Source organism: Salvia miltiorrhiza, chromosome 8 (assembly GCF_028751815.1).
Source record: "Salvia miltiorrhiza cultivar Shanhuang (shh) chromosome 8, IMPLAD_Smil_shh, whole genome shotgun sequence".
Classification (NCBI taxonomy): domain Eukaryota; kingdom Viridiplantae; phylum Streptophyta; class Magnoliopsida; order Lamiales; family Lamiaceae; genus Salvia; species Salvia miltiorrhiza.
This window is the reverse complement of record NC_080394.1, coordinates 20,978,677-21,050,765: the sequence shown is the minus strand read 5'-3', so window position 1 is coordinate 21,050,765 and position 72,089 is coordinate 20,978,677. Positions and strand designations below refer to the sequence as shown.

Here is a 72,089-nt window from a genome sequence, read left to right as displayed (position 1 = left end):
AAGGTTTATGGGCAGGTTACCCCCACCCGCGGCATTTGACAAGGCTACCCTCTGTCGCCGTTCTTATTTGTCATATGCGCCCAGGGTCTTTCCTCCATTCTCAATAGCTACGAGTCCCAGAGGCTCTTTGACGGCCTTTGGTTCTCGAAATTCAGCACGGTTGTGTCGCATCTCTTCTTCGCGAATGATAGTCTCCTGTTCTTCAAGGTTAAGGCCGAGGGAGTCGCTGCTATTAAAGAGGCGCTGGAGCTTTACTCAACGGCATCCGAACAGCTGCTTAACCTCGAGAAATCGGCTAGCACCTTTAGCCCATGCACCCCTCCAGCGGCTGTGGATATGGCAATGAGTATTTTGGGCTTCCGTGAGACTCAAGGATTCGCAGTTTACTTGGGACTCCCGACCTTTGTAGTTTGACAAAAGCGGATACAATTCGATTACTTAAGGAAGCGTGCGTGCACAAAACTTAGCAAGTGGAACAACAAACAATTCTCAACCGAAGGCAAAGAGACTCACCAAATTTGTCATTCAGGCTATCCCAACTTATACCATGAGTTGCTTCAAAATCTCGGATGCAATATGCAAGGATATCGAGCTTGCTTGTGCAAACTTCTGGTGGGGAGAAACTGTGAAGAGCAAACGCATGCACTGGGCCAAGTGGGATATTCTTTGCGCTCAAAAGTCAAAAGGTGGGATGGGGTTCTGTAAGGTGGCAGCCTTCAACAAGGCGCTCCTTGCAAAATAAATATGGCGGCTTATAAAATTCCCCAACTCTTTGGTTGCTAGGGTGCTCAAGGGGCGATACTATAGAGGTTGTGATATTATGGATGCAAGGATTATGGCAAACGTCTCATACGCTTGGAGATCTATCATTTGGGGATGAGAGCTTCTACACAAAGGCTTACGGTGGAAGATAGACAACGGCAAATCGACAAGGGCATTCCTAGATCCGTGGATACCGGGAGGCGGGAGTGGCATCGCTGCCCGCATTCCACCCGGCAAAGAAAACTTGAAGGTGGCTGATCTAGTGAGCCCGTGTGGTAACTGGAATGAGGAGAAGTTGGTTGAATTCTTTCTCCCGTATGAGGCTGCAAATATTCTCACCGTTCAAATCAGTAATTTGGAAAAAGAGGATGGGCGATATTGGATCTTTGACGAGAAATGATGTTTCGGTGAAGTCGGGATACTTATGTGCAGTTGGCTTCTACTACACTCATGAGGCAACGACGTTGACTGACCGGAAAGCATGGTGGACATCAGTGTGAAGCTCTAATATACCACCAAAGGTCAGAATCTTTATTTGGAGAGCATCTCTTAATCTTTTAGCCACTGAGGATAACCTTCGCCGCGATCATATCACCACAACAAGTATCTGCCACCAGTGCCAACGGGAGTGGGGGACCACAATTCATTGTCTTTTTAAGTGTGATGTTGTTAAGCCTTTTTGGAAATTCTCGAAGTGGTGGCCTACTCCTAAACCAAAGCTCCATCTCCAAATGGAGGATTTATTGTGCTTAATCCTAAAGGAACATGGCGAGGGGGATTTTGATTTGTTTTGTATTTGCCTTTGGATGGTTTGGCGAAACCTCTGTGATCTGAAACATAATGGGATGAAATGCAGCTGGGAGGAATCCCTCAATGAGAGTGCTAACTTTTTAAAAGCTTTCCAAGAAGCCAAGGCCCAAGTGCATGTTCAAAGCTAAATTTTGCTGAGGGAAGGAGAACGTCGCTGGAAACTCCCTCCTAGAGGAATCCTACGGTTGGATGTTGACATTTTGATTCATGAAGAAGGAGCCATTGTTGGAGTGGGTTTTATTGTGTGGGAACATGCTGGAAAAGTGATTGCGGCTGTGGTGCGCCGTATTGGAAGAACGGAGACCACGCTGATAGGCAAACTTCACGCTCTCCTCCTGGGCATCGGCTATTGCATGGAGCAAAACCTCAGGCCGGTGGTAGTGTACTCGGACTCTTTGCTTGCGGTCCATGTTGTTCATGATCAGCACCACGGATCGGATTCCCTATGCGACGAGCTCTTTGATACCTTTTTGTATGCTAAGGAGTATCTAGTTTTAGACTTTTGTCATGCTCGTAGAGGGGCCAATCGGGCCGCTCATTGTTTGACAAATTTCGCCACTTGGCATTCTGATATAATGGTTTGGAGGTCGGACTTTCCGATTTGGCTCGAGGAGATTATACATCGAGATTATGAACTACCTTTTCTCCTAAATAAAAAAATAAAAAAAAAATCTTATACTCCGTAATTGACAAATTTCGAGTAAAACAAAACGCCACCAAAGGCCCATACTCAAGCCTAAAATCTAACCAAACCCCAAATCCATATATCCGAACCCACGCATCCCTATGAATAATTTCTCGAGACGCATTAAAATACAACTAATATTCATTTGTATATATACGGATCGCATCCTCAACTCTTTTCCCTCGATTACCATTTCACGTTATTCCGAGCTTTGATTGCAGTTTTTTGAGGGAAAAAAACGATCACTATGCAGCAGAGTGCGGATATTCATCGACGAATTGCCCGAATTTCCAGTCACATCAATCCCCCAGATAATCAGCTGCAGCTGGTACACATCCTGATCTTTTGATTAGTATTTTTCCTCGCGATATACTGGAAATTTGAACTATAAGTTGTTGGTTTAGGAAGTTGATCGGAATATGTTGTTTAGAAGTCAAAATTACTCATAGGTATGGCTTAAAATTACTATGTGTGTGTTTGAAGGTGGAGGAGGGGAGTTTATGGCGCGCGGATTGCCGGGCGAAAGGCGGCTCTCCGGGTTTCAAGGTGGCAATATTGGGAGCGGCTGGAGGCATAGGGCAGCCTCTGGCGATGTTGATGAAGATGAATCCTTTGGTGGCTGTGCTTCATCTTTATGATGTTGTTAACTCTCCTGGCGTTACAGCGGATATCAGCCATATGGACACCGGCGCTGTGGTAATAACATATTTCCCAATCTATAGTATATTACTTGCCTAATGCTTGTATTTGAACTATTTTTTCCTTTGAAATTCAAGTTTGCAGCTTAGTTTTATTGAATTATTCTTATTTGAGCTGAGTATTCTAGTGAAAAATAGTTTTATGCTAATTCAAGATTTGGAAGTAATAACGACAGTATATTCAAATTATTATACTTAGGGGTGTAAATTTGATGCAAATCATTATAGAGAAGAAAAGAAGACGTTTTGCAAAATTCAGAAAATTCATGTTTCTACCTTCTAAAGTACTTAGATAGTATATATAATCATTCTCAGTGATTGCAAGGAGATTGCGGAAAAATATGAAGTCAGCTATTGATATACATAAATGCATATTTAGCATATCCATCTCTAACTAGTAGGATGCAGAAGTGTTGCTTCTCTTATAGATCCAACCACAAGAATCACTCCTGCAAGATGGTGAAGACATTTAAGTTGTAATCTTTCAGGAAACAAACCTTTTATCATGAGATACATCACTAGATGCATATCTGGTTTGGATTCTGATTAAAAAGGTAGATTGCATTTCTCTGGGACTTAACTAGGAAAATTTGACTGAATCTCATGATGTTTAGGTTCGTGGTTTCCTGGGTCAAAATCAGTTGGAGGATGCACTGACTGGGATGGACCTTGTAATCATTCCTGCTGGTGTTCCCAGGAAACCTGGAATGACAAGAGATGATCTTTTCAACATTAATGCAGGAATAGTAAAGACTATCTCTGAAGGAATTGCTAAGTGCTGTCCTAAGGCCATTGTCAACTTAATCAGTAATCCTGTGAACTCTACAGTCCCAATTGCTGCAGAAGTTTTTAAGAAGGCTGGGACCTACAATCCAAGGCGACTCCTAGGAGTTACTATGCTTGATGTAGTCAGAGCTAATACCTTTGTGGTAAGATATCTTTCTCCCGGAATTTATCATCTACAAGTATTTTTTATGTTTCAAAATATATCCATGAAAACCTGTTGTGTCTACAAGTTGGTTGATCTGCGTTTAGCTTTAATGCACCGAATTGGTTCCTCTGACTTCTATTTATATTCATCATCCCCCCTCTCTTGTTGAAGAGACATAAATTTTTAAAGGTCACATCATGATAGACTTGAACCTGAGACATTTGGCTCAGGCATTAACCACTCTACCACTAGACCAACACACGCACCTCTCTCTCTCTCTCTCTCTCTCATGCCAGCATCCAGCATTCCTGGATGATTTTTATGAGATGTGACATTATGGTGGTTCGTGTTTTTTAAACAATTAGCTGTTAAATGTTACTGTTAGAAATGTAAAATCTGCTCATATTCTGGCATGTGTACCTTATTAATAGGATACTTTCACCAGAAAGTGTTCTGGTTATTTTCTTATAGACAATGGAATTCCTTTACTATGATATTCTGCATCTTTTGTTAAAGTACTTATTATGAATTGGTCAAGTCACACTTTTTAGTTTTTATACTTCACTAGGTACATCTTTGTGAAGTGATCGCCTATGGTGTCTCTCAATTGTCTTTGCTATTTTTGAAATCATTTTCATTATTTGTATTTTAAGGCTGAAGTTTTGGGGCTAGATCCACGGGATGTTAATGTTCCAGTCGTAGGAGGCCATGCTGGTGTAACAATATTGCCCCTTCTCTCACAGGTCAAGATTATAACATGATTTTGCAGTATTAATTGTAAAAATTCTGCATTGTATCATTTTGTTTTATTTCCCCCCTCATTACATAGGTAAAACCTGCATGCTCTTTCACCCAAGAAGAGACCGAGTATCTGACATCTCGGATCCAGAATGGTGGTACTGAAGTTGTTGAGGTAGGCTCAAGTATTAGTCGGAGGTCTCTGATAAATATTTCTTTTTTTAGACAAGCTGCAGATAAAAGTTTTTCTATTGGATGCCTCTGTTGCATCATTATTATTTACATGTATCAGACATATTTTTCAAGTTCTAAACAAATTGCTTGCTACCTAGTTCAGCAACAGTCGTGCACCAGATGGCAAGCCATTGTACCCAAATCCCCCAAAACTTGATTATTGGAAAAACCATACACAAATGTTGAAAGCAAACCTTAAACTTGCTGCAAAATGTTTTCCCATTCGGAATAGCATTTTTATCTTTTTCTTATTTTTTATCAATCCTGTAATATGTACGGGAAATCTTACAAGCCCATTTGAATTTGCAAAAGATGTTTAATAGAAAGTGACTGTTCAGGTTTATATTGTCAATGATTATTCTAAATATCTGAATCCAACATCTAATTTGTTTTGTTGTGATCTATAAATATATTGCCACACTTTTTCTTTTGGTGATTAGAGTTGGCCCTTGTAGAGTTTTTAGTTATGAAAGTGCTGTTAACTAAGTTACCTCTGTTATGTGCTTCCCTCCAACCATTAGATTGGGGATTCGAGTCACAACAAGGGAAAAATGCGATACTATTATTGATCCTCTGTTATGTTTCTTGTGTTATTTATTTTTGCTTTCATGTTGCTAATATTGTGAATATGTCTTGTAAGCATGAATGTGCGTTTGACCTTTATATGGTTCTTGGGCTTCCCTTCCATCTACATATCATGATGCTTTCGTCATTCATGTTCACTGGGCTAGAAATGATCCCAAATTGTATCTCTTACGTATACATAGATCACTGAGAATATCAGCATTTTCTCTATCTTCAGCAACAGTACTAATGCCGTGGTTGACTAATATTACTGGCTACCGTTGCAGGCCAAAGCTGGTGCAGGTTCTGCTACTCTTTCTATGGTATGCTGCTATCTTTCTTTCTTCTTTTATTTTTTATTTTATGTTGGCAATGCATGGAGAATATCCACCAAATTTAACTTAAGAATATGAATAAATGATGCAGGCATATGCAGCAGTCAAATTTGCTGATGCTTGCTTGAGGGGATTGAGAGGAGATGCTGGTGTTGTTGAATGCGCATTTGTGCCTTCCCAGGCACGTTTTTGTTTTTGTTTGTACGATTACTAAGTGAGATGTTCCTATAGCATCATTGGAGCCTGTTCTTTTTTTTTTGTTCCCTTAAAGTGTCAAGTTGTGGACTTTTGTCTTAGGTAACTGAGCTTCCATTCTTTGCCTCAAGAGTGCGTCTTGGACGCAACGGAGTTGAGGAAATCTACCCTCTTGGTCCACTGAATGAATTTGAAAGGTCTGTCTAGACTTTCCTAATATTCTCCTGTTATAATTCCAAGTTTCATGCCTTACTAGCTCTTATGAATATCTTACTTGTGATTAATGTTTGATGTTCATCGCTGCTCGTTTTCAGGGTCGGCCTGGAGAAGGCCAAGAAAGAGTTGGGTGGAAGCATTGATAAGGGTGTGTCCTTTGTAAAGAAATAAACAAAGGTCTGTCTTCGAATGAGCTGTATCATATGTTCATGTACTTGATGCTGCTTGAGTTGTGTTGGATTTGCGATTCTAGTTTCAGGCATGAATTTGAATGTTATCCCTTTAGACAATAATAATGATAATAATTATATGGCGAATTTTGGAAAACTAGTTTCGGGTGTGAATTCTAATGCTAATGGAAAAATGAGTATGCTCTCGTCTCTTGTGACTCTTTGTAGTTTGTCCCTTGGTTTAAAAAAGCCCGAGACTGCCCCAGAGCATAGGCGCAGGGCTTTAAGCTCAAGCACAGGCTTTTTGTAGGCGAAGCGCATTAAAGTATAAATTTTTGTGCTTTTTGTAGGCGAAGCGCATTAAAGTATAAATTTTTTTAATATATTTTACTTCAATATATTTTATACTAAAAACACAAATACTTAAAATCATAAATACTTAAACACACGAATACTTTCTCTCAAAAAAAAAAACACACACGCAAATATTTAAGTAGACTTAAGTCTTAAAGTACAATTAAATTTCAAACAACCAATCAATAGTCATCATTATCAAAGGCATCATCTCCATCTCTTTCATCATCTTTATCTTCACCAATGTCCTCTTCATTAGGACACTTCTTGACCTCGAACTCGCTCCAACAAGATCATCTTGACCTCGAACTCGCTCCAATGTAACTATAAATATTATCATTAGCTCTTGTAGCTTTACTAACGGCACTTCATGTCAAGTTATCATCCTCAAACACAAGATCGTTATCTTCATTAGAAGAGTTACCATCCATTTGTCCAACCAACCATTCATTGCTATCATCGATTTCATCTATAGAATAGGATCTATTGTGTTTTTACTAATTGAAAAAACTGAGATTAAAAAACTGAAGTAAAAAAGAAATTAAAAAATTGAAGTGAAAAATAAATAAAAAACTGAAATCAAAAAGATGCTCGGGACACTTAATTGAAGCAATAAAACTGAAGTAAAAAATAAAGATTAATTGAAGTAAAAAATGAACTTAAATAAACCAAAAAGAGAATAAAAAAAAGACTAACAATGGGAGAAGAAGTCGTCACTTATCTGACTGGAGATGACAACCGGCAGCCATGGATGGCTGGCGGCAGCTTGCAATTGTTGGCGGCACCGAGCGGTGGGCAATTGGGGCGAGCGGCGCTGGGGGAGGGGAGAATGGGGTTGTGCTGTTTTTGTTTTTTTTTTTAGGTGTAGAATGTATTTTTTAAAATTCAAATAAAGCCCTTATTTTTCAAAAAAAAAAAATCCTGACCATACAAAAGGGGCGCGCTTTGAGGCTTGTCTGCGAGGCTCGCCTCCATGCGCCTCTTGTAGGTATGCACGCTTGACTTCAAAAAAAGTCATTCTATGTCTCAACTAAGAGATTGTTTGGCTAAGCTTATTTTAAAGAGCTTAGAGCATCCGCAGCGCTGGGTACGATGGCCGGATCGAACCCGGCCTATCGCACCCAGCGCCGTTGCTGCACCCGGGAGCGAAGGGAGGGGGGCGACTGAATGCACTCGGGGCTAACCTCTCCTTATTCATTCTATAGGGCGGGGCTGCGGACCAACAATCCAGCAAAAGGGCTGAAAAGCTCCTTTATAAAACCTTCCCCTTTTCATAATAAAATAAAATAATAAGGTAAGCATCAAAGCCCAGAAAACCCAACCTATACAAAGAGCTCTTTTCAGCCCCTTATAAAGTATAAAGGTAGCTCAGTCGAATATGCATTAGAGAGCTCTTCGAGCTTCCTTGCTTGCATCCTTTTGATTGCTTAGTATCTCCTCCTTGCCGCACTCTTCTGGCACAAAAGACTAGACTGAATGAAGGATCGAGGAGCCAGGCAGAGGCTAAGAGGTGCCACTTCGTCACTTATGATCTTTCTTGTCCGAAGTTTCCCGATGGTGTTGTTCCATTGCCTCCAGCCAAATGCAAGACACGAGTAGAAGGGGCAAAAGATAGGATTTAAGCGAAGGAAATGGGTGAAAAACACGCGCCCCTTTTCAAACCATTTCTATTGCACCCACTATGGGTGCAAGCGTTGCTGGAGTGGGTGCAAGCGTTGGAGGTGCAAGCGTTGCTGGAGTGGGTGCAATACTATTGCACCCACTATGGGTGCAAGCGTTGGAGGAGCTCTTATAAGCTCTTGGAGCTTATAAGATGTTTCAAGAGCTTATGAGATGTAGTTTCTTAATAGCTTATAAGTTTTCAAAGTGTTTGGATAATTGAACTTATAAGCTAGAGAAAGAATTTCTAGCTAGAGAGATAAAATTAGGATGATATAGGATGAAAAAAAATCATATTTGAATTATTTTTGCAAAATAAGTGTTGCTTATAAGATAATAAGAAAATAAGTTTAGATGAAGTTATTTTTTGGGAGCTTATAAGCTTTTAGAGTTTATTTTTACAGCTTATAAGTTTTTGATGAACTTATTTTGCCAAACACTTTGAAGAAGTTTATATATTTTTATACAGTTTATAAATTGTTTTAAAGAGCTTATAAGCTCAGCCAAACACCCTCTAAAGCTTGCGCTTTTAAACCCAAGTTTGTTCCTTTGTTGCTCTTTCACATTGATGTGAGAAAGAGACACCAAGTCAGTTGTAATTTCAACGTCGCAATGTTTGAATTCCCTATTTCACTTTTATTTAATATGGAGATCTCTACTGCTAAGTCAAGGCATGAGTAGCGGAACATCAATTTCTACGTAATGTCCAAAATGTAGACAACAAGAGGTTATGACTTGCAGAAATTCTCATTTTGGTTTGGCAGATTAGAGGGAACTTGGGATCGTGATATGTTGTTCGATTGAATTGATAGTTAATATTAATAGTATTCAATTAATCTTTAAAAAATACGTTTTTAGTTTAAGGATAATGCCATTTATGATTATTCTCAGATCCGTGTACTTGCAATTGGTTATGGGCTTCTGCAGCAATACATGTGTATTTCTTGTTCTGTTGTGTTTGGGCCGGCCTTTCATTTCTGGCTGCTCCTCTTGTTGTCATGTTGTTTGGCCCATATGTTGTATTATACTTTTGGCAATGCTCTTCATCTTTATGCAATTCAACCTTTAAAAAAAATACTAATAAATATAAAATAAAAATCCAATCTCAGACTATTGCGTAACACACGACCTATATATATCTAGAGAGAGAGAGAGGATCAAATAACACTCTTTTATTTGGTGTTTAATTTGAACATTGATCTTTACCATCTAAAATATTGTCAAAAATTTAATCTAATGTAATATGTAAAAAATAATAATGTAGAATATTCTACCGTTTTCCTTTCCCACGTCAAAAAATAAAATCAAATACTAATGATTCTCTCAAAAGGGCAATTACAAGTTTATACAAAATTCGTAATGCAAACTGATTCAGGTAAGAGGAGGAGACTAAATAATAAGTGGCCATTTAAATGGTACGCAAATGATAGACTGTAGATATTTCAATTGAGAAAATTGGTTAATTTAATACTCCCTCCGTCCCAGCTTAAATGACTTGTTTCTTTTCGGCACGGAGATTAAGAAATGTGTATAAAGTAGATAAAGTGGATTGGTGGAAATTATTTAAATATTAAGTATAGAGAGAGAGTGTATTGCCAAAAAAGGAAACAGGACATTTCAAGTGGGACAACCCAAAAAGGAAAGCAGGACATTTCAGCTGGATAGAGGGAGTATGCGAAAAACATGTGAAATCACAAGCAGTCCAGTCCATGTATAATAATTGATGCATGCATACACAGTTATTGTTCGTAAAAAAAAAATATATTTTTTGCTTCACTTTACAGCTCCATTTGTGTCCTACTATACATCCCACTACCCTCTTTCACCTTCAATTTTCGACATCAAAAGCATTACTAGCCACTTTAACCTTTTTCAGAACATCGCCTTTCAATGCATACCCATTGTCATGTAAATAATACTATAAACAAATATATATTAATATGCACTCATAAAATATGGAGTACAATGGGAATCGACATTATCCTCTCATTGTTATGAAATTCGAGCTTCAATAAAAGTGATACTTGTAATTATAAAGATATATAGTGCATTTTATTTGGAAGTATTGATACTCTGAGTATTAAAATGATGTAGATTTGGTTGAACAGTTTTATACAAATTTTGACGAGGGGAAAACATGGGAGTCCACGACATTTTGGTCGATGAAATGATTGGTAATGAATCATAAAAGTGTACCAAGTGAAGTAGGGATTATCCAAACATATATATAGGGATGCATGTCGGTACAACAGACAAAATACGGTGGATGTAGCGATATATTCACTGCATTTTCTTTTGTTTATAATTGAAATTAGTTTTGTTTGGATCAATATCTTGTCATTTTTCTTTTTCATTTATTCATTTTACATTCCACCTTAGAAATTAACTAGAGTTATAATAAGAAAACAAATTGAAAATTTATTTATCAGACTTTTATTTTTATGTAATTTATAAATTTTATGAATGAATGTGTTGAAGTTGAACGTAGTCTGCTGTAGGTGCTAGTTGTGGCATATCTATAGACTAAGGTAATCATTATGCTTTATATGCATCATCGGTTCCATAAAAACTATAGTTGATATATGATTTATTGCGCTAATCATGCATACAAAACAAACAAAAATAGTGCTACTAACGGATAAACAAATTAAATCACATATCAAATCTATCAGTGTAAACAAAATTAGTAGTGTGATAAGTTAGTGGTAGAAATAGTTAAATGTTAGAATTATTAATGCTTGGTGGTGAAAGAGGGGTCCGACGAAAAAGACTCTTAAGATGTCTGTTGTAACATTTCATGTAATCTTTGGATATTCTCTTTCATTTTCGCACACACATTAAAAAGCGTTTGTCCTTTATGATTAATAAACAGCCTTTTAAAATTTAATTAAAATATAAGTTGATGAGTTATGATTGATTGCGATGGTTATTGCAGTCATTAAGCATATTAAACGTAAAGAGTTGGCATTCCCTTTAGAATCCTATGTTATACTCTCCTCCTTCAGAGTTTGCAGCTACAAGAAAAAGGGTCTTTACTTTGTCAAAAGGAGGGGGCATATCTTATTGCAATTTTAAAGAATTTTACATAAAAAGATTCTTATACATCAAATATATGAAACATATATGTATATACAGAGCTGGATTTGGTTGGAGGCCTTTCTTAGATAGTATATAGATCTAAATCCGAATCACACATTATATATATAGATACATAAAAATGTAACATACGTGACAAATTAAGGTCTTCCAAGACAAAAATAAAAATAAAAATTAGGAGGGGTGCATGTTATTGTCCCATAAAAGTCACATAGCCCAGCCCACATGCAAGCATCGTTGACGCGCCCGCACCGACTGGTCATGCCGAAGCAACCAACCTCTTATGCATATTTGTGTTTCAACGTGTGTATATTTGTATTTAATTATATGTATATTTATATTTAATAATATTCTTTTTTTTATTGGTGCACACGCGCCAAGTGGTAGTGTCTGAGTATGAATATCTGTATCCAATATTATGCATATGGGTGTTACTTTGTAGCACAAATTATCGTTAAATGAAAATATTGTTGGTCTAGCATTATAATTATTTAGTTTTAATTTTTACTCTCTTATTTTTTTTTTTTTTGATCAGTAAAGTAAAACTTTTATTGAAAGAAAATGTATGAAGGCATCAGGAATGCCAATCAAAACAAGAAAACAAGTTTGAAGTCTTTGGAACACCAAGAAGTAAAAGGAATTCCTAACTCCACGATTTTGTAGGCCTCGTTCCAACTCCAAAGTCTCCCCTTAATCTGTAATACAAGTCTATCAATATCCCAAGCCTTGTTCTGAAAACGACTACCATTCCTGCTTTCCCAGAGCAACCACACTGTTCCAGCCCACAAAGCTTTAAGCAATCTTCTTTCTCTCTTCTTTTTTCCAGCCGCAATGAAAGAAATGAAGTGTTGAAATATACCTCTCGGATTTGCCGTTTTGATGTCAAGCCATTGAAAGATCTGTTCCCACACCGCCGCTGCTTTCGGGCAATGTAGGAACAGGTGTTCCGTCGTTTCCTCATTAGAAACACATGAATTTTTACTCTCTTATTAATGTATGTTATATAAGAGTAGTAATTAATGAATGTTTTATGCTATATGTATTATGATTGTCCAGAATAAACTGAATATACAAGTGAAAATGTAATTGTGTAAAAAAAATTGTAGATAAACATTTTTGGTAGAGGTTACGAAGTACTTCATTAGTGTTATGGTTTGCCGATTGAACAGCGATGGACAACAACGATTCTAAGACTTGAATTAACGGCGACCACTCTCCTAGTTGGTCGACCAGCCACGTTGGAAACTGAAAAGAAAAAAGAAAAAAATAAAAAATGGGATTGTATTGGCAGATTTCGACCGACCACGGTCTCCTCCCCACCGAATTGAGACATGCGGTCTCTTTGATATTTTAGATAGGATTTTGATGATGTGTTGCAACTTTATTGGTTGGTTGATTTTAATTTAGATATTAACATAAAATTTTAATATCTATTTTATATATATATATATATATATATATATATATAGGGAGAGGATCAGGAAAGAACTATAAATAAAAAAAGAACAGAGAACTATTTTCAGCCATTCGATCATCAAGATCTACGGTGGATGCATTATCTGGTTGGATGAATGCAGATCCTGGGTTCGAATCCTGAAGGGAGCAATTTTTTTTATTTTTTTGAGTGCATTAATTTTAACAACGAATGCATTAATTTTTACAGTGAATGCATTAGATTTGATGGTTCTCACGTTCTCACAAATTGTGTAGTTCTCTCTAGAACCACACTCTAATATATATATATATATATATATATATATATATATATATATATATATAGGAGGATCCATGAAGAATTGCATATATCTTGAGAATAAAGAATTGATCCTACCCTTTAATTTGATTACATCCAACGGGTATTATGTCATCCGCCTTTTTTATGTTTATTTTTTTTAGGGCAAATAGCACCAAAATTCTTGTACTTTCGTCAAATTCGCATTTTTTCCTTGACCTTCAAATGGTAGTAATAAAATCCTTAACCGCTGCTCCGATTCTCGTTTTTCCCTTTATGACGTTTTCCGGTCATTAATTAGATGACGTGTCACCAACGTGGCAGATTAATTAGAAGCTAAACGACGTAGTTTTGCGTCTAACCTAATAGCGTCAAAATTCCTGAAGTTTGGCGCGATTCTCGTTTTTCCCTTAACCTTAAAATGACGTTTTCTCGTCGTTTTGTTGAGCTTCTTCTTGAGGGTGTCTGGTTTGGTTGAGGGAACAAGGCGGTCGGTGGTTGTGTGCCATCGTCTGACTTAGGGGCAGAGTTGAGAGAGATGAGGGAGGCTGGGGTCGACGGCGGCAGTGTCGCTGCTACCCAACCAATGGTGGATGGGAGTGGACAGAGAGGGAGATTTAGAGGGTGTTTCAGTTTGAGGGAGTATAGACGAAGGACGAGGCTGACGCTCCTCGCCGGAGTTACAGCGGTGGCGGCCTCGTACTTGTGTGTCCGTGGCGGTCGGAGAAGAAGAGATGAGAGGGGGTCTGTAAAGATAGGAGAGAGGGATTACCGGGAGAGAATCACAAATATGATGCATGTATCAGTGTATGATACATATTACTCGACCCTCATGGCTGAAGTTTCGGCGGGATGAAGACGAAGACATGGATTGGGTATTTTTTGTCTCAAGAACCCTAATTTGAGAATGAATTTAAGTTTGCCCTGATTTTTTCAATTGGATTTCATTAAACCCCCTAATTAGATATAAAACTACGTCGTTTTACGTTATCTCTTAAACTATGTCGTTTGCTTCGCCGGAAATTAAATCCTACGTGGATTTCTGACAGCCATATCATCATAATTTTAAGGACCGGTCAAATTTCAGGGAAAAATAAGAATCAGGATTAAGTTTAAAGATTTTATCACCATCTTTTGAAGGTCAAGGGAAATATGCGAATCTCGCGAAACCACAAGGATTTTGGTGCTATTTCCCCTTTTTTTTAAGTATACGGTTAATTATGTTTAAGGCTATTAATGTAAATTTATATTTATTTGTAACCGTATATTTAGTGGTCTATCTAAAACAAATCTTCTTTTTTATTCGGTAGTTATTACTGATATCTTTGAATCTTTTTTTTTTTTGTCTTCCTTTTAGGTTTAACGTGTTATAGCAGGGTGATTTAAATATTTTATCAAAAAAAGTTTTTTATATTAGCAAGAAATTTTGAATATTTTATTTAGATTTTCATAATTTTGTTGCGCTTGTTCGAAATGTTTTATGTTAAATATTTTACCTCAACAAAAATAATTTGAATATTGTATTTTGATGTTCGTATTTTTTTAAAGCTTGTTCGAAAATTTTTATATATAAAATTTTTTACAATTCTCAATCAGGTATCAATAATCAGACTTTTAACTAGAATATTCATAATTTTATGAAGATTATGCGAAAGCTTATTCGATTTTTTCTTGCTGGCATAAAATATTTAACAGAAAATATTTTGAACAAGCGTAAAAAAATTACGAACATCTAAATAAAATATTCCAATTTTTCTTGCTGACATAAAATATTTAACATAAATATTTTGAATAAGCGTAAAAAAATTGTGAACATCTAAATAAAAAATATTACTTAAGATTATGAAAAAAATTTAATGTGCAAAATATATATTTTCTGTATACAATAGACACGATTTAAAATATAAAAAAATGTAAAAATATGAATGTATAATATCTTACCAAAAAACAATATGAAAATATGAAATAAATAAAATATTAAAAAAGAAACATGAATATCTCCACAACTCAAACAAAGAAATTAAAAAGATTCGGTCAAATGTAATTAAGGAAAAAACGGTTAGATTAAAATACAAAATTACTTCACTAACCCTAACGCAAAAACCGCATGTAATAATGAGATTAAATATGAGCCGTGTGATCACTATAATCTAAGGGCTTGTATTTATTCTTTATTCTCAAAATACTTACCATTCTCGGATCTTCTCCCTATATATATATATATATATATATATATATATATATATATATATATATATATATATATATATTAAAATTTATAATTTGGCAATGCTCTAAAAAATGACTTGATCGAACATATTTGGCAAAAGTTTGGCGATGATAATTAAATGCTTAGTATGTATTATTTTTTTTCTATTTCGAGTTGGCATTGTTGTAGTTTATATTTTTAGTTTGTCGCAATTTAAATTTTTATTAGTTTGTTTTTTTCCTTTTAAACTTTTTGTAATATTTTAATTTATATTTAATATAATTAAAATTATTACGATTAAAAATAATAATAAAATAATTATATATAATGTTGTGGTTGGGTAGTTGGGGTGGTCATTGATAAATCAACAAAAATAGAGGTGATTAGGTTGGGATAAATATAGTGATGTGGAAGAGAGAGAAATTAATTAAATATTGAAGATGGTTGGATGGTTGGGTGGTTGCTATAAACATAGCCTTTATTGTTTGATAGCCCTAAATAAAGCAAAATAGATAAATAATCATGTCTTATCTAAGGGTTTGATAGCAATATTGATTAACAAGAAGGTTCGCATTAAGCGAGAAGCTCGCTCTTATATCACTGTTCCACTGGAAAATTTAATATCTCCGCCCTCTGGTATTATTTATCTAGGTTTTATTTATTTAAGTTTTATTTATCACCTTTTATCTCAATTTATATATCAAACACATCTATCTACTATAATTAAGTAAATTAAAATATAATTTTCATGAGTGAGGTTTACGAAAACTTAATGGCATATTAACTATCCAATTGAAATGCATAATTAGAAATGGTCATGAATAGTGTGACATTTGTAGAACTAATTTATCCATAAAACTTAAACAAAAAGTTCAAACATGGCATTGAATGAAGGACACGGTACTATACTACAAAAACATAACAAAACCCACCAAATATTGATAATGTATAGTTTCAAAATCATGCAATATTTGAACTCTAAAATTATTTTAATGAAGGTTCGATTCAGGAAGCCTCAGTAGACGATCCAATTTGGAGAAGGAAACCTTATTTCTTTTATATATATTCAATTGAAGAAAGAAAACTTTAATTCCATAAGGTTGTTTATAGGTATTGGATCAACCACTTAGATAATAGTAATAGACAATATGCAAAATCATCTAATATATCAAGATCTATCTAACATGTAAAATACTATATATCTGAATTTAAACTCATATTCAATCATATGCTTTTACCAGTATTTTATAATATTTGGATTCTGAAAATTTTTAACCCATCAGACCATACACAAGACTCACAAATTAAACTTATAATTGCGTAGAAAAACATTCTGATATTTGTAATACTAATATTGAGGCGCTAGAAGACAGAGAAGAGCAAGAAATAAAATTAATGTTAGATATGCTCGGTAAGTGGGGTGCCGTCTCCCAAGCTAATCGCTTTCATTCAAACTCTATTATACAAATATTGTCTTCCTTTTATTTATGTCTTGTCAAATGAGATTATAATTATTTGGTACCCTATTCTACTATTATATGAAAGTTGTTGTTACATAATAATGATGGAATCAATAAATATAAGAATATGTTTCTCCATTTGTATTTTTTCATATTTTTAGCAAATTATTTCAAGATTTTTTTAGCTTGGGCAGCATTTTTGCAAGTTTGAGGACTGCTGTTACCATAGGATCGGAGTTAGCACAACCACTTATATGTTGGCATCATCATGCTATGTATTGCTTGCTTCATTTCCAAATGTTAAACTTAAATTAAACAAATAAAAAGTTAATATATTAGGCGAATACAGCTGAATTTTTAAATTTTATACTAATAACTTTTGTATGCCTGCGATAAATTTATTTGGTTTTTTACTGATTTTGGATACTTGGATTAATTGACTATCAAGAAATTTATTGAAATCGAATGGATAACAATATTTTCTTATGTTTGATACATTTTTATTTTTATTTTGTTATTGAAGCCAATTGTAGATCTTGCATGCAGCCAGGTATTTCCCAACTATGGAATACAAAATTGAAATTGGAGAAAAAATATATTAAAAAATAAATAAAATTAATAGTGAGACACAACATAACACATAAAATATGGTACAACGAATTTCAATTTATTTCGCCACGTTCACGGCCTTCAAATTTGGTCGTCCATTGTTGTATATTGTTAACTATTTTGATCATGCATGCAACTAATTGAAGGAGTATTTTGCAATTACTAAAGCTGGAAGGACTTATATGCAAAGTTGGTAAAAAGCTGTTATTTTCTGTTACTTGCTCGGCAGTTTTTTGGAGCTCGATAGCTTAGCTTTCAAGCAAGGTTTTTAGGGAGTTTTTTTATCTATCTTTGTAGTCTGTTCTTCAGTGTATGTGTGTTTTACTTCTCTTTTAGGGTTGTTAGTTGATAAGCAAGAAGAGTGAAACTGAGGTCATTCGAGAGCTTTGAGAGAGAGTATTCTAGCTGCGATTTTAGAATTTCTTTTCATTGCTTGTTTTGAGAGATTGTAGAGTGATTGTTTCCTCGTTTGTTCATATCACACTGGAGGAAGTTCAATTGGCACTCAAAGCCAACGGACTGCAAAAATTGAACACCAATGTTCAAGATCCCAATGCCCAAAGCTTGAATGTGAAGAAATTCAAGGGAAAGAAAGGCAAGAAAACTGGTGCAGACAACAATAAGCAAAGCCAGTCAAAGCAAAAGGAAGCTGATCAGAAAGAAACAAGGACATAACGCTGGTGCAAGAAGCCTGGCCACCTCAAGAAGAACTGTTTTGCTTGGAAAAAGACTCAGGCTGAAAAGGAGAAGACAAGTTCAGCTGATGTTGCAGAAGGAATGGAGACTGCAGAAGTTCTGAATGTCATTGAAGGGCCCATTGAAGACTCATGGATCATGGATTCAGGATGCAGTTTTCATATGTGCCCCAACAAGTCATGGTTCCAGCAGCTCATTGAGGAAGATCAAGGATCAGTCCTTCTTGGAAACAATCAGGTTTGCAAGGTGAAAGGTATTGGCACTATAAAATTAAGAATGCATGATAAATCTATAAAGATATTGTCTGATGTTAGGTTTATACCTGGTCTGAGGAGAAATTTGATTTCTCTTGGCATGCTAGAATCAAAGGGTTATTCATTCCTGTCTAAAATGGTCATTTATCTGTTATTAAGGACTCTAATGTGGTTATGACACGGAAAAGGAATAATAGCCTGTACTATCTAGATGCTGAAACTATTCATGGAAATTCTCATGCTATTGAAAATGTTGATTTATGGTATAAGAGATTAGGCCATGCTAGTGAATCAGGAATGAAAGAATTGAACAAACAAGGACTTATTGATATAGATAATCATCATAAACTTGAGATATGTGAATCTTGTGCTCTTGGTAAAAGCAAGAAAGCCTCTTACCCCACTGTAAAGCATACATTCAAAGCTCCACTTGAATATGCTCATAGTGATCTGTGAAGGCCTTCACAAACTACTACTGTAGGTGGAGGTAGATATTTCTTGAGCATCATTGATGATTACTCAAGAAAACTTTGGATATATGTTTTAAAAGATAAAACAGAAGCTTTTGATAAATTTAAGGAATGGTGTAAAGAAGTGGAGGTGGATAAGGGAATTACTCTTAAGTGTTTAAGGACTGACAATGGCCTTGAGTTTCTTTCTGAGAATTTTCAGGTTTTCTGCAAACAAAAAGGGATGAAAAGACACAGGATTGTACCAGGCCATCCCCAACAAAATGGAGTGGCTGAAAGGATGAACAGGACAATCTTAGAAAGGGTAAGATGCATGTTGTTGAATTCCGGGCTGCCCAAGAAGTTTTGGGGTGAAACAGCATCTACTGCTGCTGTCTTAATCAACAAATGTCCATCATCTTCAATCAACAATGAGACACCAGATTTCAGATGGTATGGCAGTGCAGGTAACTATGCTATCCTTAAACCTTTTGGTTGTACAGCCTATGCTCATGTTAGACAGGACAAATTAGAAGCTAGAGCTCTCAAGTGTGTGATGCTTGGTTACCAAAAGGGAGTAAAGGGTTATAGATAGGGCTGTCAAAATGGGCCGAAAATGGCCCGGCAAGATGGGCCCGCCTGTAGTTTTGGCCGGACTGGGCTAGGATTTCCATGGCCTAAAAAAAATCGGGCCTCCCTGGCCCGGCCCATGCGGCCCGCCGGGTCACCCGGCCCGCGGGCCAAAAAGCCCGCCGGGCTTTCGGGCCTAAATCGGCCCATCAGTATAGAAAGTGAAAATTTCAAAAATTTATATCTCCTCCCAAATTCCAATCGGCCAATCCCAATGAACCCAATTCAATCTAAGTCAATTTCTTCAATTGACGACAATGACGAGTCGAAGTCTAACTTATGATTTAAATTAGCAATCAACAATCAATATTAAATTAAGATTTATTTATTTTTTATTATTTTTTGTGGTTGTTAGTTGATTCCAGTTGATTTAATTACTGTATTAATTAATTTGTGAATAAATCGTTTTCAGTTTTTGTTGTTTTTGCAATTAGTTTTTGTTTTTTTTACTTGTATTCATATTATTTACATTTAGTTTTAGTCATATTTGTTTACATTTAATTTTAGTCAATTACGTAATTTAGATGTAGATTGTTTAAGTCCCTTTTTGTTTCATCGAATTTGTCTTCATTTTTTTCTTTAAATTTGATTTAATTTATTAAGTTTTGGAACTAAAAAGAAAAAGAAAAAAAATACTCCCTCCGTCCGCCAAGATTATGTCACAATTACTATATCGGGCGTCCGCCAAGATTATGTCACTTTCCTTTTAAGGCAATGGTCCCACCATCCTCTTTAATATTTTATCCTTACTAACACTCTTTATTTACAAAAAAACCACTCAAGATTCAATCTCAACCACTCATCTCATAAAGTGGTGGGACCCTTCCTCCACTACATCAAAATCATCACCAATTTTATTAAATCCCGTGCCCAAGCAAATTGCCATAATCTTGGCGGACGGGGGGAGTATAATTTTTGGCCCGTTTTGGCCCGACCCGCCCGGCGGCCCGTATAGGGCCGGGCTGGGCTTCATTGTTCAAGGCCCACCGAAATTTTGGGCCGGCCCGACCCGGCCCAAAAAATTGTCTAGGCCCGCTGGGTTGGGCCGGGCCGGGCCGGCCCGCAAGGTTTGACAGCCCTAGTTATAGACTATGGTGCATAGAACCAGGAAAGCAGAAAATCATCATAAGTAGAGATGTCAAGTTCAATGAGGATGACATGCCATTCATAGATAAAGAGAAAGTCAAGCTCCTGCCAAATGATAAGAAAATTGAGGATATCATTGTGAAGGTGGAGCCAGCTGACTCTGATGAAGAAGAGCCATCTGATATAGAACAAGATAATGATTTAGGAAACAATGGTGATGATATTGATGATCTGAGGAATTATAAGTTGGCCAGAGATAGAGATAGAAGAACGATCAAACCTCCATCTAGATATGCAGAAGCAGATATGATACACTACGCTTTTAATGTTGCTGAGGAAATAGAGTATTCTGAGCCAAGCAGTTACAAAGAAGCAGTTAATTGCAAAGAGAAAGATAAATGGATAGAGGCTATGAATGAAGAGATATCTTCATTACTCAAGAATGGAACCTGGATACTTGTAAAAAAGCTAAAATCTCAAAAGGCAGTTAGTTGCAAATGGATTTTTAAGAAGAAAATTGAGACATGTAAAGTAACAAGGATAAGATATAAGGCTAGATTGGTGGCTCAAGATTTCACTCAAAATGAGGGGGTTGACTTCAATGAAGTATTTTCTCCTGTAGTCAAACATAGTTCCATTAGGATTCTTCTTGCAATGGTTGCTCAGAATGACTGGGAATTGCAACAATTAGATGTAAAAACAGCTTTCTTGCATGGAGATCTAGATGAGACAATCTATATGATACAGCCTGAAGGATTCACTATAGAGGGTGAAGAAGATAAGGTATGCTTGCTAAAGAAAAGTTTGTATGGTCTTAAGCAGAGCAGCAGACAGTGGTATAGAAGGTTTGATGACTGTATGACTAGAATTGGTTTTAGAAGGTCTGACTATGACAGTTGTGTTTACATAAAGGAAAGAAATGGTTCTGTTGTAGCCTACTTATTATTATATGTAGATGATATGCTTATTGCAGGATCTAGTAAAGATGAGATACAAAGTGTTAAGCAAGATTTGCAGAATGAGTTTGAAATGAAAGATTTAGGGAATGCAAAGAGGATTCTTGGCATGGATATACTGAGATGCAGAGAAAGGAAAGAGTTGAAGCTTGTCCAACATGATTATATTATGAAGATAGTTAAAAGGTTCAGAATGATGGAAACAAGATCAGTTTCAGTTCCTATAGCTCAACACTTCAAGCTATCTGCAGATCAGAAACCTAAAACAGAAAAGGAAAGAAAGGAGATGAGCCATATTCCTTATGCTAACATAGTGGGTAGTATTATGTACACCATGATTTGTACAAGGCCTGATTTAGCACATGCAACCAGTGTAGCTAGTAGATATATGTCAGATCATGGAAAGGGTCACTGGCAAGCATTAAAGTGGATACTTAGGTACATGAAAAGTACTGCAGGATATGGTATAATTTTCAGAAAGAATGAAGATTATAAGCAAGATGCTCTCATTGGATTCTGTGATTCAGATTATGCTACAAACATTGACACAATGAAGTCTCAGACTGGTTATGTTTTTAATCTTTATGGATCAGCCATAAGCTGGAAATCATCACTACAGTCAGTTGTTGCTCTATCAACAACAGAAGCAGAATATATTGCTCTTACAGAGGCAGTTAAGGAGAGCATATGGTTAAGAGGCATTATCAAAGATTTTGGTATTGATCAGAGATCAGTTGTGATAAATTGTGACAACCAAAGTGCCTTACATCTTGCCAAACATCAGGTATTTCATGAAAGGTCGAAGCACATTGATGTTAAGCTACATTTCATAAGGGATGAGATAGAGAAAGGTGTTGTCAAGGTAAAGAAGGTTGCTACTGAACACAACGCAGCTGATATGTTCACAAAGTCACTCCCAGCTACCAAATTTAAATATTGTTTGGAGCTGATAGGAGTTCAACTTCAATAATTTTTTGAAGGATGCTCTGTGGTGGAGCTTACTGGCAGGGAAGCTTTTGATTTCCTTTATTGATGTCTTCATGCATGCTCAAGGTGGAGATTTGTTAACTATTTTGATCATGCATGCAACTAATTGAAGGAGTATTTTGCAATTACTAAAGCTGGAAGGATATATATGCAAAGTTGGTAAAAAGTTGTTATTTTCTGTTACTTGCTCGGCAGTTTTTTGGAGCTCGATTTCAAGCAAGGTTTTTAGGGAGTTTTTTTATCTATCTTTGTAGTCTGTTCTTCAGTGTATATATAGGTGTGTTTTACTTCTCTTTTAGGGTTGTTAGTTGATAAGCAAGAAGAGTGAAACTGAGGTCATTCGAGAGCTTTGAGAGAGAGTATTCTCGCTGCGATTTTAGAATTTCTTTTCATTGCTTGTTTTGAGAGATTGTAGAGTGATTGTTTCCTCGTTTGTTCATATCAATAAAAGAGATCGAGTTGACCTGCCCGTGGACGTAGATCCGAAAGGATCGAACCACGTAAATCAAGCGTGTTCTTGTTCTCAGTCTTTACTTGAAAGTTTGCTGCATTCAATCTGTTTCGCGGAGAGTTCTTCGGCTTACATATATCATAGAAATAAAAAATTATCTCCTTGATCCATTTATTTCAATATACTCTCCCTATGTCCCACTTCAAATGTCTTGTTTTTTTTTATAGAAAAAATTATCCTCAAAAAGTAGAATTTTTGGGATCCACATCACCTTTTTAACTCTACCCCACATCATTTAATAATATAATTAATATTTTTCTAAATAATCGTGTCAAAAAGAAATAAGACATTTTATTTGAGACGAAGGGAATACTACATAAGATCTTCCTGAAATCCTGTTTTTCTTTTTTTCCCCTTTAGTGCGTATGTTTTTATCCTCAGCATGTCATCATGAGTTGCGCAGCTACTCAAAATAAAGTAACATAAAAAAATATCAGTGATAAAAAAAGAAAGAAAACTTTTGATGATCATGATCTTGATATGCATGAAATAGGTATATGATTAATTAATTAATTAATTAATTAATTGAATTATCGATGTCACTCGTCACATAACACCACATAAAGCGCTTGCCTAACTTGCAATATCATACTTCCACAAAGTCCAACATTAATAATAATAATATACTTCGAATATCTATCTATAATATATTAAAAACAACTTTTATTTGAAATCAATTTGAAATCAATTTAAAAATTAAGTGGCAATTTTATAATTATAATAAATTTGAAAATTTATTTGTAAATTATATATTTTTGTATTTAACTTCTTATTTTTTGTTTTAATTTTTTTCAAAATTGTGAAATTTGATTAATTATAAAATATTTAATATGCATATCAATTTAAATATCACGATCAGAGCTTTAATTTGATATTTTATGTAAATATTTGATTTGAAATATAAAAATTATATTTGTCTAAATATTAAAATTTTAAAAAATTATCTCTCATCTCTCATCTTTTTTGAATGAATCTATTTTTAATTTTTTTTTTACTTTTCATAATATCAAATTTTATAATTGTGAATTCTTCTTTATTTTTTTATTTTTTTCAATATTTAATTCAAATATATTTAGTTAAAAATATTTTTTTATTATATTTATAAGTATGATAATTGAATTAGTATTAATTTTATAAAATATAAAAATTTACAAATATTTTCTCGTGGATTGCACGGGATGTAAATACTAGTATTTCTTTATTTCCAACAAGATAATTCTATATATCAAGCAAAACTTCAACTAAACTAAAACGAAATTGTGTTTAGTAGCAACACAATTTAATAACATCGTTCATAAAATTTGCTATATTATTTGTATAATAAAATTTAGCTATATTTCTACATGCATCTATATATATATTATGTTGTATATAAAAATATAAGTAATTTTGTTAGTTATAAAAATTGATCACGCCCTTAAATGTTCCTCCATCCGTCCACAAAATAAATTCTCATTTGATGCTCGGCACAGAAACTAAGAAAGTTAATAAAAGTGTTGTGAGTGAAATAAAATGATTGTTGACAAAAGTGATAATGTGTTGTGGGGTGGGTCCATTAGTGATAAAGATAGGAAATATAAAATACTCCCTCCGTCCCACAAATAACTTTCTTTTTTTCCTTTTTGGGACGTCCCATAAATAACTTCATCTTTCTTTCTTTTCATTTTTGGACAACTACCCCACCACTAATAATACTTTATTTGTTTTTACTTTTCACTTTTCACCTCTTTCAATACTAATTATAACACATTTTCACAACTTCCAATAATAATTATAGCACCCCCCCATCGTTGGCGTCCCTATCGCGTACAGTACCCTATAGTCAGGGTAAGCGCTGTTTACTACTTCAACGTGGCAAAATCGAAGCAATTACTCCCCCGCCTTATAACGGCCCTAAACGCCGTTCGTTTTTAATTTTTTTAAAAAAATCTAATTACAGTGGACCCCACCCTAACCCTAACAGTTTTTAAATTAAAGGTTGGGGAGGTGAATCCCTCATTTTACAATCGACGAACCCTAATTTTTCAATTTTGATTTCTCTTCTTTTGGGAGCGAATTTGCGTAAATTAAATTAGGGTTCCAATTCTTGTTTGCAAAACATAATACCTATGAGTTCCAATTCGTTTTGTGAGTCGAGCAATTCATCTCGAAGAAGAACGACAGACGCGGACATGGAAGGTACTCCACATTTATTCTATATGTGCAAAATTGATGGCACGAGGTTGACAAACACCTTTAATGACTTCATGGACAGTTGATAATCTTGGTCGTAGGATCTATGGGTGTCGAAATTGGAAGGTAAATTTTCTTCCTTTTTGAAGATGAAATTTCTGTATAAAGCTTTAAGTTGTGTGCAATTTTTGTTGTTTCAGTTGAAGAATTGTGGGTTTTTTTGTGTGGCATGACGAGCCCATGGGTAAAAGAGTAAAATTTGTTATTAATGAATTGAAAGAATGTAGACAAATGGTGAAGAAGCTTCAAGCAATAGGTTGTGAATTTGATGTTGAAAAGGGCGAATTGAAGTATTCCATACAAAAGATGAATGATGATTGTGATGAATGGAGGAAGAAGACTTTGCTAGCTTATTCAATGTTGATACTTAGTTGGATCTCTTTTTTTGTAATGTTCTTGTAAAAACCTGTTGCTGTCAATGGTTTGGTGTTAAAAAAAAAATTGTTCTCAATGAAATACAACATACTAGTATGTTGCTTTCTGTATGCTCTTGTTACATTAAAGCTTTATTGCTTCATAAACACAACTACATGAAAGCCAATGACAATTCAAACACAATATAAACACAAAATGAAATCCCAAAGATAGTGTCTTAAAACCATAAACTGAATATATAATGATAATGTTGCAAATCCTGACAATAACTTCATCCCAAAATAATAAAGTGCTAAACCAGTTATCCACTGAATCCATAGCAGACAAGCTGTTGTATCAAAAAACTAAGTAGCAAATTTCAATTATAGTGCTAAATCAAAACCAAATTTTGATTCTAAATCCTAGACATTAGAAATGACTGAGCTTTGTGATGATTTAGCCTTTGACAGTCTTGTCCTCTTAGCAACATCTTGATCAACCAAAGCAATTGTAGTGACACTGTCCTTTCCTTTCCATTTGAGACCAGGTGGCTTAAAAGACAAATTATTTGGCTTCCTGTCCACATCTCCAGAATCTTTAAAAGTTATGTCCTTATACTTCCTCTTGCACTCTCTTTCATTTGGAATAGGAAATCTAACTTGTGGATCTGAGCTCTCTTGAGTTGAAACATCCCCATGTGAGACAACCCTCTCAGAAGGCATTCCATGCTGCAAAAATATTGGAGAATAAGTTACATATGTCCTAAACTAATACACAAAGTAATGTAGCAATATACTTACATTTATTGTTGTTTTTCCAGTTTCAAGATTGACATGCACTCCCAATCCAGCCTTTCCTTTATTTGTAGCTTTGGAAGTAGAACCTTGAGATCTTAACTCCTACACAAATGGTGATTATAGAGTTAATAGATTGAATGGAGTTTATCATGTATTTAAACACCGTCACTTACTTGAGTTGATGCATTGGGGCAACTATTTTTCTTATGCCCACTAGATTTCCATTGGCTGCAAAGTTGTAGTTGCCCAATCCTAGAAAGCTTATGAGCCTTTTTCCTTGATTCATTGGTGGCCCTCACTCTGAGTTTCTTAGGCCTACCAATCTTTTCTCAACTCTGGGAGGCTCAATAGGAGCATAGGCCTCTGTCTTGTAGAATTTGACCCCTGGAACCGGCTGGATTGTGTGTGCATAAATGTTTTCATAGGTGTCTTTGTGATACCAGTGTGCAATCCTACTCCAAGGGTCTATCTTTGAGTGGTACATAGCTGCAATAGCATGTTGGCAAGGAATGCCACATAACCCCCAAGCCCTGCATGTACACTGTCTCCTATCAAGTAGCACAGTGTGCTTATCTAACCCTTCTCCAATCTCATAGCCATTTTCACCATTCCATAACACCTAACAACTAATAGAATCTTCCCTAGCTGCCAGGAACACCTTCATGGCAACAGGGGATCACTCTCACTTTCAAGAGTTAGAACCTCTCTTTCTATCCCTAAACCTATTTATCACCAATACCTTTATATCCTCTAACATGCTTATGATTGGTTTGCTCCTAGCTTCTAACAAAATTGAATTAAAAGATTCTGAAACATTATTATCAACCATGTATGAAGAAGACCTGAAATCTTGGTATGCTCGTCACCATGTATGTGGAGGATACTTCATAAGATCCTCTGCGGCTTTCTTCTTGATCTCTCCAAGCTTTGTCAGGTTCTTCTTGAACTTCTCCTCATACAAACTCCATGCACAGATCCAAAATCTTTTTTTCAACTCCGGACCTCTCAATTTCTTCGACCAATTGGCATAGATGTGTCTAGCACACCATCTATGCTCTGCTCTTGGAAGTATGGTTTCCACGGCATTGATAAGACTCTACAAATGGCAAGTAATTAACATAACATTAGTACATATTCAAGTAAATACAACATATTGAATGAGAGTTAGAATCTTACCTTTTGCATATTAGAAATAATAGTAACACTGTCACCTTCCTTCAAATCCAATTCATTCTTCATCCATTTCATAAACTAAGTCCAATTAACTTTGTTTTCCTTGCTTACCACCGCCCAAGCTAATGGCATGATTTGGTAATTTGCATCCTTGCCAACTGCTGTAAGTAATACACCACCAGCTATGCTCTTCAAATGGCATCCATCAAGGCAAATAATTGGCCTACAACCTGCCAACCAATTCCTTCTGCATGCATCCAACATGACAAACAATCTCCTGAACACTATCATACCTTTTTTCTCATCTTCCTTTGACAACTGTAATTCACACCTTGATCCAGGATTCTTCTTTCAAAATCTCAATATAAGCACCTAATATCTTGAATTCATTGATAATGCTCCCATTAAGCTCTGTCAAAATCATCTTCCTTGATCTTTTGCACTTGAACAATGACACATGAAGCTTGAAGTTGATCTTTATATCTTCTTAAATCTGTTTAGCAGTGTACTTAGGATCCTTGTATACTCATTCCTCCATCATTCCCAATCTTTGAGCATAGAACAGAAAATGGCAGCTCTTGTCATTAATACAGACAACTCTCAGCCTTGTATTCTCATTCTTCACAAACCGCAACCTATATCCACCTTGTATTCCATAGAGATTGATTGCCTCCCTTTCTTCCTTTACAAAGTCAAAAGTCTACCCAAGATTGAAGCTTTCCTTAATCTCATCTTCAACATCCTCCATCTCATCATCTTCCTCTCCATCTGAATCTTCACTATCTGTGAAATTTGTATCAACATCTTCATCATTACTCTCACTGTTGTCTTCTCCACTACTATCCCCATTCTCCACATTATCGCACTCCATCCTGTTGATGGTATCCTCTGCTTCCCCTTCAAATGCCTCACCATCTCTTACATCTACCCTGTTTACAGTATCACCATCTCTACCCTCTCCCTGAATTTCCTCAATCTTATCATCATCTATCAGCTTACAAAGTGTATCCCCCTCTCCCTGAATTTCCTCAATCTTATCATCTTTTATCGGTTTTGAAAGTGTATCCCCCTCACCCTGAATTCCATCAAACTTATCCCTCTCTCCCTGAATTCCATTCATTTTTTCACCCTCGCCCTTTGCTTGTAATCTATCAAGCTTTTCAATTTCTTCTTCATCTAGTGTAGCACATAATCTATTAACTAATTCATTAGAAAAAGGAAGTCTCTCATGATCTATGTATAAACAGACTTCTTCCCAACAAAACGCAAAGGCTATATCTAACACTCTCCTAGTCAATTCTTCATCGTAAATAACATAAAGTCCATTTTCATAAGTTTCATTAGAGTCTTGCACATAATATCCTTTAGGATTTGAGAAGCCTAGTTCTTCATATTTCTTCACAATCTTTTCGAAAGTCATTGAATCAATAATTTCCTTCACAAAATCAGTATTTACCTCTTCATAACACCAACCCTCCTTCTTCTCCAAATACCCCCCGTAGTTGAACCAAAAGCCCTAAAAAACGTAACTGAAACGCCAAAAAAAAATAGTGCTCGAAATAACTCAAACGAAGCTAAATCGTGATTTTCTCAATCAATACACTTACCTTGAACCGCCGACGTCGTCTTCTGCCATTGCATGCAACGTTTGATTCCACAGAGGAGCAACGACAAAGAAGAAAGCTTTTTTAGTGTTGTAATTGGAATGGTGGAGGAGAAGGACCTTTGGGTGTATTAGGAGTAGCACGAAACTCCTTCGTCTCCCGCTGAAAACCGTTGGAGTGGGCCCCGGTTAAATTAAAAGAAAAAAAAAATCGGACGACGTTTAGGGCCGTTAAAAGGCGGGGGAGGGGGTGTAATTGCTTCGATTTTGCCACGTTGAGGTAGTAAACAACGCTTACTCTGACGTGATAGGGACTCCAACGATGGGTGTATTAGGGTGTTGTACGTGATAGGGACGCCAACGATGGGGGTATTTGGTACTTAACCCATAATTATAACATTTTTTTTTCACTATCAATACATTTTTAATAAAATATTATATATTAAAATACATACTTATTTTTGTGACATGCATAATAACTATCCATTATACAAATGCCACAATGTTATTAGTGATATCTTTTCGAGTAATAATTCTTAAAATATCATGTTCATGTCACTAGACTCACACTCCCTACTGCAAATATTTTGTTGTGGTGTCACGACTCACGAGAAAGTTACTATTTGACTCTTGGACTATAACTTGATTTTAAAACTTATTTATACGTAATATAATGCGGGGAATATAAAAGTTAGTTAAGAAACCCATTTACACGAAAGATAAAATAATAAGCTAGGTACACTTTTTCCCCCTTCAACTTAAAATCCCACATGTATGTGATCTGGTCAAAATTATGTAACAGGTATGCATCATGTAATTTTTGTGAAAACGGTAAAAAATTCAGCAAAAGGAGTTGTAGAACCGTAACTTTTTTCGAATTTTCATTATACAAGGGTTAAACATTTTACTTGCATTTTCGCTGATAATGATTTGCAGCAAATCAAGGCAATATTTTACTCTATATCGGAGAACTATTCATGAGGTGTTTCACATTAAAATTTAACACTTGTGTTATTCAACCAGATGTTAATATAAATATACTACCGTTTAAACGGTAGTATATTTTTTTAAAAAATTTGTTACAACCAAAGAAAGGAAAAAACTCACTCACACTCTAGCTCCTAGGGTGACTCGAACCCCTAACCTATTGGTTGGAGGGGAAGCGTCTTACCAACAGACTGCGCTTCATCGTCTTAAACGGTAGTATATTTAATATGAATATATTTGATATGAATATTAAACTAAAGATTATGGCAAGATCATCTTTAATTTGATATAAAAATGAGAAAATTTAAATTTACAATGAAGAAGTTATAATCGTTTAAAATTACAATTTTTTTCTCTCTCCATCTTTATTTTTTCCTTTCTTTCTTTCACTCCTTTCTTTTAAGGATTAATTGCATATAAGTTACTGAGCTTTCAACAAATTCCCATTTTGTGCACCAACTTTAAATTTTTTAATAAAATTACTCAATTATTAATTTTTTCTCATTTTATATACTCGTCCATTTTTCGTCCAAACTTAAGACTTGAAAAGACGTCGTTTCCATCCAACTATACAATATGACAAGGGTTCTATTTTCCTTTACGGTCATATTATGCCGCACGGACATATTTATGCCAAAATGCAAACATATCAATGCCAATCGAGTACGACGAAAAATGAAGATTATGTAAAAACGAGAAAAAATTAATAGTTGAATAATTTTAATAAATATTTTAAATATCGTACACAAAAAGTTCAGTAACTTACATGCAATTAACCTTAAAAGACTTCTTTTAATATTGAAGGTACGTTATTGTTTTTTCTTTCATTTCTTTTTCTGTATAGATTTTATTTTAATTTCTATAATTTTGTTAGATATCTTTTATTATATATCTATTATAATAGCTTTAATTCAACTAATTAATAAGAGGAAAATTATATTAGTTCATTTTAGAACTAATTAGATTTAAAAATAAATTTTAAAAGTAGAATATGTATTAATTTTAATATAAATTTATAGATAAATATTTAATTATACAAATCTTAAAAATAGAATTTCAAATATGGTTTAAATTTATTAGATTTTTAGTTATGTTTGTCTATAAACTTTTATATTTAATTATATTAATATATTTGCTACTTTATTTCTTAATTAGATTAATATTTACGTATATATTAAGCATAGAATGCTTCATCGGAGAATCATCAATTGGAGAACCATTATTGATCATCTTTAAAAAAAAAAAGTAAACTGAAGAGTTTAATTTTGTAGTAGCACGTCTATTTAAATTTACTAAAATTATCTATATTTTGTCGGTAAAACAACACAAATTAAAATTTAAATGCATATAAACATAATTGTTGTCATATTTATTCAAGTTACTTGGCACTATACACTTACAACTCACCGATAGCACCATCGTTCATATAATTTGTTTTATTAAAATCGAAAATCCAAATCAAGTAATGCAACATTATTATTGAATAGAGTTAATAGTCGAAAAATACACGAACTGTCACTGAATTTGCAAATTGCACATGACCTTAAAAAATAGCTCCATGATACATCACCTTTTGATTTAATTGCAATTTACACACGGAAAAAGTTTTGATTACAAATAATTTGACCGGCCATGACGTGGACATTATTTAACATTACACGGCATGATGTGTGGCATTTTTTGCACGCTGACATGACACGCATTCAAAACAACGTCGTTTCGACGTTTTCTTCAATTTTAATTAAACTAAGTCTAATTCCCCAATTATACACGCCCTAATTGTAATCAGGTTCTTCAAATTTACAAAGTAAGATCACCACCACCACCACCACCGTTTTCCCTCATTTCCACCACCACCACCACAAAAATCTCCACCACAACTTTTTTCCCCAAAGAAAATCAAAGACCGAAACTCCCCAATCGATGAGCAAAAATTCAGAGGGCGGCATTGGCTTTGGTGGATCCGTTGCTGGGGAAGCGACGCCTCATATGGGCGGTTCGTCGGCCCAAGGGAAAGACGGCAGCCGAAATTTGGAGAATAATGGGTGTTTTTTCTGTTTCAAGAGAGAGACATAGAAGGATCAGCTAAGGAGGCTTCATCTGATTTTCGACTGGAGCAGATCAATCGATCGACTTAAAACAAGAAGGTGGCGATCCTAGGGTTCACGTTCAAGAAGGACACGGGGGACACGAGAGACGGCGTCGATCGACGTGTGCAAGGGGCTGATAGTGGACAAGGCGCGGCTGAGCATCTACTATCCGTAGGTGAGCGAGAAGTAGATCCAGAAGGACTTGGCGATGAACAAGTTCGAGTGGGACCACCCGGCACACATAAAGCCGGTGGCGGGGGCGGGGGGCGTGAAGCAGCAGGTGACTTGGCGATCCTAGGGGTTTTTTTTTGCAGCAACGTTTTTTTTTTTTTTTTTAATTTAAAAAAGCTTGACAACGTTTTACATGACCGTCGGTGCGTCCACGTTTGCAAATTTCGGGAGACAAGTCACCTAAGATTTATGTAAAGGTCAATGTATGTGCAAATTGCAATTAAATCAAAAGGTGATGTATAATAGAGCTATTTTTTAAGGTCATGTGCAATTTGTAAATTCGGTGAAACTTCGTGTATTTTTCGGGCATTAACCATATTTAATATTATAAAATTAAACTTAATAAATTGAGAAATTTTATTTATGAAAATAAATCCTAATTTTTTTTTGTAAAATCGGATCATTGGATGTTCCATAGAACTTTATTTTTAAAATTTTCATTTAAAAAATGATCGGATAAATATGATTTCAATATGCATTCAAAAATAATTAATACTATATGAAAATAGATGATTTTTTACTTCTTAGAATATATATATATATATATATATATATATATATATATATATATATATATATTGTTGGAAATTGGTTGTGAGTAACCAATGTTTGAGAATTTTTCGAGTACCGAAAACATTTAATTTAGCATAATTAAATGGGACAGGATCGATCTACGTTCCGAGTAGATGATCGTAGTATATTTATTTACTCAAAACCGATTTCCGGTGAGTGAGAAATAATTGTTTAAAGTTGGGTACTTGAAACATTGAGCTGTGGGAAAAGATAAGCATTAAATAAGATTTAATGCTTATCCCACATCGGAATGTGGATAACATTTATTACAGTATAAAAGCTATTACATCATAGGATGTAATAAAACTGTGTGCACACGTGACGGGTTGCACAGCCCACACGCGCGCGCCGCCGCCGCCGCCGCCCGCCCGGCCCGGCCCCGGCCCCGTCGCCCGACGCCCGGCGCCCGGCCCCGGCCCCGTCGCCCGACGCCCGACGCCCGGCCCCGGCCCCGGCGCCCGGCCCCGGTTGGGCCAGCGCATGCACACGAAGCCCACTAGGGCTTGGCCCGGGAGGACCCTTGGTCTCCCAGGAAGCTTCCCACGTAACTGCTGCTGTCGGAGGAGTCATGGCAGAGCTGTTACATCTGTAACTGCTGTCGGAGGAGTCATGGCAGATTCAAACAGCAGGGCTGTTACTGCCTGTAACTCCCGACACCATTTGAATACCATCATTGGTATTAACTCCGCAGGCTCCCCCTATTGATGTGGACTGGCAGCCTCCATGCATCATCACTACCTAAAAACAAGCATTATACTCTTACTCTGCTGCACTCTGCATCGTAAAGTTCTGTTCTCGCCTCGTTCCAGTTCGCCGGAGCTCGTTGGTGTGCGGTGCTGCTACCTACGAGACGAAGCCGTTTCATCTTTGGGGACGACACGCCAAACCGAGAGCACTACCGGGGCGTATCTCGTCTTGCGGACAGAGGACTCTCCTCGACTCGGCTTTTTCACTGGTTTCAGTTTTACTGTAATTTCAATTCAGTTTTTCCTTGTAATCTAAACTCCTACATTTCTGTTTCATTGTAATACGCCCGCAAGCTTATATTCCAACAATCGCAAGACGAGATAAGCTTGCAACGTGGGAGTTTGAACTTGTAAACTGAACTTAAAACTTTCGTAACTTAAACACCTTTGCTGGAGATGTCGACCGGTCCTGCGAACTCCACCGAGGCTGCCAATGCCGTTGCCGCTGCCAATGCCGCTGCCGCTGCTTCTGCCGCCGCTGCTGCCGCCGCCTCCACCGCGGCCGCATCAACCGTGGCACCCGCCACCTCTGCCGCTGCTGCCCCCACTTTTAGTGGTGGCCCTTTTGGTGGTTCAACACCACTTCCGTTCATGTTTGGTGCTAACCAAACAACCTTTGGAGGAGATAGTTCCACGCAAGGAACGACACCACTTCCTTTCATGTTTGGTGCTAACCAAACCACACTTGGAGGAGAGAGTTCCGTGCAAGGAACGGTTGGCCAAACTCCGTTTGGGTCAACATTTGGTTCCACTTCGAGTGGTTCCATGGGGTCCATGTTTGGACAGAACGTTGGGGCCTTCGGGACCAACATGATGGGCTATGGCCATGTGGTGGGGTCGGTGCCAACCCAACCCCCAAGGGCGAACGCAACCGCCGACAAGCCACCGAAGTTCTGTGGCTCCGACTACAAGAGTTGGCGTCAAAAGATGTTCTTTTACCTCACGACGTTGGGGTATGCGGGATACTTGACGGACAACGAGCCGCCCACACCGGCGGAGAACGAGACGAGCTTCACCGTTCGTGCAGCCTATGATGCGTGGCATAATGGCGATTTTCTTTGTAAAAATTTCCTTCTAGGTGGTCTAGGGGATAGTTTGTACAAAGTATATGTTGATGTAAAGACCTCCAAAGTGTTGTGGGAGGCACTAGACAAAAAGTATAAGCTAAATGATGCTAGCACTAAGAATACATGTGTAACTAGGTACATGGAGTACAAGATGGTGGACTCGAGGCCCGTCATCGACCAAGTGCAAGAATTCCAACTTATCTTGCACGACGTACTCGCCGAGGGACATGTGGTCTCCGACTCATTCACCGTGGTGGCGGTGATTGACAAATTGCCCCCAAGTTGGAAGGACTTCAAGACCTACCTCAAACACAAACGAAAGGGGATGACGTTTGAGGACTTGATCGTGAGGCTTCGCATCGAATGCGAGCAAAGGAGGATCGATGGCAAGGGGAAGGGCCAAGTTGAGGCCAAGGCTAATTTGTTGGAGCGTGGTGGCCCATCCAACTCCAACAAACGTGGGCGTCCTAATCCCAAGGACAAAGGCAAAGGCAAAGCTAAAGCTCCTGCCCGCAAGTTCGAAGGGGATTGCTACAACTGTGGCAAACCGGGCCACTTGGCGAAAGACTGTCGCAAGCCCAAGAAGAAGAAGGCGAAGCAAGATGCCAACGTTGTCGAGAAGGACTTCGACGATTGGAACGAGGATGACTTAGCGGCGGTTATCACCGAGGAGGTCAACCTTGTTGAGAACCAAGGTGCTTGGTTCATTGACACGGGCGCAACCGTGCACGTGTGCTCCGACAAGAGGCGCTTCTCTACCTACAAAGCTGTTGAAGGGAGGAAGCTAAGCATGGGTAACCAAGCGTCGTCGGAAGTTGCCGGAATGGGTGATGTGGTGCTCAAGCTTTCATCCGGCACGGAGATAACCTTGAAGGATGTGCTGCATGTCCCGGACATCCGCAAGAATCTCATCTCGGGGTCCATACTAGTTAATAAGGGCTTTAGACTAGTTTTTGAGTCCGAGAAAGTTGTTGTAACCAAGTTTGGAAAGTACCTTGGTAGGGGTTTTCTCACCAATGGGCTTTTCAAACTTAATGTTCAGCCTGTCAAGCGTGTAATTGGCAAAACTATCAATGAAAATGCTACTACTTCCTCTTACTTGGTTGAGTGTTGTGATTTATGGCATTGTAGATTAGGACATGTTAATCTAAATGCGATAAAAAGATTAGTAAATATGGATTTACTAAAAATAAACGAGTTTAACACTCAAAACAAATGTCAAATTTGTGTTGAAGCAAAAATGACGAAGTCTCCGTTTCATTCTGTGGAAAGGAGCACTAAACCTTTAGAACTAATCCACACCGACGTGTGTGATCTAAAGTTTGTGCAAACTCGAGGTGGTAAAAAGTACTTTATCACTTTTATTGATGACTGCACAAGGTATTGCTATCTTTATCTTCTAAGAAGTAAAGATGAGGCTATTGAAGCTTTCAAGAACTTCAAAACAGAAGCCGAGAATCAACTTGGTAGTCGAATTAAGATGGTTCGAAGTGATAGAGGGGGAGAATATGTTGCTCCGTTTGAGGAATTATGCAACGCTAGTGGTATAATACATCAAACAACTGCTCCATATTCACCTCAATCTAATGGTGTTGCTGAACGCAAGAATCGAACTCTTAAGGAGATGATGAATGCCATGTTGATTAGTTCTGGGTTACCCCAGAACATGTGGGGGGAGGCTGTTCTATCAGCCAACTATATCCTCAATAAAATACCACTCAAGGGAAGAGACGTCACTCCCTATGAGTTGTGGAAAGGCAGAAAGCCCTCATACAAATACCTTAAAGTGTGGGGGTGTTTAGCCAAGGTACAAGTGCCTCCACCCAAACAAGTTACAATCGGTCCTAAAACAATTGATTGTATCTTTATTGGGTATGCACTAAATAGCAATGCACATCGCTTTTTGGTTCACAAATCAGACATTCCAACAATGACTGTAGGAATGACGATGGAATCAAATAACGCTGTTTACTTTGAGAATATCTTTCCTTGTAAAGACAAGGGAAAAGAAGAAGCTAGTACAAGCAACGATACTAGACAAGAAGCTACTAGTTCTGAACCTGTTGAGACAGTGCCCGAATCGCGAAAGCGACCAGGCTCTGACCTTGAAGTGTCAGAACCAAGACGTAGTAAACGAGGCAGGATTGCCAAGGACTTTGGTCCAGAATATATCGCCTTCATGCTAGATGAAGAACCTTCATCTATCAAAGTGGCGTTCTCTAGACCAGACGGACTACTCTGGAGGGAAGCAGTCCAGAGTGAAATTGATTCAATCATGCAAAACCACACTTGGGTGTTGGTTGATTTACCTGAAGGTTGTAAACCCTTAGGATGTAAATGGATCCTAAAAAGGAAATATAAAGCTGATGGATCAATAGACAAGTATAAAGCGCGCTTAGTCGTTAAAGGATTTAAGCAGCGTGAGGGGTACGATTTTTTCGATACCTATTCACCAGTGACGAGGATTACATCTATTCGAGTGCTTCTCGCGATTGCAGCTCTGCACAATCTTGAGATTCATCAAATGGATGTTAAAACTGCGTTCTTAAAAGGTGATCTAGAAGAAGAAGTCTATATGGAACAACCTGAAGGGTTTGTAGTACCTGGACAAGAGAAAAAGGTATGCAAACTAGTAAAGTCTCTCTATGGACTGAAACAAGCGCCTCTGCAATGGCACTTGAAATTTGACAATGTCATGTTGTCAAATGGCTTCAAAATCAACGAATGTGACAAATGTGTCTACATCAAGAGCACTAGTAATGGGTACGTTATGGTGTGTCTCTATGTAGACGACATGTTGATTATGGGAAGCAACAATCGTATCATTGTTGATACAAAGAACATGTTAAAAAGAAATTTTGACATGAAAGACATGGGGTTAGCTGACGTGATCCTTGGAATGAAAATTCTCAGGACCACCGATGGAATAACTTTGACACAATCTCATTACATTGAGAAAGTGCTCAAAAGGTTTAATGCGTTTGACAAATCGCCTGTAAAAACCCCATTAGAACTCAACGTTCACATGAAGAAGAACACGGGTGAACCTGTTGCACAGGAAGAATATGCAAGAATCATTGGGTGCCTTATGTATATTACAAATTGCACTCGACCTGATCTTGCATGCCCAGTGAACAAATTGAGTCGCTATACAAGCAATCCAAGTAAAGAACATTGGAAAGCACTTGAGAGAGTTTTGAGATACTTAAAGTATACTCTAAATTTTGGAATACACTACACGAGATACCCCCCGGTACTTGAAGGGTACTGTGATGCTAACTGGATATCCGACGCGAAAGACTCGTTATCAACGAGTGGTTACGTGTTCACTATAGGGGGAGGAGCAATCTCGTGGAGGTCTACAAAACAGACATGTATTGCTAGATCAACTATGGAATCAGAGTTCATCGCTTTAGACAAAGCAGGTGAAGAAGCCGAATGGCTACGAAACTTTTTGGAAGATATTCCATGTTGGTCAAAACCCGTGCCGCCTGTCATGATAAACTGCGACAACCAAGCAGCTATTGGGAGGGCGAAAAGTGGGTTGTACAACGGTAAGTCTCGACACATACGTCGACGACATAATACCGTAAGACATTTGATCGAAAGTGGAGTTATCTCAATTGACTATATAAAGTCAATAGATAATCTGGCCGATCCGCTCACTAAAGCTTTGAATCGAGATCAAATGTATAAATTGCTAAAGGGAATGGGTGTCAAATCCACAATATAAGGATGATTATAGTGGTAACCCAACCATGATGACTGGAGATCCCAAGAACGTGGTTCAATGGGAAAACTAAGCTATAAGACTCCAAGTAGAACACTCAAACTACTTGCATTCCCTAGAGAGCAACTGAGTGTTGAAACCTGCTTAGTGGTAAGGTTAAGTCATTGACTTTTAATGATTCCTAAACACCTCAGGGAGGTTAAGTATAGCAGGATACTCGGAAAAGAATCACCTATATAAGTGAGATGTGGGGGCCGCATCGACCTAACGCTTATGAATCCAAAGAGCTGTCCAAGGCCCGCAAAGGACAAAAACGTGAGAACGAAATGAGGTTGAGGCGTTAGTGTGTTAATACTGTTGTCTCGGTATACACGAAGGAGAAATGGTTCAAAGACATCAAGTTCTACCAATTCACCAGTATATCCGATAGTATTAACTAAGGATGGTTCAAGGCCGCAAACCACCTATTCTAATGCACTAAGGTCTCTTGAGAACAGAGCTTGTGTCTGCATTTGCATTTGGCTATTTCCACTCATGTGGGGGATTGTTGGAAATTGGTTGTGAGTAACCAATGTTTGAGAATTTTTCGAGTACCGAAAACATTTAATTTAGCATAATTAAATGGGACAGGATCGATCTACGTTCCGAGTAGATGATCGTAGTATATTTATTTACTCAAAACCGATTTCCGGTGAGTGAGAAATAATTGTTTAAAGTTGGGTACTTGAAACATTGAGCTGTGGGAAAAGATAAGCATTAAATAAGATTTAATGCTTATCCCACATCGGAATGTGGATAACATTTATTACAGTATAAAAGCTATTACATCATAGGATGTAATAAAACTGTGTGCACACGTGACGGGTTGCACAGCCCACACGCGCGCGCCGCCGCCGCCGCCGCCCGCCCGGCCCGGCCCCGGCCCCGACGCCCGGCGCCCGGCCCCGGCCCCGGCCCCGTCGCCCGACGCCCGGCGCCCGGCGCCCGGCCCCGGTCCCGGTCCCGGCCCGTCCCGTCCCCGTCACCCGACACGCGGCCGTGGACTTGGATCTTGGCAATTGGTTCGATTTTGCCACGTTGAGGTAGTAAACAACGCTTACTCTGACGTGATAGGGACTCCAACGATGGGTGTATTAGGGTGTTGTACGTGATAGGGACGCCAACGATGGGGGTATTTGGTACTTAACCCATAATTATAACATTTTTTTTTCACTATCAATACATTTTTAATAAAATATTATATATTAAAATACATACTTATTTTTGTGACATGCATAATAACTATCCATTATACAAATGCCACAATGTTATTAGTGATATCTTTTCGAGTAATAATTCTTAAAATATCATGTTCATGTCACTAGACTCACACTCCCTACTGCAAATATTTTGTTGTGGTGTCACGACTCACGAGAAAGTTACTATTTGACTCTTGGACTATAACTTGATTTTAAAACTTATTTATACGTAATATAATGCGGGGAATATAAAAGTTAGTTAAGAAACCCATTTACACGAAAGATAAAATAATAAGCTAGGTACACTTTTTCCCCCTTCAACTTAAAATCCCACATGTATGTGATCTGGTCAAAATTATGTAACAGGTATGCATCATGTAATTTTTGTGAAAACGGTAAAAAATTCAGCAAAAGGAGTTGTAGAACCGTAACTTTTTTCGAATTTTCATTATACAAGGGTTAAACATTTTACTTGCATTTTCGCTGATAATGATTTGCAGCAAATCAAGGCAATATTTTACTCTATATCGGAGAACTATTCATGAGGTGTTTCACATTAAAATTTAACACTTGTGTTATTCAACCAGATGTTAATATAAATATACTACCGTTTAAACGGTAGTATATTTTTTTAAAAAATTTGTTACAACCAAAGAAAGGAAAAAACTCACTCACACTCTAGCTCCTAGGGTGACTCGAACCCCTAACCTATTGGTTGGAGGGGAAGCGTCTTACCAACAGACTGCGCTTCATCGTCTTAAACGGTAGTATATTTAATATGAATATATTTGATATGAATATTAAACTAAAGATTATGGCAAGATCATCTTTAATTTGATATAAAAATGAGAAAATTTAAATTTACAATGAAGAAGTTATAATCGTTTAAAATTACAATTTTTTTCTCTCTCCATCTTTATTTTTTCCTTTCTTTCTTTCACTCCTTTCTTTTAAGGATTAATTGCATATAAGTTACTGAGCTTTCAACAAATTCCCATTTTGTGCACCAACTTTAAATTTTTTAATAAAATTACTCAATTATTAATTTTTTCTCATTTTATATACTCGTCCATTTTTCGTCCAAACTTAAGACTTGAAAAGACGTCGTTTCCATCCAACTATACAATATGACAAGGGTTCTATTTTCCTTTACGGTCATATTATGCCGCACGGACATATTTATGCCAAAATGCAAACATATTTATGCCAATCAAGTACGACGAAAAATGAAGATTATGTAAAAACGAGAAAAAATTAATAGTTGAATAATTTTAATAAATATTTTAAATATCGTACACAAAAAGTTCAGTAATTTACATGCAATTAACCTTAAAAGACTTCTTTTAATATTGAAGGTACGTTATTGTTTTTTCTTTCATTTCTTTTTCTGTATAGATTTTATTTTAATTTCTATAATTTTGTTAGATATCTTTTATTATATATCTATTATAATAGCTTTAATTCAACTAATTAATAAGAGGAAAATTATATTAGTTCATTTTAGAACTAATTAGATTTAAAAATAAATTTTAAAAGTAGAATATGTATTAATTTTAATATAAATTTATAGATAAATATTTAATTATACAAATCTTAAAAATAGAATTTCAAATATGGTTTAAATTTATTAGATTTTTAGTTATGTTTGTCTATAAACTTTTATATTTAATTATATTAATATATTTGCTACTTTATTTCTTAATTAGATTAATATTTACGTATATATTAAGCATAGAATGCTTCATCGGAGAATCATCAATTGGAGAACCATTATTGATCATCTTTAAAAAAAAAAAGTAAACTGAAGAGTTTAATTTTGTAGTAGCACGTCTATTTAAATTTACTAAAATTATCTATATTTTGTCGGTAAAACAACACAAATTAAAATTTAAATGCATATAAACATAATTGTTGTCATATTTATTCAAGTTACTTGGCACTATACACTTACAACTCACCGATAGCACCATCGTTCATATAATTTGTTTTATTAAAATCGAAAATCCAAATCAAGTAATGCAACATTATTATTGAATAGAGTTAATAGTCGAAAAATACACGAACTGTCACTGAATTTGCAAATTGCACATGACCTTAAAAAATAGCTCCATGATACATCACCTTTTGATTTAATTGCAATTTGCACACGGAAAAAGTTTTGATTACAAATAATTTGACCGGCCATGACGTGGACATTATTTAACATTACACGGCATGATGTGTGGCATTTTTTGCACGCTGACATGACACGCATTCAAAACAACGTCGTTTCGACGTTTTCTTCAATTTTAATTAAACTAAGTCTAATTCCCCAATTATACACGCCCTAATTGTAATCAGGTTCTTCAAATTTACAAAGTAAGATCACCACCACCACCACCACCGTTTTCCCTCATTTCCACCACCACCACCACAAAAATCTCCACCACAACTTTTTTCCCCAAAGAAAATCAAAGACCGAAACTCCCCAATCGATGAGCAAAAATTCAGAGGGCGGCATTGGCTTTGGTGGATCCGTTGCTGGGGAAGCGACGCCTCATATGGGCGGTTCGTCGGCCCAAGGGAAAGACGGCAGCCGAAATTTGGAGAATAATGGGTGTTTTTTCTGTTTCAAGAGAGAGACATAGAAGGATCAGCTAAGGAGGCTTCATCTGATTTTCGACTGGAGCAGATCAATCGATCGACTTAAAACAAGAAGGTGGCGATCCTAGGGTTCACGTTCAAGAAGGACACGGGGGACACGAGAGACGGCGTCGATCGACGTGTGCAAGGGGCTGATAGTGGACAAGGCGCGGCTGAGCATCTACTATCCGTAGGTGAGCGAGAAGTAGATCCAGAAGGACTTGGCGATGAACAAGTTCGAGTGGGACCACCCGGCACACATAAAGCCGGCGGCGGGGGCGGGGGGCGTGAAGCAGCAGGTGACTTGGCGATCCTAGGGGTTTTTTTTTGCAGCAACGTTTTTTTTTTTTTTTTTTTTAAATTTAAAAAAGCTTGACAACGTTTTACATGACCGTCGGTGCGTCCACGTTTGCAAATTTCGGGAGACAAGTCACCTAAGATTTATGTAAAGGTCAATGTATGTGCAAATTGCAATTAAATCAAAAGGTGATGTATAATAGAGCTATTTTTTAAGGTCATGTGCAATTTGTAAATTCGGTGAAACTTCGTGTATTTTTCGGACATTAACCATATTTAATATTATAAAATTAAACTTAATAAATTGAGAAATTTTATTTATGAAAATAAATCCTAATTTTTTTTTGTAAAATCGGATCATTGGATGTTCCATAGAACTTTATTTTTAAAATTTCCATTTAAAAAATGATCGGATAAATATGATTTCAATATGCATTCAAAAATAATTAATACTATATGAAAATAGATGATTTTTTACTTCTTAGAATATATATATATATATATATATATATATATATATATATATATATATATTGTTGGAAATTGGTTGTGAGTAACCAATGTTTGAGAATTTTTCGAGTACCGAAAACATTTAATTTAGCATAATTAAATGGGACAGGATCGATCTACGTTCCGAGTAGATGATCGTAGTATATTTATTTACTCAAAACCGATTTCCGGTGAGTGAGAAATAATTGTTTAAAGTTGGGTACTTGAAACATTGAGCTGTGGGAAAAGATAAGCATTAAATAAGATTTAATGCTTATCCCACATCGGAATGTGGATAACATTTATTACAGTATAAAAGCTATTACATCATAGGATGTAATAAAACTGTGTGCACACGTGACGGGTTGCACAGCCCACACGCGCGCGCCGCCGCCGCCGCCGCCCGCCCGGCCCGGCCCCGGCCCCGTCGCCCGACGCCCGGCGCCCGGCCCCGGCCCCGGCCCCGGCGCCCGACGCCCGGCGCCCGGCCCCGGCCCCGGCCCCGGCCCCGGCCCCGGCCCCGACGCCCGGCGCCCGGCCCCGGTCCGTCCCGTCCCGTCCCCGTCACCCGACACGCGACACGCGACACGCGACACGCGACACGCGGCCGTGGACTTGGATCTTGGATCTTGGTCTTTGGGTGGTCTTTGGGCTGGCCTTTGGGCTGGCCTTTGGGCCTACCCTAGGCCCACATCGACTATTATCTTTTTGGACCAATGAAAACTTGGTTCGAATGGGACGAGGCCCAACTCGGTTGGGCCAGCGCATGCACACGAAGCCCACTAGGGCTTGGCCCGGGAGGACCCTTGGTCTCCCAGGAAGCTTCCCACGTAACTGCTGCTGTCGGAGGAGTCATGGCAGAGCTGTTACATCTGTAACTGCTGTCGGAGGAGTCATGGCAGATTCAAACAGCAGGGCTGTTACTGCCTGTAACTCCCGACACCATTTGAATACCATCATTGGTATTAACTCCGCAGGCTCCCCCTATTGATGTGGACTGTGCCTATATATAGGGCAGCCTCCATGCATCATCACTACCTAAAAACAAGCATTATACTCTTACTCTGCTGCACTCTGCATCGTAAAGTTCTGTTCTCGCCTCGTTCCAGTTCGCCGGAGCTCGTTGGTGTGCGGTGCTGCTACCTACGAGACGAAGCCGTTTCATCTTTGGGGACGACACGCCAAACCGAGAGCACTACCGGGGCGTATCTCGTCTTGCGGACAGAGGACTCTCCTCGACTCGGCTTTTTCACTGGTTTCAGTTTTACTGTAATTTCAATTCAGTTTTTCCTTGTAATCTAAACTCCTACATTTCTGTTTCATTGTAATACGCCCGCAAGCTTATATTCCAACATATATAGGGAGAGGTTCAGGAAAGAACCATAAATAAAAGAAGACCGGAGAACCATTTTCAGCCATTCGATCATCAAGATCTACGGTGGATGCATCATCTTGTTGGATGAATGCAGATCCTGGGTTCGAATCCTGAAGGGAGCATTTTTTTTTTATTTTTTTGAGTGCATTAATTTTAACAGCAGATGCATTAATTTTTACAGTGAATGCATTAGATTTGATGGTTCTCCTGTTCTCACAAATAATGTAGTTCTCTCTAGAACCACACCCTATATATATATATATATATATATATATATATATATATATATATATATATAAGGTTAGTAACTAGTGAGATTGCTATTTTTCGTGAGACATGAGAATGATGAATAAGTAAGTATATAATGTTGAAAAAAATAATATATAGTGTTGAATAATGATATTCAAAAAATTGGTAAAGTTTTCGCTCCTTTCAAGATACGGATTCGAACTCAGGTAAAATTTTATTCCTTCTAAATACTAGTAGTCGGATTCATTAAATCGGCACCTATAAATATAAGTATATTTTACATTGATGCTCGACCACTGCTCGACTTGCAATGGTCGAGTGTGTCGAGCATTGTGTATTTTTTAGCAATGTTCGACTATAAATGCTCGGTTGCTCGACTCACAATAGTGGAGCATCGACATATTTACCACTAATGTTCGATTCGTAGAGGTTGAACATGTCGAGCATTAATGTATTTATATTTATCATAAATACACTAATGCTCAATATAATGTAATTACCACTAATGCTGGACTTGCAATTGTCGAGCATATCGAGCAAAGTTTGCGATTTAAATAAAGATAATTTTGTCCTTCCAAATTTAAAATAATTTTTTATAATGAGTATTTTTATTTTTGGGAAAAAATAAAAACAACCATTAATGTTATAAATTAATGGTAAAAATATAATTTGGGGCATTTGAGATGCAATAAGTTTAGTGGTAATATCATGAAGAACTAATTGTTTAAGAGAAAAAGTTGTCATCCGAGTACTACTATCATTTTTTAACTTTCCACTTAAAACTTTTTTGAGTTGCATTATTACAATCTGAACTTTTCCCCCAAAAATTTTACCTTGGAATTAAAACTTTTGCATGAAGCCAAAACTCGCACCTAACATTTATTATGGTGGTTCTCTTTTATCGTTTTGCGCGCAATGATTGATTCTTATGATCCTATCCATTTCGTTAACTGAAAACTATTGCGTTTAAAATGAAATTAAAACGGAAAATCAATTTAAATTATTCTGGAAAAAAAAAACACAATCACATTCTATAATTTAGTTACATCATGCATATTTTACTGAATCATGTAGTATTCATGTGAGATGGGTCAATGATCACTTAGGCCATCCACTATGGTGGGGTAGTAATTTATGTGGAAGGAGTAGCACCATAGTGGAGTAAAATTTTTTGGGTAGCAAGAATTTTGGGGTAGCAAAATTGCTACCCGGTAGCAAACTGAATTCGTGGGACCCAAATGCTTCCCCTACCCCACTTTTTCATTTCCTATGTTTCATTTTTCAATTTCTCTTTCCTTTCCTATTTGTTTCATTTATTTTGTTTTTTCTTCTTTGCACTTTTCGTTTGGTATTTAAATTTTCATGTTGTGTGTATTTAAATTTGTGTTTTTAATTTTAGTTATGTGTTGTAAGAAATTAATTTTCAATAAAATACGCGTTTGAATTTTAATTTTTGTTAGCATAATTGTAGTAATTTTAAAATTTTATGTTATCATTTAAATAAAATAATTTATTCGTATAATTATATTAATTTTAAAATTAATTTATTCATATAATTATATTAATTTTATTAAAACAAAATATAATACAAAATTAAATACACAAATATATTGAGGTTTGGTAAAATATAATAATAGTGGGGTCCATGAATAGTTAAAGTGAGGTAGTGCTATAGTGGAGAAAATATGGGGTAGTTGAAAAAGGAGGTAGTAGATGAGGTGGCACACATGTGGCATCCACTATGGGTAGCACCATAGTGGATGCCCTTAATGAAGCAGAAGTTGATGCATATTTGGGTGAAAACGAAAGTGCAATTTTAAATTTGAGTAGTTTTAATAAATTATACTCCATCCGTCCATGAAAAAGAGTCTCATTTGGGGTTCGGCTCGGGTTTTAAGAAATTTGTTAAAATAGGTGTAAGTGAGATAAATGTATAATTTCTAGGGGTATTATTAGTACAAAAAAGTACTCCATCCGTCCACCAATTAAAGGCCTATATGAAAAAACACGGGTTTTAAGAAAAAGTGTATTTTTATTAGTTGAGTGGAGAAAGGGTCCCACTTTTTAAGAAAAAGTGTATTTTTATTAGTTGAGTGGAGAAAATGTCCCACTTTTTTGTAAAGAATCTTTGACTTTTTTGATTAAATAATGAATAAAAACTTACCAAAAATAGGTAGGCCTTGTTTTTGTGGACGGACCAAAAAGACAAGTAGGCCTTGAATTGGTGGACGGAGGGAGTAGAATAAAAGTACATTTTTAGTTAAAAAGTGGAATAAAAGTACAATTTATAGTTAAATGTAAGAGAAAATGTATGATATGATGGTTCAAAAAGTTAAATGAGACTATTTTTCATGGACAAAAAAATGGGGTAAGTAAGACTCTTTTTCATGGACAGAGGGAAGTAATGATTAACAGTAGATAAGGGGAATGTGGGTTTTTGGTTTACAAGTTGGAAGAAGCAATACATTATCCTCCATGTATGAGGTTGCCTGATAAAGAGGGCAAATATTCCCATTTGCTGCAATGCAATTTTGACGCATTAAATTTGGAAATGATAGAAACCAAACCACCTGCAATTCAACTTCATTAATTGAGAGATGAGTTTGAATGATTAGATATGCAGCGTAGTAAGTAAATTTTACTAAAAGTCGACAAGGCAAAATTAAAGTACGAAGCATCCATCAATCGACCAACGCTTCCACACACTATACATCCAACGGTTCTTGCGCTGAAAACTCACCATACAAAGCCTTGTCAAATCACGCGCCTTCTGATGAAATCATTATTGATCCTTTTTTAAGGGTTTATGGCTAAAAAATATACTCCCTCCGTCCGCAATATCGTTTCCACATTGTGAACGGCACGGGTTTTAAGAAAAGTGGTGGATTGTAGTGGATATGTAGTGAGTGGAGTTTGGGTCCCACAATTGTTGTGAGTGGAAGTTTGTGGACCCTACTTCTATAAATGGAAGTGGAAACGATATCGCGGACGGACCGAAATGGCAAATGTGGAAACGATATTGCGGACGGAGGGAGTACGAAGTTTGGAAAAAATTGTAATTTTCGCTTCAACTTTCAATTAAATCAAAAAAATACATGAATTTATATTTTTATTGCAATTTTCACCTGAATTTGACTTTTGGCGAGATTAGAGCTTAGTTGATAGTCGAAAGTTCACCAGATGTTGATCTAACTTCTGATGATAAAGAGTATTTAGAAGCTCGGGGGTCTAAAAAGGCAAAAGGTAATATAATTGACTTAATTTCGACTGTCAATTAAGCTCTAATTTCGTTGAAAGTCAAACTTATGTGAAAATTTCAATAAAAATATAAATTCAAGTATTTTTTTGGCTTAATTGAAAGTTCAAGTGAAAAATACATTTTTTTTCTAAGTTTATGTATTTTTTTGCCATAACCCCTTTTTTATATATAAATCATGCCCTATCCAGACATGTAAATTCATCCTCAAATAATTATTTTATTTATAGATAAATTTTAGAACTAATTATTCCCATCGTCCCTAAAACATGTTCCTAAAATAAGGCGATACGAATTTTAATAGAAATTAATTGTGCATTTAATGAGTGATGAATGAATTTCACAAATTAAAGTGACGATAGTGACTACTGGACCAATTAAAATGAAAAATTGTATATTCTAAAAAAAACGAGAAGCTGTGAGTTTATATGTAGCAATTAATGTAAATATGTGAGAATTAGTGGAATTGTTTTTAATAATTGACTAGGAAGATGATGGAAATAAAGAAAAATATTTCAGCTACGGAGGAAGTATAATTTATTGATTAATGGACCTTGCTATTTGGATCAATTTGATCCAGATCAAATCCAAAAATTAATTAATGTTCAACATAAAAAGACATATTTACCCTTTATGTATTTATCATTTTATAATTTTAATATATTAATTAAATATGTATATATATTATTGGGAACATTATTTTCAATAAATACTTTTGTATTTTCAATGAGAAGTTTGACTAACTTATAATATATTTTGTAAACAAACATGAATCTATTTAATTACTCGATCATGCATAAATCTTGACGATTTTTTTGTTGTTGTTGTTAACATGGTTTTCTATACTTTTATTTTCCATAAGTGTTTCTTTACTTTTATTTTCGTTATGTATGCTTTTCTTTTTTGTAAACACACCCTTTATTTAAATAAAAAAATATTACAAACACAAAAATATCAAACAAAACATAAAAACATAGATGTCAATTGGTCGAAAATATAATATGTAAAGTGATTTAAATATAATATGTAAAGTGATTTAAATATACACATAATTCATAAATTATATTGTATTAAATATAATTAATTTATAAATTTAGGATGGAAAAATGTAAAGACTCAATTCAATGAATGCATTTTAAGCTAAAGTTTTTCGTTGGCATTTGATTGATAAAGATAAACAATTTCATAATTTTTTTTTATAATTATCTTGATTTGTCGAAAATAAATTATATTGTATTAAATATAATTAATTTCTAAATTTTTATATTTATTAACTAAAAATAAAGAGTCGAAAATTTTATTAAATAAAAATAAATACATGTAAATCAAATTGTCACCTCTTGTCCAATTGCTACAATTGAAGTATATATTTTTCTTGCTCACTAATATATATGAATAACAACTTAGCTTTAGTGATCGCCAACATAATTTAAAAATGTACTGTGTATTTTTGATACTTTTTTGTGGATATATTAATGCATTAAAAAGTTATTTCTTAATATATACGAAAAAATGACTTAACTACAGTGATTGTATTACTTTGGTAGTTTTTAGTATCGTAACTTCATGAAAATAAACTATACTTTATTAAATATAATTAATTCATAATTTTTAATATTTATTAACTATAAACAAAGAGTTCAATATTTTATCAAGGGTAGAGGGTTTACGATTTCGTACATCGTCCTTGCATATATAAATTTTTTAAAATTTCAAAAACATATGCACACATGAGTCAATCCACTGACTTTAAGATTGTTTGAGAAGCGTCTTATCAATTGAACTGCGTTTCATTATCATTTATATACAATTTTTTTAAAGAACAAATATATATAGTGATTGTCTTAGTTTTATATTTTTTTATTAATACAATTTGTCGAAAATATAATATACTTTATTTAAAAATAATTAATTTCTAAATTTTTTAATTTTTTAAAATCTAATCAAGTGTCAATTGAAGTAAGATAGGAACCATATTATTCGATCATGAATTGAAGTAAGATAGGAACCATTTTATCAATTGAATTGCGTTTTTTTATCATACGATTTTTTGCTCCCGTGCGATGCACGAGAGACAATATTCTTTTAACAATAAATATTATTTTAAAGTATTTTTATATTTAAATTATTTATTAATATTATATGGATGTTAAAATTTTATGTTATACAAGAAACGGGTAGGAACAATTATTGCTCGTTCTATCAAAATAAAAATGATCGCAGATGTTGTTAGAATAGGACGGGTAAATGTTTGAAATGATGTCTATTATTGAAACTTTAGATGCATTAAGCAATGCCAATGTGTAGGGGTGAGCAGTCGGTCCGGACCGAACCGACGAAACCGAGGACCGAATTTTTAATATTTTTTGGACCGAACCGGACCAACTGAAATCCTAGAACCGAACCGAAATCGGACCGAAACCGCCATCGGTTCTCGATCCAGTTCGGTCCAAAACCGACCATTTTTAAAATATTAAAAATTAATAAAAATATTAGAAATTAATAAAAATATTATATTAATAAAAATATTAGAAATTAATAAAAATATTAATAATATTAATAAAAATATTAATAATATTAATAAAAATATTAAATATATATTAAAAATATATATATTCGGTTCGGTCCAGTTTTCGTCGGTTTTAGCCTCCCCAGGACCGGGACCGAACCGAAATACTTTCGGTCCAAGAAAATAGGATCGGACCGGACCAATACATGGACCAAAACCGACACGAACCAAAAAAACTGATCGGTTCGGTCCGGTCCGTCGGTTTTGGTCCGGTTTTGCTCACCCCTACCAATGTGCACTAAAGGAGATCGATAGATGCATAACAATCATTATCACCACCATTTGTTAAATCTCTAATACATATACTTACTAAATATTTTATTTACATTTACTGAATATGTGTGATCATTTAATATAAAAATATGTTATTATTTCATTTAAAGTCTATTTTAATCATATATATTACCAATATAAATTTTCATAATATTATAAACTTAGGCAATATGTTACTATTTATGTAAGTGGTTGAGTCATATATATATATATGTGTGTGTGTGTGTGTGTGTGTGTGTGTGTGTGTGTGTAGGGGATGACTGAAATAAGTACACTTCTTAAGATATAAAATAAGAATAATTTTCAGCCCTTAGACCATCAAGATATATATATATATATATATATATATATATATATATATATATATATATATATATATATGGGTGGACTAAAATAAAAATACCTTTTAGAATATAAAATAGAAACTATTTTCACCCGTTAGATCATCAAGATCTACGATAGGCTCAATCTCACACACATTAAAATTAGTAAACTCAAATTCTTCGTAATTATTCATGATTTCATTGGAGATTACAATAGGCTCAATCGCACACAAATTTTTTGTCATATTAAAAAAAATTACTTGTAGAAAATATTCAAATTTTATTAAGTATTATGTGATATACATATACATATATGCAATCCTAAATTATATTACATTTTATGACTTTTTATATTGTTGGTTGTGTTTCGAATAATTATGATCTCATGGAAAATAATAAAATCAAGATGATGTTGAAAAGTACACAATACTTGATAAATACATAACTCAGTAATGATTTATGTAAAGAATTTTAATTTAGATATATTATCCGATATCATCATCATAATAATATATAAATATTAAAAATTTTAAATTGAAATACGTTTTATAGTGATTAGGGGTGTTTAAATAAAAAAATGTTACAAAAACAAAAATGTCAAATAAAACATAAAAAGATATTAAAAACAAGTTATTTATACGTACCAAACTAATTATTTTCTTAAATAAAAAATGCTACAAATTATGTATGGCTTCAATGAAATGAAATGTTTAATTTTTTATAAAAAAAATGAAATGTTCATTTTTTACATAGCAACGCATTATGTATCCTATATATGTTCAATGAATTCATTTAAGTGCATAGATTTAAGGAGATTAAACATTTAATTTTATGTTCATGAATTTAATTTATGGCCTAGAAAAATGAAAAGACATTCACTTTATATTCACAATATATTAAATTTAGTATTCTAAAATAATAAACTTTTATAAGGGACATTTAAGGTAAAACACATTTTCAGTAATTTTTTTTTGACTTTTTTACTCCTATTGATCCGGATCAATTTGATCCGTATAGATTTATCCTTGATTAATTTTAAAATGAGTTGCCAAAATAGTCTAAGCTTTAAAATATAGTCAAACTAGCCTTATTTTTGGGGCGAGTTTCAAATATAGTTCGAACCTATATTTTCAAGCAGTAAATTTTGATGTAGAAATCTCAAATTCAACGTGAATATTTCAATTTCTTTTATAAATTATGTGAAAATATGTTATCCACTTGAGCAAGATGTCGACGTCATTTTGATACCCAGAAATATACTATTTCCCAAAAATATCGGGCATCAAAACGTGAAAAAATATACATATTATCTATTCTATAATACAATTAGGCCTTAGCCTAAGTGACAGACCTCAAATTCTTTCTTTTCAATCTCAATCTCTAACGTGGCATTTGAAAATCCAATCTATATATTCTCATTCTCACTTTTAAAACAAAAGTCACGCCTCCCTCTTCCTCACGCCTCCCTCTTCCTCACTTTTAAACTGCCCGCCTCTCTCTCCCTCTAAATTCCGGCGTCGCCGCCGTCCTAAGGGCGCCGTTGCTCCGCCTCATCTCTGACTCCCTCTTCCATTCCTTAATTAGTTCGATTCTGTTTCCACTTCTTAAACCCATGAGAATTCTCCATTCAAAGCAATTAATATAAGAGCCCTAAGATTTCTTTTTCCTATAACCTATTGTCGTTCCTTCTTTTAGACTCCGGCGAAATAGTCGCCGCTGAGCTTGCGGTTTGTCCGCCGCCGAGTCACCGCTGAGCCCTGGAGTTCGTCCACCGTACCGTCGACCCCCAACCCCACCGACGACTTCTCTGTTTTGATACCTCCATTTTCGGATCTGCCGTGATTCTTCCTACACACCTATGGTAAGTATTAAATTAGTTTCCTAATTTAATACTCCCTCCGTCCCAATAAAAGTGGCCACTTTTTTTTGGGCACGGAGATTAAGAAGGGGATTGTTATGTTTTAATTGAGTGTGACCCACCAAAATTAGTGAGTAATTTTTAGAAAGTGGCCTACAATTGTTGACCAAATTAGTGAGTAATTTTGACATTTTTAGAAAGTGGCCTACAATTGTTGACCAAATTAGTGAGTAATTGTTGACTTAATTAAAGTAAACTTTTGCCATTTTTAGAAAGTAGCCACTTTTAATGGGACACCCAAAAAGGAAATGTGGCCACTTTTATTGGGACGGAGGGAGTAACGCGTTTCACTATTTTAAATATAGAATGATTATTATTTTAGAAAGAACAAATTTTGGAAAGAATTTTAACAATGGAAACTTATAACCTAGATTTTTAGCTGTGAGAAATAGGCAGAGGGAAAAGTCCAGAGCAGAGCTAACCAGAGCAGAGTTGCCACAGCAAAGCTTCCAGAGCAGATCTGCCAGAGCCAGAGCTAACCAGAGCAGAGCTTCCAGAGCAGAGGGCCAGAGCCAAGTTGCCAGAGCAGAGATGCCAGAGCAGAGCTTCCAGAGCAGAGCTGCCAGAGCCAGAGCTAGCCAGGGCAGAGCTGTCAGAGCCAGAGCTAACCAGAGCAGAGCTTCCAGAGCAGAGGGCCAGAGCCAAGTTGCCAGAGCAGAGATGCCAGAGCAGAGCTGACAAAGCCAGAGCAGAGCTGCCAGAGCCAGAGCTAACCAGAGCAGAGTTGACAGAGCCAGAGCTAACCAGAGTTGCCAGAGCAAAGCTTTCAGAGCAGATCTGCCAGAGCATAGATGCCAGAGCAGAGCTTCCAGAGCAGAGGGCCAGAGCCAAGTTGCCAGAGCAAAGATGCCAGAGCAAAGATGCCAGAGCTAAGTCATTAAAGTCAGAGCTAGAGCCAAGTCGTCAGATCCAGAGTCAGAGCTAAGTCATTAGAGTCAGAGCCATAGCCAAATCGCCAGATCCAGAGTCAGAGCTAAGCTATTGGAGCCAGAGCGCGAAGCCACACGCCAGAGACAATTCACCATAAGGCGAAGCTACTTAGCAGAGCGGCGCCAAAGAGTAGAAGTCTGCCCCAAGGAAGGAAATTCAGAGCTACTAGACAGAGCGGGATGATGAGGACAGAATCTAGCTCTGTAATTAGGGGACAACGACCTGACAAGTTATAATCTAATAATAGCCTTAATTAGTTTAATGGCGAGCATGCGGAATAGATGACCAGACAAATTTACTACTTTACCCCGACTGTAATGCCTATAAATACATACGATGATGAAATAAAGCACACGCTCTCTCTTTTACTGCTTTAAGAAAGGCTATGACTAGACGAATTTACTATTTTGCCCCGACTGTAATGCCTATAAATACATACGATGATGAAATAAAGCACACGCTCTCTCTTTTACTGCTTTAAGAAAAGCCTTTCTCTCTAGAGTTTGAACTAATAAAATTACATATATAAATAAAATATTTAAATTGTTAGAGTTATGTTTGTTAGATAGTTGACAATTGGAGTCATGGATTAATATAATTTCATATTTGATGATGCTCTCTCAGAGTTGCCAGAGCAAAGCTTCCAGAGCATATCAGCCAGAGCTAGAGCTTCCAGAGCAGAGGGCTAGAGCCAAGTTGCCAGAGCAGAGATGCTAGAGCAGAGCTGCCAGAGCCAGAGCTAACCAGAGCAGAGCTGCCAGAGCCAGAGCTAACTAGAGCAGAGCTAACCAGAGTTGCCAGAGCAAAGCTTTTAGAGCAGAGCTGCCAGAGCCAGAGCCAACCAGAGCAGAGGGCCAGAGCCAAGTTGCCAGAGCAGAGATGCCAGAGCTAAGTCATTAAAGTCAGAGCCAGAGCCAAGTCGCCAGATCCAGAGTCAGAGCTAAGTCATTAGAGTCAGAGCCAGAGCCAAATCGCCAGATCCAGAGTCAGAGCTAAGCTATTGGAGCCAGAGCGCGAAGCCACACGCCAGAGATAATTCGCCAGAAGGCGGAGCTACTGAGCAGAGCGGCGCCAAAGAGTAGAAGTTTGCCCCAAGGAAGGAAATCCAGAGCTACTAGACAGAGCGGGATGATGAGGACATAATCCAGCTCTGTAATTAGGGGACAACGACCTGACAAGTTATAATCTAATAATAGCCTTAATTAGTTTAATGGCGAGCATGCGGAATAGATGACCAGACGAATTTACTACTTTACCCCGACTGTAATGTCTATAAATACATACGATGATGAAATAAAGCACACGCTCTCTCTTTTACTGCTTTAAGAACTCTTCTCTTTCCTTTCTCTCTAGAGTTTGAACTAATAAAATTACATATATAAATAAAATATCTAAAGTGTTAGTTATGTTTGTTAGATAGTTGACAATTGGAGTCATGGTTTAATATAATTTCATATTTGATGATGCTCTCTCAAACTCTAGATGAGATGATGCTCAAAACTCCAGACGAGATGATGCTCTTTCAAGTTTTAGACGAGATGATTCTCTTTCAAGTTTCAGACAAGATGATGCTCAGAAGTTAGAGGTGATCTGTCAAGTTTGCGACGAGATGATGCCCATAACTTGGTTGGTCTTAAAACTCCAAATGATAAGATGTTCGATAAATCAGTTATGGTCTTTTAAATACCAGGCGAGATTATTTTCATAATTAGTTATGCTTCTAGAAGTTCGGAATTATATGATACTCACAATTCAATTATGATTTTTCAAACTCCATATAAAATTATGGTCAAAAGGCAAAATAAAAAAAAAAATTGAACAAAATTAATAAATCTTGTAACAACAAATGCAATAAATCAATCCTCCATCATACCTATGTCAAATTTATATGTATTTCTACTCTTTTTTTTCTTACGCGTCAACTTTTTATAAAATTTCATATGAAAACTAATGGGTATTTTTATGATTTCAACAAAATTAATAATTTAATTGCTAAAAGTTGTTGAGATTAATATAATTTAAAATGTATTACTAATTTAATTTAATTTAATTAATTATATAAATAATTTACAGAGGGAAATAGGCAGAGGGAAAAGTCCAGAGCAGAGCTTACCAGAGTAGAGTTGCCAGAGCAAAGCTTCCAGAGCAGAGTTGTCAGAGCAGAGCTTTCAGAGCAGAGCTTTCAGAGCAGAGCTGCCAGAGCATAGCTAACCAAAGCAGAGCTTCCAGAGCAGAGGGCCAGAGCCAAGTTGCAAGAGCAGAGATGCCAGAGCAGAGATGCCAGAGTCAGAGCTAGCCAGAGCCAAAGCTAACCAGAGCAGAGTTGCCAGAGCAAAGCTTCCAGAGCAGAGTTGCCAGAGCAGAGGGCCAGAGCCAAGTTGCCAGAGCAGAGATGCCAGAACTAAGTCATTAAAGTCAGAGCCAGAGCCAAGTCGCCAGATCCAGAGTCAGAGCTAAGTCATTAGAGTCAGAGCCAGAGCCAAATCTAATAATTTAATTGCTAAAAGTTGTTGAGATTAATATAATTTAAAATGTATTACTAATTTAATTTAATTTAATTAATTTTATAAATAATTTACATAAAAAAATATTTTATATAATTATCATAAGAATAACATAAAATATATAAATTACAAGAAAATATGTACCCGTCGAAATTCGACGGGTAATACACTAGTTGAATGTGAAATGTTTTTGTTTTTTGATAAATTTTAAGCTTAAATTACATGTTATTACTGTTTACTTTAGTTAGAACAGAGAAAATTTAAAATTAAAATATTCATTTTTCATTACACAAAATGCCGTGCATTTAACATTTGTATTTTTTATAACTAGTTGAAAACACGTACGCTACACGTATAATTAAAGTTATTTTATTTGAAAAAAGCAAAAATTGTAATCATTCATATTAAGCGCAGGATCGAATAACGTGTCAGAATAATGCGTGTTAGGACTGATACGAATAACTCCCTTTGTACCAAATCTCAATTACAGTTAAAAAATAAGTATTCAAAATATAGTCAAACAATATATCACGACTAAATATGAAAAATAATATTTTAATAAAGAAACACAAAAAACTACCGAGTAACAAGTATTTGAATGAAAAACATAAGCAAAAAAATATATTCAGATAAAATAACAGAGGAACTCACGTCTCCAGATTTAAATAGAGACGATGACGGGAGAAATAATTACAGAGAAGATGACATAGGCAAAATAAACACGTGAAAAAATGAATATCGCCTTTACCAAAGAAAATCATCCATGCGGTCGTCGGAAAAATAATTGAGATGAAAAAAGTAATACATATACAGAGAGAGAGAGAGAGTTGCGTTTGAATAAAAGGAAAGAGAGAGAACCGAAGATCTAGAGGAAAAGAGAGGAAAAAAATGAAGAAAGAACGTAACATTAAGATAAGAGAGAGCAAATGCTCTAATGTAAAGTTGAAGGGTAAATAAGGGTATTTTCATCTTTTTAACACAAAGTTGGTTAAAATTTATTACTATTAAGTTGGTGGACAACTATTGGTTTCCACTATACCAAAAAGACATTTCGCACCATTAACTCAATTTATTATTGCAATGTCCCGACGACGGCTCTAAACTTGACATTTGACGATCGTCCCCACAAATCAACACGAGTCTTTTCTAGAGGGTTGTCTATTATGGAATTGCTCCAAGCCAAACACGCTTAACCTTGAATTTCTTTCACGTGATCACTAGAAAAGAAAATGCATCTTGTTGGTAAGAGTAGCACCGATTAAATTATTTAAGCTCTCCTCGAATATGCAGTCTAATACCTGCGTAGCTCTCTCTCTCTCTCTCTCTCTCTCTTTCTGGTATGTTTATGTTCATTCATGTATCCCTCCGCTTTGAGCATTAACATGAGCCTCTCTTTGTTTGTACCTTATGAACTGATAATCACTCATTTCTTCTACCCCGAGCGTTACAATTTTATTTAGTTTTTTAATTAGTAATTTGGTCTATTACATTTTTTAACTATAATAAAATCTCTTTAAAATAATATTTAATAAATTAATAAATTTCTCTGGCCCAAACTTGGTCCAGTTCAAAAGATCATCAATTTTAATATAATACTTCTCTCGTCCCCCATAAATATGTATAGTTGATCACGGTACGAGTTTTAATAAAAACTTGTTTGGAGTATTGATTGTGGATAAAGTGTCACACATTGAGAATATTGTTAAGTAGATTGCGGGTAAATAATGTAAGTTACAATGGTAAAATTATGAAAATTATATGTAGATTAGTGTCCAAAAATAAATTGTGCATAAATTTGAGGAACGTACCAAAAAGGAAATGTATGCATAAATATGAGGGACATAGAGAGTAATAAAATAATACTCCCTTGTCCCAATTTAATAAGCCACATTTATTTATTTGGACGTTTCAATTCAATAGACACTTCGTGAAATGGAAAATCAATACATAATAAACACCTCACTCAACTCATTATTTACCCAAATATCGTTGTGATCCACAAAATAATTATCTTTCTTTTCACTTAAAAAAATTACTTTCATTCTCTATTCTACTTTTTTGACAAATATACCCTCAAAAAGTTATTTTTATATTATAAATTATTTATTTCTTAATATTCGTATTTAGGCCTTGTGGCCTATTGGATTGGAACGGGTGGAATAATTTTTTGAGAATTCATTTATATATATATATATATATGTCTTGTTAATATTATAAATTAATAATTATTAAAATATAACAATTATAAATACTAAAATAACTTATTAAAATATGAATATATAGTTGAATTATCATTACCATATTTCAGTAAAAGGAACACAGATGATGATCAAAATTACACGTGGGGCAAAACGGTCCTAATAATAGTACGTGAGCGGGCTTCCCATCATAGATCAATTAGTGCAATTTAAACAATTGTTTAAGTAGTAACTATCTTGTGATAGTGTCGCTTTCTAATTAGTTAAGCCTTCATCAAACAACTTGATTAATTTGGTGTTATATAATTTATTTAATTTAAACATATGTAGCATGACAAATAGGTTAATAATGTGGGAATGGATCCCCTGCTGTGCACAGCATCATGCTGTGCACAAAAACAAGGTAAATGAGTTATGTATTTATTTTCTTTTTTGTATTTTTTTTAAGTTATGTATTTATTTTGTTCTTGTTTTTGTGCACAGCATGATGCTGTGCACAGCAGGGGATCCATTCCCTAATAATGTACCACAAAGTGGTTGTCACTCTTTCCTGTCTCCCCTTGTTACGTCGAGCTTGTAGGCCCCAATTCATTCTTGTACTCAAATTCTTTTTCTGGTTTTAACTTTTTTGACAATAGCCAATTTGATGACCCAACAAAGATATTCAAATATTATTGTAGCCCCAAGAAGCAGGGAGATTTTGGTCTTTATAAGTTCGGTTAAATAAAAAATACGCACCTTACATACAGTGGTACTGCGATTAGATGATTAGAGCATTTCAAATGCTAAAATGTAGTATAAATTTTAAATACAAGTTGCAACCTTGCCCGATATGGATAACTTTGATGCGATGTTTCATATTTTTGGTTTTGCATGCTGCATTATCACTAATATAAAATTCCCCTTATTTAATAGATTATTATTTAATACATTCGAAGCTTTATTTCATTATTTTATATTATTTGAATCACAAAATTTGTTCTGACATTCTCGCATTCATTCTCAAATATTAAAGGTTAATGGCAGCAAAATACACAAATTTTGCTTGAATTTGAATTTTACACATACATATATATGCAAATCCGGGACACACGTCATCTACGATTTATGTAGTGGTCAACGTGGTATGCACGTTTCAATTAAATCAAAATTTTATGTATTATGGTGCTAAATAAAAGGTCATGTGTAAAATGTAAATTCGAGCAAAGTTAGTGTATTTTGTGGCCATTAACCCATATGTTAATGTTTAGCATGCTCGAATACTACGAATTGAATAATCGAGTATCAGTATTATAATATTCGTAGAAAATGCATTAATTCCCAACTTTCTCGATCACTGTGAATCGAACATTCAAACATCAGTATTCAAGCATTAATTGAAAATATATTAATGCCCGACATAAAAATAAAAAGATTTTAAGTAAATATAATTTATATATTTTATAAAGAATGAATATTTTTTAGGTTTCGGTCTTTCAAAATGGACATATAGCTTTTCACCCTATAACGTTTATGTTGTATACTGTATATCATTTTATAATATTTTATTAGATAGTGTGTAACATCATTGTTGCGTATTGTAAAAATAAATGTTAAAGAAAACAAAACAAAATCAGATGAGCACCTCACAGTTTTGTCCCAAATACAGGAAATATGCCTATATGTGTAGTTCATAATAGAAAAAAGACCTCTAAAAAAATAGAAAAAGTATTTTATTTCTATACCTGTTTTTGAGTATAAAACAAAATTAGAATCAAAACCAATGTCTTAGATATGCTACCTTTTTTTGTCATATATTCACATATAAACTCCTTTATAACATAACCAGGATCCAATTTATCAGTCTTACTCTTTTGTGAGATCATCTCAAAACTTCGATTCTATATTTCTATGAGATCACTTTAGGTTTTAAGAAAAAAAAAACTTTTATAGTAAAAAAAAAACAATATTTTTATGGAAATGGCGTTTTAAGCAAAAATTTACTCTCCTAGTTCAAAATAATCATTTGCAAAATCTGATTTTTTTGGAATAGTTTGCAACTGTAGTTTCAGTTTTTCCTTCCTAATTTACTATTTATCTCCAATAACATTCTTAGTAAATGTGTTATTCAAGGCATTTACTCCACTAATTAAGTACGATTACTTTATGCACTTTAACTTAATTTATCTCCATATGTGCAAAGTGTCGAAAGGGCACTTACTGAAAGTTGAAAGTGGACGGAATTATACATTTTAAGATTTATGTCCTCTCAAAGAAAAAGATTTCTCATGGTAAGTTGAATTATTAAATGTAAAACATGATAAAATAAAATGATATATTCAATTTACTAACAAGAAGTAGAGTAAATCACGTTTCAATTTTTAAAAAATTTGATGCAAAACACCATTTAGTCACTTGAACTCGAAATAATATACTCTCTCCGTCCATAAAATATAGTCAATTTTTACTATTTTGGGGCGTTTACAAAAATTAATCTATTTTCAACTTAAAAAACTTTCAATCACATAATAAACATTTTTTTTCCATTTATAGTTCAATTAATTATCATTATTAACACTACTTTTTAAGTGAAATATTTTTGTCATTTACAATATACTAACTATTTCTTTATCAAAACTCGTGTCATCCCAAACTATTTTTGTGAACGGAGATAGTAGAATTCAGATCTTCCATCAATTTGATTTTTTATATAAAAAAAAAACTTTATATTTGACATGACATGACAATTCACCAAATAAACTAAACTAGACTCTAAAAGATAAATAATACTCTCCAATAAATAAATATCATTAAGATATGTACAAGTTTTTTTATTATATTATATACTACATAAGAAAGTTGCAACTTAGAAGCCAATATTGTAAATATAATATCTCAACCTGTAAAAATAATGTACAAGGAGTTTAATAATTTTTCTTATTTCGCGCCCACGACTTTGTATTGTCTGTATTTATAGACATGACATTAATGTTGTAAAAACAAAAGGATGGCATTAATGTGTTATGATATGATGTCAGAATAATTTTACTACATATTAGTATGATGTAGCACATGGCGATAGAATTTGTGAAGAAGAAGAAAAATGCAATTGAGATTTGGTGCGTGAAAAAATAGAGAGTTGAAAGTATTAATTGGAGTAGTTCAGTCAAAGACAAGGTGGGGGTTGTTTATTGTTTCCCTTGGGCACAAGGGCACACACCACATTTCCAACTCATTTTATTTGTTTATATTTATGCAAATGGACCCCCACTCTCTTGGTAATTGAAAGCTACTGCACAACACTCTATACACTCCAATATTCAAGAAGATGAAGGCCCCATTTTCTCATTTTTCAATCCACCAATAAACCAGACCTCTAATTTATAATATTTTCTTATACAGCATCACGAAAAGAGCCCCTCATTGCAGCTGTACACAAACTTCGAAAGCAATAACAAACACATTCAAAGTTAGACTAAACAGTAAACACCCCCCCAAAAAATAAAAACAAAAAAGAAAAAGAAAATAAAAGCATTAGGGAAAATGAGAAACTAAGGCACCAAACAAAACTAGCTATAGCTGCTGCTAGTCCATCCCAATTGAAACAGGCTCATCATCGTCAGATGCTGAGAAGATCCGGTGGCGGCGGGGGTGATTGAGGCGGATGCGCGGTGGGGGAGTCCAATGCCGATGGTGGTGGGGGAGGAGATTCTCCGGCTTTAGAGGGCGGTGGCTTGGGCAGCTCGGTGAGTATCTGAACGACCTCGCGCATGGTGGGGCGCTCCACGGCCTGCTCTTCGACGCAGAGCATTGCGACGTAGAAGACATGCATCACCTCATGGAGGGGCACAGTGGGCAGCCTCGGATCAAGAATCTTGAGCACTCCTTCCTTGTTTCCATCAGTCATCTTCCTCACCCATTGCACGATGTCCACGCCGTCCCCAAACTCCCCCACCGGCTTCCTCCCGCTCACCAGCTCCAGCAGCACCACCCCGAAGCTGTATACATCGCTCTTCTCGTCCACCTTCAGCGTGTATGCGTATTCTAAAATCGAAACAACCACTCATTCAACAAACTTACCAACCAAATAAGATTACTAACAATGTAGTTTTAGTCACCTAGCTAGAGAATTTCTAATAAATTTCATGGATGTGCAACTGCACCTAATTTCCCATTGGTGGTTGAACATCAATGGCTTGATAGAGACTGATCTCGACATCACTGAGGACCTAACTAGCATGTGACTTGGGACAACATAATTCAAACTTCTATACCTTTTCGAATGAATCTCAACAAATGTGATCATTTTCAACATAATTGACAAATTAACATATGCAAGAAGCACAAAATAGACAACCAGCTTCACATAAACTAGAAATAAAATGAGATGATGAAAATTGATAATTTGCATACCAGGAGCAATGTATCCGTAAGAACCGGCAATGGCAGACATGCATTCGGAAGTCCCGGAGTCCTGCAAGAACTTGGCAAGGCCAAAATCAGCGACATGTGCTTCAAAGTTGGAGTCGAGGAGGATATTGTTGGATTTAACATCACGATGCACAATCAATGGGGAGCAATCGTGGTGAAGGTAGCAAAGGCCCTTGGCAGACTCCACAGCAATCTTATAACGTGTATCCCAATGCAGATGACCCCCTTTCTTGCCATGAATCATCTCCCCCAAGCTTCCATTAGGCATGTATTCGTAGACCAAAAGGTTGGTTTCGTGATTGGAGCAAAAGCCCAACAACCTGACAATGTGCCTGTGCCTGATCCTCCCAAGCGTCTGTATCTCGGCGTTGAAGCCATGATCGTGGGAAGATCCACGGCTCATTGCCGGCAACCTCTTCACGGCGACTAGCTCCCCACTCGGCATGACTCCTTTGTAAACAATGCCAGCACCTCCTTTCCCAATGATATTGTCCTCCTTAAGACTGTCCAAGACATCATCGCAAGTGAAATCCAGGCGCTGGAAGGCAGTGAGCTTCCACGCACGAGCCTCACTTGCCTTCTTCAATGAGCGGGCCTTAACGATTGCAGCCACAGCAAAAACAATCGAACAAACAAGCAATCCGATCACAAGCAGCAGCTTCATGGAAGGGGAGAGAGCCCCCTTTTCATGAGGCTTTGCAACCCCACTCGCAAGGCCCTCTTTGCAAGGCCCCAAATAGGGGCCGCATAGATTAGGGTTTCCCAAAAACGATGTGTAATTGAAATAGCTAAATTGACCAGTGCCAGGAACCAAACCAGACAAGTTGTTATAAGAGAAATCAACAGAAGTTAAGCTCTGCATACTGGCTATGGATGAGGGAATACTACCCACCAAATGATTCTTTGACAAATTCAAGTAGTTCAAGATCTTCATACCAGTAATCTCGACGGGAATCTCGCCGGCCAGCTGATTCCGGCTGAGATCGACGAATGTCAGAAGCTTGCATTTGCTAATCTCAGGCGCAATGGGCCCCGTGAAGTCGTTGTGGCTGAAATCCATCTTTGACAGCTGCTGCAACTTCCCTATCTCGGCCGGAATCCTGCCAGAGAATTTGTTGCCGTCAAGCAAAAGCTTCTGAACGCCAACAAAACTCCCGATGCTTGGCGGCAAATCGCCGGCGAGATGATTGTTGGAGAGACTGATTTGGCCCAGACCGGCAGACAATCCATCAGTATCCGGAAAAGCACCGGAGAGAAGGTTGTCTTGAAGCTCAACTTGAGTTAGCTTAGGCAAACTCAGTAATCCTTTCGGAATCGAACCGTTGAGATAGTTTTCGCCCATCCGAATCCGAGTCAGCGACTCGCACTGACCGAGTGACTCAGGAATCGGTCCGAAGAGGAAGTTACCCAGAGTGATTAGGGTGTGCAGCTGATGCCCATTGCACAGATTTGGGGGAAGAGTTCCGGTCAATTTGTTGGAACTGACATCTACCTCTTGAAGCTTTCCATTGTTTCCTAAATTCTGCGGGATTACGCCGGTAAAATTATTCTCCCACAACTGCAAAACCTGCAGTTCCGGCAACTCGCCGATGAAATCCGGTATCGAGCCGGTGAGCTTGTTTCTGAACAGATTTAAGAGAGTTATGTTTTTGAGCTGCTGAAACGACGGCGGTATTTCACCGGTGAACACATTGTTGGACAGATCCATAGATTTCAAGCTTTTCAAGTAGCCAAGCTCTGGCGTCAGGCTACCGGAAAGGCCGTTCACTTGGAGGAAAAGAGTGTCGAGATTCTGCAGTTTCCCAATCTCGGGCGGAATCTCGCCTGTAAGGCCGCAGCTAGCGGCGTCAAACCGCACCAATTGCGATAAATTCCCAATCTCCTTAGGAAGTCCGCCGGTAAATACGTTGAAATACCCAATGTAAAGTTCCTTCAGCTGCGTCAGGTTTCCGATCTCCGGCGGTATCGCTCCGGTGAGCTCGTTGCCGGAAACAGCCAGGTACTCGAGATGCTGAAACGTGCCGAATTCCGAGGGCATTTCTCCGGAGAAGAAATTCCCGCCGAGATGCAAATGGCGTAGGTTGGCGAGCAGGTGCACCTGCTTGGGGAACTCGCCGGTAATATTATTGTTGTAAAGGTCGAGAACCTCGAGATTGCGGAGGCGGTAAAGCTGCGGGGGGAAGGAGAGGTTGAAGATATTATTGGAGAGGTTGAGGAAGCGAAGGTTGGGAATGTCGGATATCGAGGGAGGAACAGGGCCGGAGATGGAGTTGGCGCCGGCAGAGAAGTTGAGGAGGAAGCGGAGGTGGCCTATGTCGGGGGAGAGGGTGCCGGTGAGGCTGAGTTCGGAGATGTCGACGGCGATGACGTGGCGGCCGGAGCGGTCGCAGGTGACCCCCTTCCAAGTGCAGTGGTTGGTGTTGTTAGGGTTCCACGACTCCAGCGCGGATTGGGGGTCGTCGGTGATGGCGGCTTTGATTGAGAGCAAGGCGCGGGACTCCGGCATCCGCGCGGCGGAGCAGCGGCGGAGATGGAGGTGGAGGACCAGGAGGAAAAGTAAGAGGAAACGCATTTTGTGCAGCCTGTCCATATTTTGTCTCACTGTATTATTTATGTAAGTTTGTGCTTTTGAAGAAGGAGAAGAGGATAGGGTGGGGAGGGGGGGTGGGGTGGGGGGTGTGAGGACTGAAGTGGTTGAGTGAAGTGAGCTAAAAAGAAGAGGGGGTGAAGGGAAGTGTGAGTATGCGCGAGAGTATATTCATCTTTATTACTTTTTTCATTTTTTCCCTTTTTTGTCCTTTTCTCTTTTGGGTATATGTGAGGAGTGTTTGGAAATTGGAGTACGCGAATCTTCAAATACAAAAACCAAGTTTCAAACCAAATTTTTTATCTGCTTCACGGGATTCCAAATATTTATGTAACTAAGTAAACTTAATTTCATTTACATAATTTTAGCAATTCCATATTATACATTGTGTTGTGAATTAGGTCTAAAACCAAAATCGATTCTGTAAATTTTCTCTGGTATTTACCAGTAGTCAATTTTTCGTACTGGCAAAATTCGAAAATCGAAAAGTTAATTGATGGTGAGATAATATTTAGGATTATATGCAAAAAAGTGGTCGCCTTGAGACAACATTTCTAAAAGGAAAAGTTGGTCGATAGGTTGTTTGCTTTTTCATCACCCGAGCTAAAAGAAAGCGAAGAAGGCATGGGATTCCAAAATCATTTTTCAGTTTCCATTTTAAATTTTTCTTCCTCTTAATCTCATTTTTCTTCCTCTCAATCTGCACATGTGGATTGTAACCGATTTAAAAGGCCGCGCGTATTCTATTTTCTTTACATGACTATGATACTCTATTTGTTTCATTTTGTAATGACTTATTGTTACTAAAAAAACAGTGATTAAAGATAAAAGTGATATAAAATAGTGAAATTCACAACCTTTTGTGAGAAAATGTATTTTATTTTTAGAAACAAACCATTATCAATGAGATAGACAAAAAAAAAAAAATGTGTCATTGTTCGCTATTATTTTCACCACGCCGCAAGTATACGGTGTAGTTGCAACATAGGGAAGCAAGGTCGTATTCCACAAGGATTGGTGAATTTAAACTTCTAAATATTATTAATAAGTTATTTTCAATCTATTTAGACAACCAAAGTTCAAGAAGTGTTGATAACTAAACAAAGCTAAATTAAAGCAAGCAAAGTAAAATAACAACAAGATAAACTTAGTTAATAAATTGGGGAATGACTCGAATGAAAGTTATCCTAGGGACTAGATTTCGATGGATCGTAATGAACTTCAATCTAAATCAATATAAATCTTGATATGGCCTACTTATCTAGGGCGATCTCCCCACTAGTTTTAGCCCCCTCCCGGACGACTAAAACAGTAGATTACGGGTCATAATTGCCGTCCCCGGTCAATTTCTAACCTATAACTCCCAAGAGCACAAAAGATCAACAAGCCCTCACCCACCTCTCAACCTCCCGGTTTATTGAGATGATATGTATCAAACTCCTAATCTATTGTAATTATCCTCTCCCGATTCAAATCACAAATTAGAAATGCACAAAAGGTGGCCAACCAATCATACAAGAGATAAATCTAGGACTTGAAAAGATAACAATAAGCACAATCAAGATATATATTGAACAAAGAAATCAATCCATTACAAATCCATCTAATCTAATCCCTAAGATAAGAGATTTTAGCCAAGCATATTCATAATAAAAGCAAATCTCAAGTCATAAGAAAACATAAATAAAGATATAGAGAGATAGAGATTCATAGACAAATCCTATAATCTTGATCTTCAATCATGTAGTCTTGATGAGCTCCTTTCCAAGTCTTCCCCTTCTTTATTTGATTTTGGTGTTGTTTTTTGTGTGTGGAAGAGAGAAAAAATGGTAGAGAATGGAGGCTAGGGTTTGGGATTGGAGAGTTGGGGAAGATGAAGTGGGTGTGTGTGGTGAATGAATGGGGAAAGGAAGAGAAAAATGGAGTTTTGAGGCTAAAATCGCGTTTGGGGTCCATTTGGGGGAGCCCCGCCCTTTTCCCGCGGTCACGGCCCGCGTCCGCGGCCTTCAAACGTGGGGGATGCTCAGGGGACCCGCGGTCCCGCCCCGCGGCCGCGGTTGGTGACCGCGGGTGTCTCCTGAGTCGGGAACAGCTGACCCGCGGTCTTACCCCGCGGCCGCGGGTGGTGACCGCGGGGTACTGGGCGTTTTGCACAGTCCGCTCGTTTTGCTCCGTTCTCCCTCGTCCGGACTCGGATTTGGTCGCCGTTTGCGCTCACGGATTCCTCTCGAGACGTACTTCGATCTCATGTCTTCAAAATCCTCCAATTAATTCTTGATTTTCCCTGAAATCACTCCAAAACTACACCAAGGAATTAAAACTCAACAAAACTCAAAATTTGGATACAAACACATATTAGCAATCAATTCATGGGGGAAAATGACAACAATTCATGCGATATTGAGGTACGAAAACCATGTTTGTCAGTCATTAACTTACAATTTCAATATTCATTCTATGCCTTCGTATAATTGGGGTCCATTTACTTTATAGTTTTAAAACAATACTTATTTAATATGTTTGCCCAAAACACTTAAGCCATATTTAGTGAAACGGAATAAGTATATGATATTAAGAAAATATTTGTTTGAGATTATAAGCTCTTAATACAATTTATAAGTAGTTTAGAAGGGCAAAATAAGGAGATGTAAAAGATTTTAAGAGCTTATAAGCTCTCTAAAAAATATTTTCATTTATCTCAATTTATTTTTTGATAAGCTTATATACAAAGTCAATTTACCAAATTTATTCAACCGTGATTTGTTTTTTCCAATCATATACCATTTCAAGTTCATCTACAAATTTTTTTATCTAACAAATATTTTCACTCTCTAGTTCAAAATCCTCTCTCTAGCGTATAAGAGCACCCGCAGTGGGTGCCCCGATAGGGGGTCTCGAGTCACCCACCCTCTCGGGTCGCCCACTGCAGCCTCCTCCCACTCAAGTGTGACCTGATCTATCAGGTCAAGCCTGATATCCTTTAAATCGGGCGCGTGTTTTACACGCCCCTAATTAAAAAAAATAATTAAATTTTCGGTCAAAATAGTCGTTAACCCCATTTTCCTTCTTTTTTTTTATGCCCAACGGCTTCACCATTTGCCCCACTTTTTCTTTTTTTCCCTTCTATAAATACACCCACTTATTTAAATTTGTGCAATTAAATTTAAATGAAAAATACAAAAATCAAAACTAAAAAGACCAGGTCAACTATCAGGTCACCCCTACTGTGGATGCTCTAAGCGCAATTATCCAAATATTTTAACTAATTATATGCTCTTGAGAAAACTATATTTTATAAATTGTTAAACCTTACAAATTTTTTGAAATAAGTTTAGTCGAATACCCTCTAATGTATGTTGCTAGTATTTTTTTTCAATGAAAAATGATAGTATTAAATATTAATGCATGTTGCTAGTATTTTTTTTAATGAAAAAAGAATGGTGAAAAATGAATTTTAAACCTTTCTAATAACACAGAAAATCTCCATCGTTTAAATGTCTCTAAAGGGACATGCACGTTACTAACATAGAAATGAAATAATTAATTAAAATAAAATAAAAGGAGTAATATATCCCCTCCGTCCCACCTATCTTGAGACACTTTTCTTTTCGGACGTTTCATTTATCTTAAGACATTTCTTTATTTGGCAAAAAATTTACTATTTATTCATCTTTTCACTTTTTTCACCTACACATAAAACACTATTCCCTCCGTCCCATTATTAATGGCACGTTTTTCTTTTTGGGTTGTCCCGTTATTGATGGCACGTTTCCTTTTTTGAAAAAAATAAGGGGTGAATTAAGCATTAAAATACTCCCTAATTACCTTAAATAAATTATAACTCTATTCTCTCTCTCTCCTCCCCCTACCAGTCGCCGCCTGCCTCCCTTCTCTCTTCAAACATCACTGCCCGTCGCCTCCACCGCCACCACCGCCCTCGTGCCCCCCCACCACCCGGTTCTCTCTCTCTCTTTCTCCCTCTCTCCTCCCCCCCTACCAGTCGCCGCCTGCCTCCCTTCTCTCTTCAAACACCACCGTCTGTCGCCTCCACCGCCACCACCGCCCTCGCGCCCCCCCACCACCCTGTTCTCTCTCTCTCCTCCCCCCTACCAGTCCTGCCTACCTTCTCTCTTCAAACACCACCGCCCGTTGCCTCCACCGCCACCACTGCCCTCGCGCCCCCCCACCACCCGGTCGCGCACCGTTCATCTTCTCCTTCCTCCCGCGTCGTCCACGTCCGCCGTCCATCTTCTCCTTCCTCCAGCGCGCCGCCCTCCTCTAGGGCTCCGATTTGTGGAGTTGTGGATTCGAGAGGAGGCCGTGGATTTGGGAATATAGGGCTCCGATTTGGGGATTTAATTTCGAAACTTGTTTGGAATTAATTTCGATCTGATTTCTGAAAAATTTGTTTGGTTTCTTCGATTTGGTTTCTGAAATCTTCGATTTGGTTTCTTCGATTTCTTCGATTTGGTTTCTGCAATTTCTTCAATTTTGGGAAGAATTTTTAATTTTTGTTTGGTTCTGCCATGGAGAGAGGGAGAGAGGGAAGGGAGAGATAGGACGGGGGGAGGAGCCGACGAGGCGGCGCTCGCCGGCGCCGGCGCCGCCGTGTACCGGTGAGGCAGAGAGAGAGGCAGTGTGTGTGACTGTGTGTGTGTTTTTAATTAAAATAACACTATACATCTAATTCCCTTAATTCTACTTTTCTTAATCTCTGTGCCGAAAAGAAACGTGCCGTTAATAACGGGACGGAGGGTACTTTCTTAATTCTCATACTAAAAAAAAAAGTCTCAAGATAGTCGGGACGGAGGGAGTATAATATTTGAACTTTTATACAGTCTTTTGTTTGGATTAGTTGTCTTAAAAAATCATGATTTTAGTTAGTTTTGTTGATGCAATACAACTTCTAAAATTGTATTGGTAACAACACTTACTTTCAATCTTTTGTATCTAATAAAATGACCTCGTTAGGTCAGTTTCACCAAAAAGTTTTCACAATGTTTAGATTGCTCAAATTGATACTTAATAGTGTAACTAGTGTATAACCCGTCGAAATTCGACGGGGAACTATTTTATATTATAATTATTATTATATATTATTTTTTAATATAGCATATAAAATTGTTTTTATATAAATTATTTTTAATTTTTAATTTTATTGGATTAAAATAAATTATTGGTACAGTTCAAGCTATAATAATCTCAACAATTTTTGTCAGTTATATGTTAATTTTTGTTGAGAGTTAAAGTAAATTATCTTTTTATATAAATTTTTATTTGATGAAATTATAAAAAGTTGATGTGAGATTGGAGATTTTAGAAAAATAAGAAGAAAAAGATTTATGTGTATTTGACATAGGATGTGATGAAGGATTGACACATTTTATTTTTTTGTTAATCGTATATAGGAAAGATTTACAAATTTTAATGGAGTATAATTTTATAAATTGATAGACAAAATTTAAGACCACGTCTTATATATAAACATCATCTCATCTATACCTTACAAAACTTTGGAACATCATCTTGTCAGTAGCTTGAAATATAACATTTGAATTTGTATGTCGAACTTCTAATCCTATTTGAAGTTTGCTACTGTAACTTGAAGATAAAACATGACTTGTGAGCAACATCTCATTCGGAGCTCGTAAGACCATAACTGACTTGTGAGCATCATCTCGTGTGGAGCTTGAAAGATCATAACTGACTTGTGAGCGTCATCTCGTCTATAATTTAATAGATCAGAGTTGAATTCTAAGCATCACACATTTCGAGCTTGAAAGACCACAAATGAATGCTAAGCATTATGTCATTTGAAGTTTCAAGACCGAAATTAAGTTATAAGCATCATTTTGTTTGGATCTTGACAAACCACTTCTAATTTATGAGCACCACATTGTTTGGAGCTAAAATACTCATAAGACCATAACTGGTTTGTGAGCATCATCTCGTGTGGACCTTGAAAGACTATAACTGACTTGTAAGTATCATCTTGTTCATAGTTTGATAGATCGGAGCTGAGTTCTAAGCATCACTCTTTTGGAGCTTGAAAGACCGATCACTCTTTTGGAGCTTGAAAGACCGTCGATGCGTGGTAAGCATTATCTCATTCGAACCTTAAAGGACCGGAATTTAGTTATAAGCATCATCTCATTTGGAGTTTGGCAAACCACTTCTGACTTATGAGCATCATATTGTTTGGAGCGAAAATTGAGTTTTGAGTACATCTCGTATGAAGCTTG

The 72,089-nt window shown here is 36.3% G+C and overlaps 3 protein-coding genes across 4 annotated transcripts; 1 reads left to right on the top strand and 2 right to left on the bottom strand.

Moving 5' to 3' along the window:
- Positions 1-2,261: 2,261 nt before the first annotated feature.
- On the top strand, positions 2,262-6,498 carry LOC131001798 (malate dehydrogenase, glyoxysomal). The gene is made up of 9 exons (XM_057928390.1): positions 2,262-2,585; positions 2,741-2,953; positions 3,570-3,884; positions 4,540-4,629; positions 4,716-4,799; positions 5,710-5,745; positions 5,849-5,938; positions 6,055-6,149; positions 6,267-6,498. The coding sequence occupies exons 1-9, from the start codon at positions 2,505-2,507 to the stop codon at positions 6,337-6,339; spliced, it is 1,077 nt and encodes a 358-aa protein (XP_057784373.1). The 5' UTR covers positions 2,262-2,504; the 3' UTR covers positions 6,340-6,498.
- Positions 6,499-46,650: 40,152 nt separating this feature from the next.
- On the bottom strand, positions 46,651-57,565 carry LOC131001796 (uncharacterized). 2 transcript variants are annotated; one of them, XR_009094035.1, is made up of 2 exons: positions 56,262-57,565; positions 46,651-47,449 (listed from the first exon to the last, which is right to left on the bottom strand). XR_009094035.1 is itself a non-coding variant. In XM_057928389.1 (2 exons), exon 2 carries the CDS (start codon positions 54,005-54,007, stop codon positions 53,636-53,638), a length of 372 nt encoding a protein of 123 aa, XP_057784372.1. In that variant the 5' UTR covers positions 54,008-55,334; positions 56,262-57,565; the 3' UTR covers positions 53,509-53,635. The 2 variants fall into 2 exon arrangements, 1 of the variants encoding a protein (XP_057784372.1); XM_057928389.1 differs by lacking the exon at positions 46,651-47,449 and adding an exon at positions 53,509-55,334.
- A 4,583-nt stretch (positions 57,566-62,148) lies between these two features.
- Positions 62,149-66,081, bottom strand: LOC131001795 (leucine-rich repeat receptor-like serine/threonine-protein kinase BAM1). The gene is made up of 2 exons (XM_057928388.1): positions 63,243-66,081; positions 62,149-62,873 (listed from the first exon to the last, which is right to left on the bottom strand). Exons 1-2 carry the CDS (start codon positions 65,848-65,850, stop codon positions 62,449-62,451), a joined length of 3,033 nt encoding a protein of 1,010 aa, XP_057784371.1. The 5' UTR covers positions 65,851-66,081; the 3' UTR covers positions 62,149-62,448.
- Between the last annotated feature and the right edge of the window lie 6,008 nt (positions 66,082-72,089).

Coding starts and splice junctions, on each gene's coding strand:
- LOC131001796 (XM_057928389.1), bottom strand. CDS start 54,007: ATGCTCTGGCAGATCTGCTCTGAAAGCTTTGCTCTGGCAACTCTGGTT.
- LOC131001798 (XM_057928390.1), top strand. CDS start 2,505: ATGCAGCAGAGTGCGGATATTCATCGACGAATTGCCCGAATTTCCAGT. Junction 4,800..5,709: donor GTGGTACTGAAGTTGTTGAG/GTAGGCTCAAGT, acceptor CTACCGTTGCAG/GCCAAAGCTGGTGCAGGTTC. Junction 6,150..6,266: donor CCACTGAATGAATTTGAAAG/GTCTGTCTAGAC, acceptor GCTCGTTTTCAG/GGTCGGCCTGGAGAAGGCCA.
- LOC131001795 (XM_057928388.1), bottom strand. CDS start 65,850: ATGGACAGGCTGCACAAAATGCGTTTCCTCTTACTTTTCCTCCTGGTC. Junction 62,874..63,242: donor TTACGGATACATTGCTCCTG/GTATGCAAATTA, acceptor TTTCGATTTTAG/AATACGCATACACGCTGAAG.